Here is a 72,089-nt window from a genome sequence, read left to right as displayed (position 1 = left end):
GAAAATGAACAAGATAAATCGTAAGGTATGTTATACAGTTGAAATAGCTTGAATTTATCACTGCCTTTAGGTACCCAAGTGCACCTTTATCTTATAAAGCTATTGTGCGATATTTTCAGTGTACACGCGCGCGCCTTCCCCCGAATTCCTTCTTAGCCCAAGTATCTTAATCAATTAGATATATAAATCGTACAGATATACAACAAAATATAATAAAAAATAATAAACCATATAAAATAATAGACAACAAACAACCTTTGACGTAGATAGAGCGATGAGGAGAGTCATTGTTTTATATAAACCACGCGTGTTACAAGGAATCCAATTGTTGTGTGTACATGTACACATATTATACATATGGACTAAAGAGAATCAATACACGTTGCTAGGTCAGTGTCTATACCAAAAGAACTGGTTTCATACCAAGGTCACGTACTGGTACTGTATATAAGGCTCGCCCATTTCTTGGACCAACTAGCCGCCATATTAAATATCAAAATGGGTGAGGATTAATCGTTCTTGAGAAAAACATGTATCATCTATGAAATTAAGCTTTTTGGATCGTTCTCTTTATTATACCATAAGCTTTGACATGAAAACTTTTGTATGTAACAAAATCTTTAAAATGAATGACTTCGTTATTTACATTTGGACATTTTAATTATAACTGAGCGTTCTTACAGATTTCTTTAAAATGAAATATAGCGTTTTATATATTTGATAAATCAGTTTTGAAAGACGACAGCAACGTACTTTTCTTATAAATCTAGTTTTTCACACCCACAAATATTATTCTCTGCAACCATTTTTAACAAAAAAACAGCAATGTGACGCAGGCCTGTCTATTTCACTCCTTCCCTGTCTTGAAACAGTTAACTGCCTTTTTTACAACGTAAATTTTCGGCACAATTTTTTTTTTTTTTTACCTCACATTGTTTTGATATTCCCGAATAAAAAAAAGTTTAACAATATATTTTAAATAAACACGCGGGGAAAGTCCATTTCTCAATCTTAATTACATGTACGTTCAGTCTTATACCGGTATATAAACGATTTATTAATGATAAGCTTATTAAAGGTATACATGTAAATCAATATTGATAAAAAAAAGTTGAACTTAAAAAAGGATTCATTGGTCATTAGGATTAAAACCCTAAAGGCCATTGTCTTGTTGAGGAGAGGGGTTTTGAAGGAGCATGTGAAATGAATTACACATATAGTGTTTTGGTACTGTAGAGCGGAATGCCGAGTTTGTCGTTAAAAATCCTACTTTAAATAGCATCAAAATATATATATTGAGTCAAATTTGCAATTTGATGCCCGTATTCTAATACTTTTCAGTAAACACGCGCACTATTTAAAACAATATAATATAATACATCGTGTGGTTTTAAATCACAGTTCTTGTAGAATTCATTGATTCGGAAATCGAAAACAGATCGTTGCGTAAATAAAAAGAACGTTTTTTAAACACGTGCGGGTATTTTTATCTTCAGTAAAGGTACATGAAGCAATACATACATGAATAAAATGTGATGGTTTTGAAATAGAAGAAAAAAGAAATCAACAAGCTTATATAAACAATTTATAAAGAAGTATCTCTATATAATCGATCAAATGACGTACATAAAATGAAATTATTTTAGTGCTTGCTGAAAATAATAAATTGTAAAATGCGTGTTAATGATATAGTGATATCTGACGTTCCGTTATGTGACATGTGTGAAATCTGGGTGACCGAAAACTATTAAAACTATTATAAAGAAAATATATTTTCAAAACTGTAATATTTATATCCTTTTAAATGAAGTAAAATTACACCCACGTGTTTAAAAAACGTCTATAAATAGTTTGATTGACTTGGGGTCCTTTGTGTTGCATGGGGCTTAGGTTCACCAGCCCTTGACACGTAACGATAGCGAGCTACAGTAATAGGTAATGTATAGGTACACGAGGACTTACAATAACTAGTATTTCATCACAAGTAGGTCATCTACACGATAATGCATATCTCATTATTCATATGCCCTCTCTTTTATGTAAAAAGTATATATATAAATGTATACAGGAAAAAATAATCTGCTTCTGCTATTTTTCCTACCGGTATCATCGTAAAGTGTACACGGATAGAGTAGTAGAGCAGAAAAATTCGATTACATTTGAACATCTCAAAAACATTATTGCATAAGGGTGCAGGTATTGCTTATACAAGTCATCCAAAACAGAAAAAAAGGTTATACAAGCCGCATAACTCACGGGTGACCAGTTTGTTACATAAAATGTCAATGTTTACCTGTTCATCTACAGTAATTACCTTTAAAGAATTTTTACAAAGAAAAGAAAACAAGATGAACAGTGCTTCCTTCTTTTCTTCGAAATAATATTGTGCTTTAATTTTCTTGTTGTAAATAACATTGTGTAAGTAAGTCAATTTTATTTCATGTTGAATGAATCTTCTTAAGTTGGTACTCATTAATAAAAATCTGAAGATTGGTTTAAAAAATCTTTTGTTTTGATTTTAAAAACAATCTGATTTTTTGTTAAGGACAGTACAGTACACACACAATCTCTCTCTCTTTCTCTCTCTCTCTCTCTCTCTGTTCGGGGGGGGGGGGGGGGCTGGCAAAGAGATGAGTCAGTTTGACAATTAAACGTGAGCCAAAAACTTTCAAAAATGCATAACAAAGTAAATATTTGATGTCAACACCTGTACATGTCCAGGCATTTCGACATTCACTCGTTTCATTAGAATTAGACTCCACATATGCATGATTTGTAGCTAATGACGATCTTCAATTAAACATCTGATATGTCATGACCTTGAAACTACAACAAATGTAAATTGAGTTGTTCTTTTTTTAAACAGCGATAAATACGTAGATTGGTACATTCACGTACATATGAGTTTTCTAAGGTAGTGCAAAAATATCATCTGTTTTTGCAGTGTCAATTGTTTACTCAAATAATCGTTTTATACTTTTCTCTGAATCCATACGGCTACATAACTATAGTTTAAGCTGGTTTTTTAAATTCGTTGTCCAAAAGTTGCGGTAAAAATTTATTCCGAAAATAAATTTGACTTTTAAAGGAGAAAAAAATGTCAGCATTTTGTAGCCCATAGTAGCTCGCAATGCGAAAAACACGTGTCTCGACACAAGAACTGCGGAGATATTGCAACCGTTCGCATGCACCTCCCTATTAATTCAGACACCAGTATCTATATTGTTACAGTGCACTCATAGTGTTATAGTGTGACAACTTCTGGATTTCACTGCGCAGTTGCCAGGTTATGTCAGTATACGGAGTAAGGGGACTTGATCGAACTATCTACTTCCATCTAAATTTGAAGACAGATCGCATAAAAAAAATGTTTTCCAGCAAGGCAGATGTGACTTTGATTTCTATTTATAGGATATAATTTACCACTAGTATGTATTTGTATGTATTCGGCTCTTAGCAATTAAGGTCAACTACTTAACAGTGTACTTCTTTTGGTTTATACATCTTGACAGGCCAAAAAAGAAAAAGAAAACATCCAGTACGAAAACACTTTGACCAAATTTTGACCGGGGGGGGGGGGGGGGCAGTTGTCTTGTATCTTTGAAATGATCTGTAAATCAAGAATTATTTTTATAACTAAAACCTGGGGTGGGGTCAGTTCATTAAGAATATTTGAATATTTTTCAAATTTTTTTTTCGTGTACAAATAACAAAAAGGTACGGTTGACGTTTAAAAAAAGGAGGGGAGGGGCATCCCAACAACGCTACTTGTATGTACATGCTTGCCTATATTGATGTATACTTTAATCTAAAGTATATTTGACATTCAATTTTAAAATCTCTTACATTAAGAGGAATATGGACACTACAAGTGACCAGTTCACGGTTCTTCCGGAAATAAGTTCCCACTGGACTCTATAGAAGTGAGCAGCTTATTACCGCGTTTCCTTTTGAACTTCACACGTTTGCAATGAAGCCCTTGACTGGAGTGGCGAAGTCATTTTACAGCTTGTAGATATTCCAAAAATAAAGCAAAATAAACAGAATGAAACTCATCCCATTCAGGGGTAAGAGTTGCAACTTTAAAAAAAGTGCTTGAAACCCTTCTTCAAGGGTCAGTTTTCGGTCAATTAATTTATAAGTACTGTTCAGTCCGGTAGTAAGTGACAATACCTCCTTCATATTAAATTCCATCTACATTATTATAAAAAAAATGCAATTGGACGTTTAGATTTACATGCTAAAATGTTCCTTTTTGGAAAAATCATGTGTCAGAAAAGGCACGTGGGTGTTAATCAAGTACGCAACATCCTTGAATTTCCTCCCACGTTACACTGCGATACAACCGTCGCGTTTATCAATGCATCAACATATGTTCGTCAAGTTTTCATTGGCGTGCAGTTTGATTCAATATAACCAATGATAAAAACTTTGCAATATTACACTAGTGCACTGAAAGTGTTTATAATAAATGATATACACAAAACAGATTTGTACATGATACATTTAATTGTGTATGAAGCCCGAAAATGTTGTATATAATATTTCGAAATAAGGTTCCGTGATTCTTGCCACGAAACCCCCCTGATAATGTCCCTGGTGCGATACCTCTGTACTTCTGACAAAGGCCATCCAGTACAGTTAGATAGGTACATCAGGATCAGTCCGTCAATATCACTGCCAAAGCCACATGGTACGACGCATGCGCGGCAAATATGTGGTAATTTCTATAAAAAGTAATGATCTTCTTGGGTAATTAAAACATTTTTTTCGAATTAAAAAAAATCCAATGAGTACAATCAACAATAAAAATGATTTGCATGTAGATTAATTTTAAAACCCCGGACCTTATCAATCATTGGGAGTAACTCTATTGGCGGCCGGAGAGTGTAACGGACTAACACAGTCTCTATCTAAAGTACCGGAGAGAGAGGGGTGAACCATAAAATTAAAACACAATTGACAAAGCGAACAAGCCCCAAACTTAATTTAGACGACTTATTTTTTGGTGAACCACTGTGATTGACAAAATAGGAATTAAAAAATGACAACCAATCATACAGGACATTATTTATTTAGATACCTAGGGTGTAGTTGTGAGTTTGACAAGTAAAAATAATATGGAAAAACTATATACGCATATCCAGCGATCAGGGAATTTGTCATATTTACCGAATGACTTATCAATGATTTATAAATATGGCATAGTTGTACTTAGTTGATTAATGTTGAGAAATATAGGTTTTTAACATAATTTTGATGTTTTTGTTTCCAGCGTGCCTCCCTTTAATATGAATGTAACAGGCACAGGTAGCCATGCGGTTTGCTCTATCTAAGTTATTTCATTAATTTATGCATTATTAATGCTCTAAGTTGTGAAATATTTCAGATGATTTACACTGTAGTAAAACTTTTCAAGATAGACCCTTTGTTGATGAATGACTTGTGACTGGTGCACATCGGAAGATCGCGCGCGCCTGTGACGTCACGAGGTTAATGCATGCTGACATAATTTTCGAACACCACGACCCAGGTACTGGAAACCAAAAAATTAACAAATTATTCTAATATAAAATAGATTAGCAAGAAAAATAAAATCTATCAAAATGGATGGACAGATCACGACGACATTGACACACAAAACAAAATAGTCCCAACTAATATCGGTTATCAAATACTGATCTAACTTCTGTTTTGCTTTTGTTATCAATAAGCCGAGCCAAGGACAGACTAGATCCAGCATAAGTTACACTGAGATAGTCCCACTAATGTAAATATACCTGGTAATTACAGCGAGATTCCTCTCTTCACTCGCCGTGCGCCGTGTCTGCACATGTCAACGTTGACAGTTTTATCCGTCAGACTTACATTTTTTAAACCCCTTGTCAGAATAATTAGTCACAAATAAAGTTTGTCCTTGTTCAGAAGAGTTTAATTACTTCGCTTTATTTTTTACATACTTTTGTTATTTAATAGAAGGAGTTTAATTACTGGGTTGTCATTGAAATCGTTGAACGAGGGTAAAATCAATTTTTTTAAAGGACTTGACTGAATTTTTTCGCGTGGTGTGTAAAGACACTTTATCTGTGTGTCAATATTGAGATCAAGGTGAGACCCAAACTCGGAACGAAAAGTCCTCGCCACGGTCCCTGACAAGGTTAACCCTCAATAAGCTGACACATGTCCGACAAAGACTTCCATATATAGACATGGCACCAGGCCGTGAACGTTTGGATTATATAATGGTTACTATATAGCGAGCATACAGATTATCACACTGTCAAATGTATATTATCAAAATAAATGAAACCATCCTAGATAATCATGGGTTTTGGTTCTTTTAAATAAAAAAAAAATAAGTAGCTATTGATAAGTAGATTATATTGCAACAAAATCACAAATCCAGTAGACAAAATGTTTTGGGACACATTGATAAAATAAACCGCACTATCAAACTGTTGTTTATCCCTATTATTTTTTACTAAACTGGGTTAACGTGGGGAAACAAACGTAGGATAGATTAAGGCAGATTTAGAGTTTATGAAAGTACATCTCACTTCGTGATCGAGTGTCAGGCTGGGCAAAGAACAGGACATACACACACTGTACTGGATGACTGGAGGATGTGACGTCATTGACAACAATTTCTATTGACAAATTATCTATCAATGTTGGTATCGGTATCTTAAGTTTAAAACGTACCGAAAGAAAAAAGAATAAAATCGGTGGAAACACTTGTTTGGTTGTCGTTGAAATAGACTCAAGACCCCAATAACACTCGCACAGCTTTTTCTGTAGAGAGATATCATTGAGCATTTTCTCGGTGACCTTGGCGCATTTCCATTGACGTAAACGCGCGCAAACAGAGATTCACGATGCACCATTCTTAAGATAGCTCGGTTGGCAAAACAAATCGAGCCTTGCCTACAGTCAAGTATATTTAGTTCGGAATTGCGTGAGAGATCTTTAGAAGAAACACCTTAATTTTTAATTTTTTTATTGTCTTGTCTTTAATAACATTCTGTTCCTTAATTGGGATTGTGCTAAGAATAATTTGCCTCGTGTTCTACAATAATCAGAATATCGGATCTTCGGAGGAAAAGTTGGTTAATATTATGTTTATCTAGAAAACATCAAAACACGGGATGGGTTGAGATCCATAATATTAACGACCTTCGATCAATCGGAATTCTTTCAATTAATATCCTAAACCATGCATTCATTTACAGTGACACCAACATTCCTAATTATTTTTCATTATATTTGATGGTGTAATTTAGGAAGGAGGATTTCTAATAAAAGCCCATTAATCATGAAACTAAAGATAGAATTCGCATCTGGGATAAAAAAGAAACTAGTTTGAGTGATGACAGAATGGCGCTGAAATAAGTCAGCATGAAGGTTATACATCGCGTGCTTAATTTGGGCGTTTTTAAACAAAGTATTTGGCAATGTTTTAGGTTACATCAGTACAATCCTGACAAATGAGTAACATCAGACCATACTCTGTAACAAAGACCTTCCTTCTGCGCTATGCGTCTGGTCCAAACAACAACAATAACAAAAAACCCACCAAAAACACTAATTTTTCCTTTTAATCTGCGTAGTGCCTCCGCCGCGTACTATCGAAAACAAACATTTGACAAGCCTACATTCATTTATCACTGTGTCGTATATATACATAGAATTTTTGATCAAACGCAATTATAACCGACTTTTGAATAATGCATGACATGCTAATTGCGGAGCAGGAAAAAGAGACACAACTCGTTCAAGGTCACCTATATAATAACTCCGATTTTGTCTAAATCGATTCCATCCAGCTCATGAATTTTAAAATGTTTCATAAAAAAAGCAGTCTACTCTTTGTAAATTTATATACATATAGCTATGGTTTCTCTTAACAAATTCAAATTGATTTTGATTGTAAAAAATTAATCCATAATTAAACACTATTAGACTTCAAAAAACCCAATAAATATTGAAATATGTACATCCTTTGTTTCCGCATAGTTTCAGTTTGGCTATATTTACTGCTGTGTTGATAATCAATTTCCATTTCGGAGAAAGCTAAAAGTAGCTAACCCCTCTATGATCGTGGATGGTGCAGAGCTATTGCACGTTTCCCTCGACGTTTCGACTGTAAGATATGCCATATCTTTTTCTGGCTGGTTACAATTTTTTAGCGGATGGATTGGTATCGAGACAAAAGTTATGCCAATCAAAACAAGGTCAAATTTCCAGGGAAGGACACATCTGACGCACTAGTTGACCTTAATCATGAATCTCGTTTCAATTTACAGAAAAGCCGATTCTTTGGACCTGAAAAAATATGTCTAATGTCTACTTGTCATGGAATGTCGGTGCAGACTCTGGCTACAAGAACTTCCAGTACAGCAAGGTTGAAGAGAACAGGATCACTACAACAGACGCAAGCTTCAAATGAAATGTAAGAAAACGTTAAATTAGCTACAAACGGCTTCAGAAGCGGAAAAAATCACGCATACATTAACAGATTTAAATCTTTATCACCCCTCAACATCACGCTCACGCTTTGTTTTATCCTCAGCGATCGTGAAAAAAAAAATTGACGCAAATAAATATTTTTAGAATCAAAATGCGTAGGATTAAAAGATGGAAGAGCTAACAAAGTAGTTTCTTCTATATGGTACCTATTTATATCCTTAAATAAATAAACAGACAAATAAAAAAAAGCTTATTGACGTTTGACCCACGATGTTTCCTATTCTATTTTGTTCTCTTAGAAAGCAGAGAACGGCCAGTATTCCTGATCCAACAAGTGCGATAGAAAGTTGGTCTCTGCTAAACCAGCGATGTCACACCCTGCTTACAGACTTATCGGGTGTAGTTTAGATACTAGAAATATACAACCAAAATGTGCTGTTAAAAGACATTTTCGCATTAAGGCGTTTATAAGCCTTCATTTATCATACACAATATATTTAAATTATATAGCAAAATATCCACCATAATATCTACACTAACCCAGCTAAAAAAATTGTCGCATTATTTAAACGTACATGTAGCACAAAGAGAGAATCCTGATTTAGAAATCTGTAGAGTCGGTGCTGTCCTCTGAGACAAGCGTCAGAAGTTTTATTAAAAGAGAAGAGAGGCCCGGAACAAGTCAAAACGTCTTCCGAGTTCAGATCACAGTGGGCCCTTAAATCGATCACCCGCTGAGGTTCTTTCGATACATACACTTAAATAAATTAAATTATCAAAATTATTATTTCTGTTCAACTGCATCCTTCTCCGAAAGACTTTGTAAAGGATAAAAGTGTTATGTTTGTAATGTTTTGGTGGAATAAAAAGCAGACTGAAAAATCTCACGAAGCGCGCCAACTATCGACTAGAAATGGGAGGGAGAAAGAAAAAATCCAAGGCCAGAACATGAAGAGGCTGTGCTTAACTAGGTTACCGCATGCCGATCAAGAGATATTTCAAAATCACCCACCGAATTAAAGTCTGGTGTTTTTATTTGTGCGCTTTTTTAAAATAAACTAATACACAACTTTTATATATATATATATATATATATATATATATATATATATATATATATATATATATATATATATATATATATATATATATATATATATATATATATATATATATATATATATATATATATATATATATGACGAGACTAGGATAGCCTTTTTGCAGGGAAGGAATATCTATATATAGGGTTAGCTTTATTCCCTTCCCTTTCATCGAGGAAATCATCTGTAAATAAAATTGATATTCTGTCTCTATTTTATCTCTATAAACACTAAGAAATATGATTTTTCAATGCTATTTAAGTAACACCTTTGAATTGCAATTTAGCTGAAATACAGCGTTTGATATGTACATGTACATGAACAGCGCTGACTGTGCCTGAGCTATTCCTCTTCCAAGATGACATGCGAAAGTCCAAGTGTGTAATGAAAATTAATCAAAATGTCAAGTAATGTTCCTTATAAATATTAAAGTTACGAGATAAATCGCTGCTGTGAGGAGATATAAATATACAACCTCATTTCTATAAAGAGTATAGTATACATATATAAAGCCAAAATTTCTACATAAATATATCTGTAGTCATTGGATACGCATCAAGAACAATGAGAAGTATCTATTTTAGACATTTAATTAAGATCAAAATCTGGGAGTCTTAAAGGCCCTGTCGTCTGCAGCCGAACGAATAACGGGATTGACGTCATCACAGACCTCGGAAAAATACACATCGGACGGAAATAGACACAGATTTCAATAAAACAAAGTATGGCGGTGGTATTGATTAAGATTCAAATGGTTTTCGAGATGAAAAGATACCGTTAGAGAAACATACAGAGAAAACAGCCTTTTCAGTTCATTAGTGACTGTCATTTATATCAATCAAGAATTAAGACTGATTGGCGTTATTTTTAATTCACCATTGAACTTGCAGAACCAAACTGCATCTCGCCTCGTTAACCTATGTGTCAGTTCTTAAGGTTCCCCGGCAGAAATACATCTAAGCGTCACCCGGAAACAAGCTCCTAAGATGTGGGCCCAAACATCACTTCTTGAATTGTCGTGAATTTTTACCGCACGTACTTCATCGTTAATTTCTTGCAGCTCCAGGGGATCGATCGTCCTTAATATAATTTCTGTGTTCGTGTTATATAATTAGAATCTGCAGCAAACTCTGCAGACACACTCCTTGCTTATAAAATCGGCCAACGCCATCAGGAATATTTGTAACAATTGTACAGTAAATTTGTTATTGTATCGATGAATGGGTTATCGGCCATCGTCTCAAACATAGCATATTATTCAAGATATTATGATAATAGATATGTATACTTATATAACGAAAAAAGGGGACCGACTCGTAAAAAACATCGTTCACACATGACTTATTTCAACATACGATAGTACTACCTACAACAAAAAATGTTCTTTTAAAACTATTTTGATGAATATATAACATAAATATCTTCTCTGGGTAAAGAAGATGGGTGGATAAGGCGTGTAAAATGCCCACAAAAGAATGGACAAGATACTGAAAAACAAAAATTTAAACTAATCTGATTAATTTTCAAAGGTCATTCAAAACAATATATATTTAACATATCATTGATTAAATATGATCAATACTCAAGATATGTTTATTCAAACTGGCGTATATGTATCAAAACCTCCAAATTGTGCCATTTTTTAGAACTTCAATGCCTTTTCTTTTATAGAGTGGGTCTATGCTCCATATTTTTCTCATTGTCAAAATAAGGTATAATGGAAGTTAAACCAATTTCAATCAATAAAAAAGTGGAGAGATGACCCACTATACATTAAAAATATCATTTTGTATCTCGACAATTGAAAGTTTTAAAAAATAATACAAGTCCGTAAATTCGTGGCCAAAGTCGTATGTAGCATTTAAATAGCGCAATTTGTTGCGACTGAAATGGCTCCGTGGTTAATTATAAAGCACCAGACATTAGGTCTCCTTATACCACAAGGCTTTTTATGTTGTGGGTTCGATACCACCAAAACATATGGTAATATTTTTTTTTATCTTACCTTTTGTAAAATATATTCAAAAGTGAATATAGTTAGATATTGTACTTTTGCAAACTTGTATTATAATATATTTGAATGGAAAAAAATAAACTCAAAATTGTATTTCACGACTAAACCGAATGGGCATTTGCGCTATCTTATACCCCCATCTTCAAATTTATTATAATCATTAAAAATTATAGCACTGACCCCCCCCCCCCCAAAAAAAAAAACCCCAAAAAAAACATGAAATATAGATTGGATTTAAAGCTGAAAAAAACTGGGTGACATCAAGGAAAAATGAATTAATTAAAAATTGAAAATTGCGTGGTGCTAAACAGTCCAATATATATTTAAGTTATTTCATATTGGTTTAAGTACAATAAAGTCTTTTATTAAGTCTATTTCAGAAAATGCTTCACAGCGATGTATTTGATATACATGTACCTGCATACAAGATCAGTCCCTCTGTATTTATAAACGGGTGTATATAATAATAAAAAAAGAATCTGCGATTGTATCCTTCAGTACTCTGATTTTTCAAGTGAATGGCAATGGCGTACGTGCTAATTTAAGGCAAATCATCCCCTCGGTTGATTTTCCGGAAATACTGAAGATGAATTACTATAGCATAGAGTTCCCATTCTTACATTTCTGTAGTTAGCTTTAATGATATAGGTGTTCCTTCGTCTTGATTTATCATTAATTTCACACAGAATGAATGATTAATACCTGTCGTAATTGGAATGAAATTAGCGAAGGTCATCTTCTAGAACTAGGTCAGGGAGGAGAGAGAGAGAGAGAGAGAGAGAGAGAGAGAGAGAGAGAGAGAGAGAGAGAGAGAGAGAGAAATTATTGTTATACAATGATTCTGTTCTGTACTTTTAATCTTTTTAATAAATTCTATGCACATGTACATATAATTTTAACAGGCCTTGAATAGTGACAGATTTCAGAAATCCGCGTAGTTAAAAATACATCAAGATCAAGATGACATGGGCTTTAGAGACCTCTGATAATTAATCTTACAACAATAAATAACACAGAACCAAGTCGTGCCGTTCCGGACGTCTTAAACAGCTATTTAAACTGGTGTTCTCTTTGCATGCTAATTAACTGAAAGTTTTAAGAGCTGCACTTTTATCGTCAACAACAAAACGTTTGTATTTCGTCAGAATTCAGCTAAAGACCAAACTTCGTTACCTTCGGCTGCCCGATAGTGTTGATTAGATGTACTCTATGAAATCAATAAAACTCACTTTTTTGATTTTTTGAAGAACAAAGCCAAAGAGTGTACCTTTCAAGTACACCTTTTATAAACGAATTATAATATCTTGAAACCTGATGAGTTTTCTGTCGTGAATATAATTAAGATTTACCTTGGTAATAAGACACTTCCTATTATTCAACTATGCGGCCCGCCGATCAGAATTTATTCATAGATTACATATGAATGAAACATTCAGCACCATTGACGATTTCCTCCCTAAATCTTATAATCTATTTGACCTTACATACCCCCACCAACTTTACTACCCTTGGGCACCTATTTCTTATCTCATTTTTTTTTATTCATCAGAGCTTGGCCTTCGGTGGGAGCACCTGTACCACGTAGCACACAGTTTATCTTTATAATAATGGATCTTTTTCCTTTCAAGTTTCGTCAATTTAAATTTTCGGCGTGTTACAAGATAATTGCGTTTTAAATGCAGTCCAGGGACCTGCACCGTATCGAGATTTTTCAGCATAGAGGACACACTTCGGACGTAATACGTCCTTGCAACAGTAACAGACGGTATTAGCGTCATTATGCAATGATGGAAAAAATATTGATCAATAACTTGTTTGATTCAATGTTTTTTTATTAACGGACTTATGCACGCTGAGCACGTGTCTATATCATGTAACAAACACAATGACAGTGCAGGCAGAGGGTCAAAAAGTACGATGCACGATGAACAATCGCTTCCGGCCTCCCCCAACAAAGTTGGAAATACAAAGTAATTTGCAAATATGAAATCTGTATAACCATCCAGTCAGCATACATTTTCTACCGAATTAACAAGTTTATACATGTATTTTCTGGATCCGAGGATATTCATAAAGAATAAATAAACGGACAGCAGAAACATGCAGTAGTCTTAAAGCTTTCATATGCTGAAATTATATCAGTAATAGTCTTCTTCAACTAACGTTACCAGAAACAATACCAAGAAAATACTGATACAAAAATCTGAATGATTAGTTGGACCATTAGTGATTAATGTCATTCCTGTAACAGAAATAGAGTCTTTCTGTCCGCAAAATGCAAAATTGGTCTCTATTTAAAGTCATTCGACTCTTTGCAGATGATGTAGTCTAAGTCTGAGCAAACATCTGCTTCCCAGTCCTACTCATTAGTGGGCTGCCTACACCACGACACACCAAGACTTCCAGCTTGGACTTGGTGCACCAGGTTCGTCATCAATAAGGTCATACGATTCCAATTCCGATTCCGATTCGCTACTTTCAAGGTCGGACTCGACATCCGAATGCCGTGGCGATTTGGTAAGCCCCAAATAATACGACGGCTTAACCCGCCTGGCGTCGGGGCGGATATACCTAGAACATAAAAAAGATATCAACTCGATGGAATACAAGTCTGTGATAATGTGTAATCATTACATCTAAAGACAATCCGCCACCCCTAAAAAAGGAAGTGGTACCATTTATTGAATCCAAATCAAGATAAGGTACATTCACAGCTTATGAAAACGACTGATCTACACGTGCATAAAAGTAAGAGACATCAATTAACTTAAATACTGAGTACGGACGGATGTTGACCGAGTTACCATGGTAACAGAAGTTGTCGACTTGTTTGTGTGATATACGTAGAAGAGAGTCTGTGCTTTGTCATGTTTGTGTCGGAAAATAGGATTTTGTCCCCAGTGCATTGTTGAGTCACCTCAATTCTAGAAAGTCGGTGACAATTTTTTTTATTGATTCATGAAATAAAATTTTCCCACAGAAATTTTATAAAATTAAACTAAGGATTTCTTTGAATCTTTCGATAGGAATTTTGATATGTATCTACACGTTATTGTAAAAGTCTTAACAAAGTTGTATAGACTCGTCAATAGACTACTTAGAATTATTTCAACAAGACCTTGGACTTTCGGTATGACGAGCTATTTTTTTGCATCATACCAAGTTAATAATGACACTGGTTTCAAGTGAAATATACCTAGAATGCGTACTTTTAGCTCAAAAGACAGCCAAATCGTGTTGATTTCAAAGAGCCATGGCTGAGTGGCCAGTAATGAAATAGACAGGACGACGTTACAATGCAGTTTGACGCAACTACGCAACTATAAGTCCAAGCTCTTGTTAAAATGGTTCCGCAACTACTAACAACTTCTGACCAGTTACTCTGAGGTTAGGGTTAAAGGGGTTACTAATGGGACATACCAATATTTTTTCAGTGGTGGATGTATTTTTAATCATAGACGATTAAAATTATAAAAAAGAACCTTCAATTGATACAAAGAAGGTTTTTATGTAACGTAAATTTTAAATGACACAAAACGTAAGCATTTGACTCCATAGTTTTGGGTTTTGTCACTTGGTTTTGGCTGTGATTTTTGAAAATCGTCAGCTAAACTTATTTCCTTTTCTCAAACAAACGTCTTAGATTTTTACATGTAGGACAATTAACAGCAGAAATGTCAACTCTGACGCAAAAGCTTATCAATAGGTTAATACAGTAATTGCAATAAGTGTAAATAATATGTTTTTCTACATCATTCCACCTAAATTCTGGACATCGCGACTGGTCATCAGTGGAAGAGGCATCTTGTTACACTAGAAGCCAGTGGAAACAAAGGATTGATTCCACCGACAAGTGTCGAGTTGCAACAATATACGTACACGGCTGGCGAGTACAAATATTGGACAGACATTGTCTCTTATTGAGAACATCTCCAAGCCACGTGGGGAAACATGCTAACAACCTTTTCCCCAGATTTGTATTCGATATAAAGGTTATGAGCACGGGTAGATGTCATTCAGATGCCAATTCAGTTTTCTTAAGTTTGTTAAGGTCAAAAAATCTTCATTGGTACATGCATACCCTTTTAAGGTATATATCATATTTTCCACCTTATAAATTCTGTACTTACTGCAACCCGGTAAATTCAAAATTTACAAGAGCAATTAATCTTTAATACATTGACGATATTAAGAATGCATGTCTTCATAAGCCACCCCCATTCCCTGCTCTGAGAAAGCCAACTTATAGGATAGAGCTACGCGTTCTTTTAAGAACACCGTAAAATGTACCACGCACGTTTATATGAGTATTCTTTTTCTGACAAATGTTATGATATGTTTTATGACTTCTTAATGTACTTGCATTCGTAATGTATATATTTTTTATTGTGAAAAATCGGGGGAAGGAGTAACTTGAGAAGCTTTTTTTTTTATCGAATTATAATGAAAAATTTTTCCAACTAGAACCATTTTAACAAGAGCTTGGACTTTGGGTAGTTGTGTCAAACAGCAATGTAACGTAGGCCTGTCTGTTTCATTGCTGGCTACTTAGCCATTACTATTTGAAATCAACAAGATTTGCCTGGCTTTTTAGCTAAGACTTACGCAATCGGTGCATATTTCGCTTGAAACCGCGTCATTTTTAACTTGTTTTGACGCAAGAAATAGATAGCTACCTCCAACCGAAAGTCCAAGGTCTTGTTAAAATGGTTCTAAGTACAAAAAAAGGTGTTTTAATCCCCATAAATTATACAATTAATCATATAGGATTGGATTGGATCGGTGATATTTCTGTATTATTGTGGAATCATCATTGTTCGTTGGTGAGCAATGTTCGTGGCTTTCGTGGGTAACCCTTCCCCACGAATTTATATCCTCGCGAACGTTTATACATGTACAAGCATTTGTTTAATATCTATTAACGAAATAAAACTTGCTACCAACGAAATTACGTCCCCACGAACCAGGAAAATGTTGGCTAAGCAAGAAAATTGACCCCCACTAATAAAAATGATTCCAAAGTAATTCTTTAAATTCGGGGATCTTCAGAACATCTTGAATTCTACACACACAAAAAGAGTCGCTTTCTACGAAAAAGTAAATGTTCACAAATCAGATACACATGATACACAGAAATGATTTCAAATCAAGAATTGTTGATAAAGTTACATACAAATAAAAATTGTAACATCGAAAGAATCACTTGGTACTTTATGAAAATAAGTGATACCCATCAGAATCTGAAAGTAATAATGTAACAAATTAAAGCATTCGTTGTGGATTTCTTTTCCCTTGACTACAAAGAAAAAAAGAATTTTAAAGAAAGGACCGAATAAGAACGAAAAAGAACGCTTTGTCAGGATAAAAATAAAGTAATCATCATTCATCAAATTGTGATAAACTTAGACCTGTTACGCACTTATTGTTCAGAGAGTTTTAGAGAGTACAGCGCCTCTGTCGGAATTCGCCAACTTAACTGACAATTAGATACGGGTCATCCAAGTTCGGGTTGTAAAACCTTTTATCTTAGCCTGGTACAAGCCGGTAATTACCCAGAGACAATACCAAACAGGCGTGGAGCGGTATGAGGTCATCTTCTTAATTCATCAAATTTATCAGGCATCTTCTAATTTATTATAAATCAAGGACAATGACGTCATCAATTCCGATCCGGATCCAACAAACATCTCGGTTCTGGAATCAATAACACTTAATGAAACTGAACCACTTCACTTCAGTCCTTGCTTTAAAATCGGGCCTGTGTTTGAACGTGATTAGAGTAGATGAAAAGAATTATTAAACCCCATTTCAGAAGTCATTTAATCATCACCTGAGCGGTGAAGGGGAAAAGGATATCTAAATTAAGAGGAGTAATTAGATTGGCTGATTTTTTTCCCTTCATGGTACATGAAACGCGCACTTTTACTCTTGAGAAACTGGGTTAATTCAGTGGCAGAACTTCTATTGACGATTAGATCGAAAATAGAAACAGGTTTTCATGTTTTATGATTCTGACATATGTTGAGAAAGGTCGCACAAAACTCATAATGATTATTCAAATACATCAAGGACTTCAAGCTATTTAAGATTGCAAAGGCGTGGATGTTTGATAATAGGCAAAATATTGAACAAATTGATTTGTTTATAGAAAACAGACAGGCAGACAGATATATAGAAAGAGAGGGAAAGTGAGATAAAAGACAAAAGAAAACTGAGGAAAGAAAGAGGGAAAGAGAGATAAAAGAGCGAAAGATCATTCACCCCATTTATTCCCAACAGTGACGTCGACAAAAAGTCGTTCACCCTGCTCTATATTAAAAAACCTCTCCGGTCAATAAATCAAGAAAAGAGGCAAGAAGAGATGTGAAATCGATAGTACAGGGCTCAGCCTTGTGTGCAGGCACGAGGAGGGGATGGAACTGGAGTGAAAGAAACAAGGATATCCCAAGGACATACAGTAGTATCTGAACAGTCTTAGGCGATTCATCTGCTTTCTTGTCCCTCCCTGCAGCTAATCAGGTGAACGTTTGATGTTGCATTGAAAAGACAGATGATGAACTGCAGTCTCATTGCAAAGACTTAGTTGTTGATTCACCACACGCCCACGAGGAGTCATCTGAATCAATGAACTTTTTACTATTTTATACCTTTTTTGGCGAGGGAAATGAGATGGGGTTCATTTGTGGCTATTGCTCTGTTAATATAATGTTTACATTACTCCAGAAGAATCCCTTTGTTCCGTTTTTTTTAATCATTCGGGATGATGTGATTTACGGCAGGTAGTCTAACTGGTAACCTTGGACGCGTCTGATGACCTCCCTCAAAAGGCGTGTTCAGTGCCCCCTTAATTCAATTAGCCGAGATATCGCGGGCCATCGACCAGATACGGTTGGTTGGATGTCGTCTGCTCTAGAGGATGTTGCTCCGACTCGAGCTAATCCCGATCGCCATCAAAGATGTTCACTTTTGTCTCAAAAAGTCTTTGTTGTATGATTTACATGATTTACGATTACAATTAATGCCTGTTATTTTTTGCCCATAAAAACTATAAGCGTAATGTTTTTGTTGATGATCTTCACAGGACATTAACATCTTCCAAGGCCTTCCACAAGGACAGAATTTGAAAGCATTGAGGGTGGAGTAAATGCTTGTTTATGTGGGTGTTTTAATTGCTGTTGTTTTCACTATGTTGTTGTCTTTTCGTTTTTGTATAATTGACTGTTTATCGGTTGTTTATTAAATTCAAGGTCCTTTACCAGAAATTTATATGGTAAAGCAACGATCTGCACATCTTTGTACTAGTTGCATTTTATCTCCAACAAATGTGTTTGTTTTCCTTTATATATAAAAGGTAACCAAGAGAGCATTTCCCGAAATAAACTACACAGCCGGATGAACCAGTGCACGAGAGGTGTTCCTTTGGCAACGACATATTTCCCCTTTTTTCCGCGCTTTGACTTTCGGATCAATATGATGTCTGACGTATTAACCAGGAAACACTCGGGACAAGTGCACATTGGTCATTTTCAAAAAATCATCCCAGATACTTATTATTAAAGAGTGAAGTACATTACGTAAGAATGCATTGACTGGATATTGAGTACAATGACAATAGGTCTTCGTATCACCGAATGATACAGACCTTTCGACTTTGTCTTATTTGTTGAATTATTTACAGTCTTTCCATGGGTTAATAGTCATCCCACCTCGAGATGAAAGATTTTGGTGGGACCTTTGGCATTTCGTTACCAATAATTAATAGAGGAACGGCTTTTCCGGTTCCCTCAAGCTAGGTTAGGATGGCACAGTTTTGGCTTGTCCCATTGTACATGCACCTCTTAACAATCAACTCCAACATATGAAGGCCGAATCCATCTCTTGTTTATCATTCATGACGTATTTCCAAGTCATTCACATTCATAAGGTCAACTTTTGTATACAAAATATTTATGGGATGAAAATGTTTTGTTAAAAGAATTTGAAATTTGTTTCACAAACGCTTTCAGGTTGCTACGCCCAACTAAATATATACTAGTACCCTTTTTAATGTATGCTCATTTTTTTTTAATTTTCGAAGGCTCTTAAAGCATATTCTGTTTGGTAAAGTGAATGACCAATAAAGAAGGATGTCTATGTAACATTGAATTCAATCTCATTTATCAACCTGTACATACTTAACCAAACCAAACGTTTTCCTTAACCTTTTGAATTACAGTAATAAAAAGACAGAATGACGGATACATTTGACAAGTTATTGTCTTTTTTCTTTCACCAACTATTAATTTTATAAATTTAAACTTACTTTTTTGATATTCAAACGGATTTTGTAAGAGGCAACATTCTTTCAATTTTTAACAAAATTCCCATTGATAGCCACAGAAATCAACTATTCATATTATGTTTTGAAATCTATATCCTGGACCAAATCAAAACTTTTTTTCTTGTTTTTACACACTTTATATATAAGAAATAATGAAAAGTTTATAAATAAAAACATTGCTGATAAAAAATGTCTCCTTCCACTAATTAAGTTATAAAAGGGTATATGAAAACCTAAAAAATAAAGCCTACTGTTACAGTGTGGAAAACTGACAGACACATGGGCAAAGAGGAACAAATTTATTATAAACACCTGTGTTTCAATTAGATGAAAGAAATAGCACTAATTACATGTATAATGCATGAAGAGGCCTAGTGGATTATGTCAAATTTACATAGGTAAATGAAATCTACAGAAAGGTGATGAAAATTTACAACGATAATGATGCCTAAAAAACATTCATCAAGCAACCATTAAAAAATCAAGGACAGCTGTTAATATCGCATGCAGAAAGGTTAAAGGTGAACATTACTCAGTTCATCCCCTTTATTTGAAACTGATTAATGAGAAGGTGTGTTTATATCATGAAGCATTAGTTGGTCAATAATTCAGGGGACACATATTGATTAGACAGAGAAGTGCAAATCACTGCATAGTAATTCTATTCACACAACACAGGCCACTCAGGTGGAACGTGGTTTAAAATTCAGCCTCTCTTTAATGGAGATTCATAGGTAATTCAGTGACGATTGCAAAAATAAGATATTAATTTTTTTAAAAATTGCAGATAGCTATTCAAATTAATAACAGGTGAACTCGGGCATTGTCTAGCTCTTGCAGATCGGATGTAGTTGACATCTGTATTGATATGGGTATTTCGTTCTAGCCTATAAACAGCTTGGTCTCTTCTTGAACTTTTATTTTCTGATGAAAAATGCTATTTCTCTGGACTCCCTATAAATAATCTCTGCCCCTGATTAACATGCTCTGTTTCTCTAAGATATGACTTGATTTTGATATAGAAAAAGAGGCGGTAGTGCTTATTGGAAATGATGCATTAAAACTTATTTATATTATAAACTTAAAACTCTATTCCTTATTAATTTTACACATTAAATATTTTTTAATATCCATGATTTAATTCAAATATTAGGATGTTTCTTCTAAGAAAACAATTTTTATTTTTTTTATTTTCTAAGAACACTTTTTGTTTTGGCAGCTACTACAGAAATATATTATCACAAATTGATGGGTTTTAAAATTAGAATAATGTTGTTTTCTGACATATCTTCATTTTGAGGTTTTTGATAATTATAATTTTACCTATCATTTTTCATTCTACCAACCTTTTAAACAGTTGTGAGTTTCCTATCAGAGTGACACCTTTCAACCATAAATGAATGATTAATGCAGCAGTAGTTATACAAATAACAATACCATTTTACTTGGAAATAAAAAAAAAAAAATTCTAATAACTATATGTAAGGCAATTAATTCAACAGAATATGTACTTTAAAAGACTTTAAGTTTCTATAATGGGAAAGTGAACAAAAATAAACCCCTTGAAACATGAATTATAAATATATTTTTCAGCTTCCTAACAAAAAACTTGTCCATAATTCATGGCCATTGCATACAATCAATTTTTTTCTTTTATCAATTACCATTACGTTTTATTCTTCAGAAGGGGAAACTGCATATTTTTCCAATAGCTTTCCGAGAAAAATATGCTTGCTTTTAATGATGTTTTCTTCTACGTCATTAAATCGTGCAGTTTTCAGCCCAGCTAGGAACCATATTTTATGGAAATATAAAAAAAATAACCACTTCTTTTTAGTTGACGGTATTTTTGTCCCCCCCCCCCCCCTAAAGTTAACATTGTGCTGTATTTCTTCTGTATTCTGACTATAAAAATTAATTAATTAATATACAAAAAACAATTAATATAAAAATATCTTTTTTATTTACTTTATATGAACAAGAGTCTTATTTGAGTTCTGACTCACAAAAATTTATTAATCAATACACAAAAAATAATTAAATAAAAATATCGTTTTCATTTACTTAATTGAACAAGAGTCTTATCTAAATTAATTAATGATAAAATATTAAGAATACAAATTACAAAGGTGTAACAGATAAAAAATTAAAAGGTACCTCATGGTGTTGGTCGGTACCAAACTGAAAGTACAATTTCTTAAAACTTGAGTCATATATACTGAAATGTCATTTAGTACTTTGTAATTCCTCCTTATAATAAAATTAGATAATTGCGTCAAAACTCTGAATGTTGGAAAAATATCATGCTATTTCGTGTTGTCATTAGGTATACTTGCCGTAGATGCTGTTAGAATAATTTAAAGTGAACTCAAGTGGCTTACTGCATTTTTGTTGTATTTTACATAATGAAATACCATTCTGTGCCAAGTGACTTGTACTAGACTGTTTAAAAATACATCTTGATATTTCCTGTAGACAGCAATTCAATGCAGAATTCTCAAAGAAAATGGTCTTGAACTATTAAAATATTTAAAAAAAAAGGAAAATAATATGCAAGACATCTGAGAATGATGATAATTTAAATACAAATTTAGAACATTGTTTTATGCTGTGTAAAAGATGAAACAACCAAATCTACAAAAAATGAAAAGTCAGTGGGCCAAAGATAGATCTAAATACAGATACAGAAAACCCGGTACTTGATATTTGATGTATGTAGTATTCAAACATGTCAATTTCAGTTTAAGAGTTTTTATAATTAAATGTCACCTTCATTCAATTGAATTCTTATTTTCACAAGCCTTTGTGACAAGACGTATCTATAACCCTAAACTAGGGTCTAAATACCATTCAAGAATGTCTCTGAATGAAGGGGATTAAATCTTGGGGTCCGACGGCATCAATACATGACAGAGGGGATGATATATATGCTAGTTCAATAATAAAAATAATATTCAATGAATAAATTTAAACTTTTGACAAAGTACTTGTGACGTGTCTAAGCTTTCACCTCGGCAGATCAGCTCTTAATATATCGACTTTACATAAAGTGCAGAGGCTGGTGTACTTTTAAACAGAGAAAAAAAAAGTTGCCTCATTAATTACAAACAAGAAAAACATGTTATTTGCTTGCTTATTTGAAGCAAATAACATTTCTTCAACTTAAAAATTTGAAATATTTTAAAGAGTTTTCACTGAAATATTATTATACACTATAAACTGACTGAAGGAAATGTTGTAAAAAAAATGTTTACCAGAAGTACAAAATGTTACTTTTAAAAATAGAATACAGCATTCTTATTGGTCATTTATGTACCAGTACTACATGTACATTTAAATTACTGATCTCCTATGGTTCGTTCATACATTTTTCAATCACACTTTTTGATTTTATATCCTATGCTTATACAGGGGTTTTCTTTTCTTGTGGCACTGAAATGGGGAAAATGTGTAACTTATTTTATTTGTGTCAGTCTATTTTTGCGATTTAAAAATTTTCATATACCAAGCAACACCGGATATAATTTCTGCGCATTGAATATTTTGCGATATAAAAGTGATAGCAAACAAAAGGTGAAAATTAGATCATTGTGAAAATTGCCAGGCATAAATGGTATTTCAAGTGAATGGTTATCAAAATAGTTTTGGGCTCTATCTTTAAAATTATCGATCTTTGTCAATACTGTCCTTTGGGAGTTGAAGACAAGTTTTCTTAATGTAACTTTCGAGGTCAAGGTCATAAATGAATGACACAAAATTTTCAAGGTCATCATCAGTCAATTTCAAATTGAGCTTGCAGGCAGTCAGAATCCACCATATCTTCTTCTCGGGACAAAAAAGTGATATAACACTCACAGCTGTTCATTAAAAGGGTAGGAAACATATTTGTTTAAAAAAATAAAACTAAAACTGCAACTTCTCAAAGTAATATCCACTCATATATAAATTTTAAACTGCAAATCTGAATTTGTAATAAATCCATTGAGTTTCTTTTTATGAAAAGATTTTGGAAATGTTTTAAAATACAGAATAATATCTATTGTGTGTTTAACATTAACAAAGTTTTAAGTTTATATGGCTACATTCAGTGGTGAAACACTTCAGATGACATTGGACCACCTTCTTCTGGGAATAGACAGTGTTCATACTACCAATATCATCTTAATCAGTACAAATTTCCTTCTTTTACAAAAATTAAGTATGAATGAATAGAAACCAATTCATCATTTGATAATTGCTTCAAGCATCCGGTTTTAGGTCAGGTCAGGATTTTCTTTTGAAATACAATGATCATGCTGTTGTCTGATGACAGACAAAGCAAGATTAGCATTGAACAAATGTTTAGTTACATTCGAAGAGAAAAAAACCCTGGTTGAGAATGATCCAGACAACTGTGATAAATGCCACACTTCTTGAGATCTAGGAAACTGCTGTCATTCAGAACAATGGAGGTTGTGCAAGGAGTATGACACATAGACTTAAAGCCTTTACAGGCTTACTCTTGCCTCTCAATTTCATAGTGAAAGTTAATGAATGAATATTAATTGGATACAATATGGTATACAACACATGATGATACTGTACTGTTAAAAAAAGAAAAACACTGGATCACCTTCCCAAGACAAAGGACAGAGTCAGTGACTAAGACTTTGAACTAGGTGGCGCCATGTGTAACGAGCAGACATTTTGCCCCAGGGTTCCTTGCTACCTCAATCAGGTGACCCACAAGTCAAGTTTAAAACAATGAAAAGAACTTTTAATAAAGTGGGCATTAGGAAATACGAAATAAGATAAATGAGTGTCATAACTGCCTTAAGAAACAAGTTATGAATAGTTTTGTGGTTCCAAATTTATTTTTAATTTGGAGGTGGTTATCAAACTTTAAAGTTGAAAAAAAAAAATCATAAGAAAAATCCAGACTTCTTATGATAATTCTAGAGACAAAAATATATATATATATTTTTTAAGTTTAATATCTCCCTAAATGCAGGTGACAGCTGATTAGTAGTAACGTTTATTGATCAGCTAATCAATTAAAAGTTCAGGGCTAAAATAAAAACGGAAATCTATACATCTGTATTATTTTCAATTTCATTTTTATGTTGAAATTAAGAAGGAAATTCTGAGAGAAAAAAAAAATCCTAATTTACCTTGCATTTGAAGTTTGGTTCCAGACTTTCAATTGGACACCTGCAGAAATGATAACCCACGAGTCTGACAGTTTGGAAGAACATATAGACATAATTCTGTCCGTCTCCTCATCATCAAGACTGCAAAAGTATTTCTCTCCTTCAGCAGACCTGACTATTGAAAAAATAAATAATTAAAAACAGAAAGACAGGAAATATGTAATCATTCATTTGGCTCTCAGTGAATTTGATTTGTTACTCAAGTCTGATTTCTCAAATCCATTTATGGATATTATCCATGGATAACTTGCAATCCAACTAAGTAAATTTATATGATTTTTTCAAGCTAATACTTAAAAAAAAAAATCTTAATTTAAATCAATTCAAATCATTTTTTTTTCAATGACAATCATGATTTGTTTCATTTTGCTTTTCAGGGTCAAAGCTGTCTTACTGAAGGTCTACAAAAGTTAAGTCACTAAAAAAGATTTATTCACTATTCTCAGAATTTAATTTTTTTCAGTTCCATGAAAACTGCACTCTGCTGTTTTAATGTAGGGTAAATATATTTAAAATGGTGAAACTGATGCAAAAACAACTGTCAACCTTATTTAATATTAGCTACCAATTAACTAAAACTTAGTAAAACTGTTATATATTTTTGTCATACAAAAGAGAGCGAAAGGGCTACTTAAAAAATCACAAGATAATTTACGTGTTTATATTTTTATTGTCAGGTCCTACTTGAAGTACTCAGAAATAAGTGTTTTATCATTAATATATATATGGAGAAAATTCCTCTGCATTTTATTAAAATTGATAGTATGACAATAACCTTGAATGTTGACCTTGAAATTGGTACAAAAGACATCTTACAGAGTTTTGCTTTCAGGCCATCAGTAATTTAAGTAGCCTAGCAAAATATTACAATGAATGAACTAGAATCCGCATATCTCCATTGAGACACAAACAGGAAATGGCCTTGAAAAAAAAGTTGTTTTGAAGCAAAGACTGTTCTCCCATGTGTGAAGTTCAAACCATTGGAATGTAAAATTGAGTCTGGTGCTCTGTGCAACATTGTGTTCTAAAGGAGATCTTCTCACGATGGTAACAAAATTGGCTGTCAGCCTCTACAGCATGAATGGTACATGCAACCCCCGATTGTTACGATAATCGACATAAAAATGCAGATTCCATAAATATATGCCAAATACCACACAGAATCACTTAATGTCTGTCTACATTGCATAAGACCATCCCCCGTCTGCTCTCCTAGACTCGTACTTAAGCCATCGGCAGAACTGTAGTTTTTGTAAAATTTGAAGCAATGCAATGCTCATCTATGTAAAAATTCATGGTCATCATAAATCTTTGATAGATAATTGTTTGTTACCATTTATATATCCAAGTCCTTTGTCGAGGCAGAAGGCCGAGGCTAATAACAATCCCTCACAGCAGGCTAGACTGTCTGTGATTCCAAATTCTTCATTATGATTGCCAAGTTTATGGACAAGACCTGAAATACACAATCTAAACATGGATAGGAAAAAGTAAATCTTTTTTTATTCTGGTCTAATCTACATCCATTCCGCGGTGATTAACTAAATAACAATGTGTAACAAAATGAGACATATCATGTTAAAAACGCCATTAATCTCCTGATAAGCAAATTATTTTCGGAATGGAATGAGATAAAAAATGCACCCTGCATTCCTTCTAAATCTGGATTAAGCAACAGTGCGGCTATTTTTACTGTATTCTTTGTGGAAACTAGATCCGCTGTTAAGAGACTTTATGAGACATATGCCCATCCTAAAAAAAGACAAGTATCACTCACACACAAGTACAATAGAGGAAACTGTCCTTGAAATTTCTCGACAGCTTAAGTGGCATGAGACAGGGACTGAAATTAGGACACTTATATACAATGCTGTCAAGTGTTGGGCCTTTCTCTAAAATATATTGTACATTAAAATTCCCCATAACATTCTGCACACAAGTAGGTCAAATTTGGTCTTTAATGTCTATCTTCATTTACAAACTGTTTCCCCCCTAATAGGATAATGTAATGAAAGTGAAATTGTGTGAAAATTGAATTTCCTTGAATGCATGCATTTGTCACCTTATAGTGCAGTGCAGGCTGTCTCAAGATGCACTAAAAATGATTTAAAGTTAATAGCTTTTGCCCTTCCTTAATTTGTACTCATATATTCTACATAAACTTATGTCTTACATAATTAACTGATTAGGTTTGCTAATACTGGTATATAGTAATTATAGCATGAAAATACATGCAGTAATAATCTTATGTCTTAAATTTCTATTGATTTAATCACATACTAGAAGTATCAAAAAGATTGTTCACCAATTTAAGAAAAACTATTAAATTCTTTACTTTTTATGAATAGAAAGATTTTGTATGCCTCAATGCATTAAACCTCGGTGAAATTAGTAAAAGCATAATGCAAAAATTCATCCATTTTTAGGCATTTTATACATAATGTTGTTCAAAATGTTTAGAGAGAAGGGAGACATTGTGTGGGAGTAGAACTGTAAAGATGAATGCCGAAATGAAGCATGCGACCTTGTCATAACTGTTACAATGCTTGCTGCTGTTGACACTGCAGACGAAGTCAGACATTTTAGTAAGTGTATAAGTATGATGTAATAATGTTCATGCTGACCTTCTGTTTTATCGAGTGACTGACTAGTGATCAGTCGAGAGGTACGTCACATCCCTCGATCACTGCTTTCAGGAAAAAACCCTTTAGAAATCTATATCTTAAATACATATTCTATATCAACAAAGAGGAAAAAAAGTTTATATGGTATTCCCAGCTACTTTACAGAACAATATGGAACTTTATCTTAAATTGTGCTAGTTTGTCATCCACAAAACAACCCAATTCAAGGTCAAACGGTGTAACTCTTTCGATAAAATTAAACCTTAATTATAAAGGAATACTTTATTCCAAGACAAAAATAATTAATTATGAATTATACATTTTCTCTGAAATCGCAGCTGCGAATTGTGTTAAATGCCTTTTGAAATTGTAGATTCTGAGAAATGATAAAAAGCACTTACGCAAAAAGATGAGAAAAAAAGAAAAAGAAGATAATTAAAAAAGGTTCACGCTGTGAATTTTGATCATACACTGATTATGAATTCAAATTTCACTTGGATCAAAACAACTTCAAGTGCTCAGATACAATTCACCTTGCAACTGACATTAAAAAAGAAGAAAAAAAACACCACTAATAGATTTTTTCCTCACAAAAACATTTTCATATGACCTTGAAGTAATGTAAACATGTTCTAGATGTGTTCTAATATGAATCTGCCTCCATTTGTAAAGGACGCTTCCTTGTATAAATGGATCCATATTTAGATTCATTGTGAAAAATGAGATAGTGCAGACACCTGTTAGGAAAAAAAAAAGAGGGCAGACGTAATGACTCAAAAGTGAGGCATGCTGTCCCATCATCCAAATTCGTCGCGTTTATTTTAAGGACCTGGACAAAAGACTTGCAAGAGATATGTGCAGCTTGATACAAGTACACAGCAACCTCACTCAACTGATTAATTTTTGGCTTTTATATGACGGGCATAATTTTACAAGGCACCATAACAAGTTTTTTTTTCCCTATCATTTTGAATAAATCCAAATAAACAGCATGATCATATCACCTAGAGTGCTCAGATCACTACTGTTTATGATATGCTATACATATATATCCATTACACAAACATATACAATGTTAACAAGAGAATAATAGTTGCATGATATATCAGAAAAAGTGTTCTATAGCTTGCTCTACAAACAACTAGGATTTGTTTGTTTTCTGATTGTACATTACTGGTATTAGGTGCACCAGGGGATATAATGTCTCCATGAACCTTCCCAGTACCTATGTATGTTTTACATGTGTTATTTCTGCATGTTCATGTTTATGTTAACTTTTACATGTAGTTGGATTCTACTTTTCTTAGAAGATATGGAAATTTTCAGACTTACTGGTATTCAGTTGATTGATTGTTCTTTGAATTCGTTGTAAATATTAAAATACCTGTGGCTTCCTTGTTTTTTTTTTTCTGACTGATTTGGTCCAGGTGGGTTCTTGAAATGGGAAATTTCAATTCATTTCATGTTTGAGGAGGAAAGACCATTAACATATTTTTTAATTAATATACTAGATTTCCTTACTCCAAACATTTCTGGGAAATATTATAAAGAAAAATTTTGGTCAATACAGCCCAAGCGAGCTCAATTTAATATAAAGGATGGATTTGATTTGATTTGAATAATTAAATCACAAATAAAAAAAACATAAATGTGTAAAAATGGACATTTCATAGGGGAAAGTTAAGCTACATTACTAGCAGTGCAAGAGAGAGAACTCTAACTTGATAAAAAAGAAGAACTTTATCTAGCTGTCTCTGAAAATTTTATCAGCTAACTTGAAAATCGCTTTACAAATTGCTGTCTGATTAGTCATTAATTCTTTAAAGCAATATAAGCTGTATTTTTTAGAATTTTATTTTGCTTCAAAAACCTGCTAGTCTGATAATTCTGCCTGTAACTTAAGCTTTTATGATAGATAAGATTTGTGAAAATCATTCATTTTTGTCAGGAGAAAGATTTCACTTATAAGGAAAATATAGCTGATCAATTTTTGTACAGGTCCACAATTTTGCTTCAATTAAGTCTTCTTAACGACTTTTTCCACAAAAACAGAGCTAACAGAAATTTAAAAACCATGACATTTTTTGTCATTTTAGTAGAAAATAACATATTTTCTTTTTAAAAATTTTCAACATGAAAATTGCAGCTCATATTGCTTTAACTTGTTGCATGTTCATATAATTGATCTGAAACACAACATTAAATACTGACAGAATACAGGGTAGTCAGGTTCATTATTATTCTGGTCACCATTTATGGTAAAACACAAAATCATTCGAAAGTAAAGCCTGCACTGCACAACAGAATATAATGGCAAATTTATTAACTTAAGCTTGTGAAATTTGCATGATACTTCAATTTCTTCCACACTGCTGAAACAAGCTAAATCTTGCATGTGTCTAAATATGCATTGATTACTCTATCACAATACACGTACCTGACTTCCAGTTCAGAGCTTTAACATTGGGCCCATCATCGCCATAGTAAACAAGTCCATTGCTGCTGGTCATTCCCCGTATCCCCCGACAACAGAGGGCCGATCCGTCTGTTGACCTGGTGCCCTCAGACTCAAAGACACACTGTAACTGCTGACCGTTGACCTCATACACCTTGATGATCCCATCCAACGAAGATACAAACACATGGGTTTCATGGATCTGTTAATGAATGACATAAATTCTTATGCAGACTGATAAAATGATTTGCTTTTCTTCTGATTGTGCATGCTCTATAAGTTCAATTGAAGGTTTTTAACGATCTTTTTGCTACCTTTGGTTGAAACTAGCCAAGTGGATCTTTAAAAAAGTCAAAATTGTAAACAGTTAACTATAGAACCTACCCTTGGCAAAACAAGATGCCAGACAAATTTTGACGATTATGTTGTTTGTAATATTCATAAATGACAAACATTTCCCTGAATTTAAAGGCTAGCTACATGTATGCTAATATTTACAAAAGTCCTTGTGGAAAACAACATGTTTTGTACATGTGCAATAAACACACAAAACTAGCTGTCATGCAATTAAAAGTTGCATGCACTCATATCTGTAAGTCAGAACAAGCTGTGTTCTTTAATATCTTGACTGGTAAACAGATCAAAGAATGTTGACAGAGTTGTCAATACTCTAAAATAACCAAGCAGATGTTCTCTCTGTTAAAACCCATATGCTCTTTACTTTTACGTCTTCAACCAATCCTATTTTTGAAAATTTTTAAAGCACATTTATTCTTTACAGTAATTACCCCTGGTTCTAAATTTATTCACTTGAAAAGTCAGTTCATGCTAATTTGCTCAAAATCACATGACTTGTTTTAACCAATTAAAATATGTTTCCTTCATTATCTATACAATATTTTATTATGAAAGAGACATAAAGGATTGGACAGCAATCACTTCTTACCAATACACTCTCCATTTGATAAGCCTTACAAGATCTCAGCCAAACAGCAATCAGGATTGAAGCTTACCTATTGCTAATTAACACAAAAGGATTAAAGCTACTCACCTGAATTCCAGACACACTGTCTGCAAAGGCACGCAAACTCTGCAAACTTTTGCTGGATTGCACATCCCATGTCTCAAGTTTTCCTCCATCTAAATAAATCAATCAATATGTCCAATGTACAAAATAGCTTCACCAAGAGTACCAACAATATGAAGAACATAAGCTAGGATTGTCCAATCCAAAAAATATCAGGCACCTTGCTTATTAAATCTGTTTTTCTTCATAATATGTGTAGCTTGAATGTCAAGTAAGGATACAGATTTTGTTATATTCAGTAGTATATTCTCACTATATAACTCTATATAGACGATAGTGAATAAATGTAATATTAGCTCGTCCGAAAAATATTGACCAGTCAATATTTTTTTGATATGGACCGGCTAGGTATAATATCTAGAGAACATTCCCTCTATTTCAATTAATCGCCTCTGATTTGAGGATTCGTAAACTATGACGTAAATAACTCTTCGCGACTCCAAAAACAAAGTGACGTCATAATAGACAGTCAGTCAAGGCAAGTAAACAACAGACGCGCAATGCGACGGTTTGCTATCATAACGGATGTAAGGATTTGCGAATTACTGTGAAGTAAAATCAGGTAGAACATCTGTATGTTAATTCTTAGGTCGGCGGAATATCACCAGTGACCGTTTGATGCTGAGGATATTTTGGAAATGAACTTTGCACAAAATTATATTCGTGAATTCTTTGTTGACGACCTGTTTTCAATTACTTTATTAAATTTTGGTTTGTTTCTTCATATAACAAAACATATGTTGACTGTGTTTTCGGGCAACACTGATAATATTAGCCCCCTTGGGCCGAAAATATTGCCCTCCGCTTTGCGTCGGACAATATTTTGTCCCTCGGAGGCTAATATAATCAATGTTGCCCTCAACCCCAGTTAATATTTGTATAATATATAAACTAAGCATCACAAGCACCTGACGTTATATATTTTTCACAATATAAAACTAAATACCCTATATTATTCAGTACAAGGTATCTATTCTTATTATGAAAAAAATATATATTAACATCGGGTGCTTAGCATTGAACAACAAAATGTATTTTTTTAGTAAAATAAAGGGAAAGGATTTTTAAATGAATAACATGGTACACTAAATAACAGGAAAGGTCTGGAGGAAAACAAATTTCATTAATTTTCATTTCAGGAACTAAAATACTTCATTATCATTTTTCTTAAACAAATAGACCTACCCTAAGGTTGCGTCATCATCTGAGGGTGTGAATTGGATTTAAAACTGCACACTAATGGATACATTTACAAAGAGCAGATTTGATTGAAAATGAAAAAAGGAGACACATGATGATTTGTGCTCAAAGTCAACAGACTGTGAGACCAAAAACAAAAAGTTGAGGTTAATTTACCTGAGCCTGTTATGATGATGGATGCACTGTTGTGGTAGCCCACACACGTCACAGGACTAAAGGTGTAGGTTGATCGCCGAACCTCTCCTGTAATAGTACATGTATAGGGGCATCATTGATGTTGGCAGGTCACAATATAGAAAAAGAAAGCTAACTTTCAATAGAATAACAAATTTAACAACATATTGAAAAAGATATTTATTTTTTCTTATGTTTTTTTTCATTAATTTGAAGATAAAATAAAGAGCTCCAGTGGTAAGGATTGGTAAGGAAATTTTTAAGTGGTCATGACATGATTTAAATAGATACAAAGGTTGAGAACTTTTAAAAATAATCAAGACAATATTCCAAAAAATAGGAAATATGCATATATCCTGTCTCATCTTGTATAAATACTATAATATCGCACTTTTATTCTATCTTTCTAAGTTTTCAATTTCAATTATGTTAGAAAAATAAGGTTTTGTGTAATGTTGGTTACATACAAATTTTGTTTGGTTAGTAGCAGTATGAACAACTATTGACTCTGTTAACATGCTGTCAATAGACCCTTTCATGTTAACTGGGGTACTGCTCTTTTGCAGGGCAAAATGACATTGTTTGGTGAAATATAAGATAACCTCAATTGTTGCAATTAAGTCATTTAATTATCTACCTACTAAAACTTTCGCAAAACATATTAATTTGCCCTGCAAGAGAGCAGTATCGCAGTTATCATGAAAGGATCTTTGTCAGGTTTTCTTTGGTGTAAACAGTACTCAAAATTCATTTGTCGACCCTGAATTGTCTTCTCTATAAACATGCACTACCTATGGCTGATCCTGATCCAAAGTAATTGTGGTAACAATTTTTTTCAGTATTTTTTCTTAATTATCTGTAAACTCCTAATCAAACGCAAGGAATAAATATCTGCGTAAAATCGCGAGAAGCACTAATCGCGAATTTTAGAATATTGCTTTTATTTTTCGGACATGTGTTCACAACATAAAACAAAGAGACAAATTTGGCACTTGCGATTTTATGTTCTCACAATTTGATGGAAAATGGTTGAATCGCGGAATTAAGTACTCGCGTAAAATAAGGAATCTATAGTATCAAAAACTAAAAGTATAATGCCTATCTCTATGGGGCATATCTGTCAACTAAACTGCAAATCAAACGCAGCTTCTCGGGCCTTTCCGGCAGGCTCGGAAACACACATTGAATGTATTAACATCACCGGATGGTAGAATTTTATACAAAATGGAGTCGCTTCCCATTAAAATAAGTATCAGCTAGACAGTCTTGTAAGTTGCTTCTGTGTTATATTTTAGGGTATATCGTTTACTTTAATGAAGTATAGCTCACATCTCAACAGATCATGAAATGTGTTGTATTTATATCAAGTTCTATAAAAAGGGGGCTTGTCCTGGACGCCTAGGTAATACATTTGAGGTGTTTTTCCGAGCTTGCCGGAAAGGCCCGAGAAGTTGCGATTGAACTGCAAATATCTTCTTATCTTAAAAACTGCAGGAAGGGTCATTTAGACAAATGATGCTCCATGTGCTCAATGGCTGGCATTTTTCTCATAAATTCACAAAAATTTTTTTTTGTAATTTACACATATTGCATATACATGGATCAAAATATGATGACCGCTGACCGCGTTAGACAGGTGACCGCTCCTTAGAGGGCAATTATATAGGGTTTTTCATCGGGAGGAAATAAAATGACCGCATACGAAAGGTGACTGCTTAATAGGGGTGACTGCTACGGCAGTTTTGACTGTATGTCGATTGATCTTATCTTTAAAACTGTATGAGAAGTTATCCGGCCAACTGGGTTAATACTCTATATGCAAAATTTATTAAGAAATGACTTAAGTTTTTTTTCTCATATTTTATCAAAAATTAAAATCAAAGTAATATGCACATTTCTTAAAAGTATACATGTACAACTAATCTGAAAAATAAAAGAGCTCCTATCTTAAAACTGTAGGAGGAGTTATCTGAAAAAATGAGGTACCCTATATGTAATATTATGCCAAAAAACTGCTAAGTTCAATAGCTGGTATTTTCCACATACCAGTAAGTTATCAAAAATCAAAATCCAAATAATATGCGCATTTCTGATATATATGTACATGTACAAATAATTTGCAAAACAGAAAACTTCCTATCTTGAAAACTGTAGGAGCTAGCTAGCAGTTGGCCGGTCAAAAGAGGTAGCCCCCTGCCTGCCTGTCTGCCATTATCACCATTTCAATATTAACTTGATTTGTCTTACCAAAAACCAGGTTGAAAAAAAAATTGATGTAAATTAGGACTTTCAAGGACCTGAAACAAAGTTATTTATCACAAGGACCTTACCTGTGGCACTGCACCACAACTTGAAGCTACAATCTGAAGAACCACTGAGAATCAGCTGTCCTTTTGTGGATGGAAATCCGGCTTTCTTACCTACAAAATTTGTAACCAGAAAATCATATACTGGTAATCAATGATCACATGGTGTCCTTGTGAAGCTTTCGGCTTTTTTACACCCAGCTGCCAAAAGTATGTCAATTTTTTTCTTTTCACTATATATTTTATCGAAAACCAACATTTTTCAAAGAATTGTTAAAAAGAAACCCTTTGACCACATTGAAAATACTTGGATTGATAGATTAAGAATTTCTTTTTTTTATTTGCATCATATATACCGGGTAGATATTTTTCCGACCTTCTGTTCCTGAGATTTAATATTAATAATCCAAAGTAAGATTTTTTTGGCTGGCATATTGCAAAGAATATATAGTTGGGCTTTTAAAAAATATTTTAGCTACAGTATTATGTTTAAAATATCAAATTATACAAATGAGTTTTCAAAGTATGTCAAAAAGTGGAAATTGAATCTACCAGGTACTGTAATCGTTATGAACTTCAAAACCTGACAAAAAATAAGACCAGAAAACCTTTTGAAAACAAGTCTTATTTTCAATGAAATATATATGGAAAAATAAAAAACTGACATACTTTTGGCATGAGTGTAAATAATAATCCTCCTGGCACAAAACAATGCATACCAAACAAGAGGCCCAGGGGCCACATCGCTCACCTGAGCCTTAACTCTGATCAAATTAGCAGTATGGTATCAAAATATCTTGACAACTAAGTACAGCAGATCTTGCTAAAAAAAAATTCAAAATCTGCCAATTTTTATCCACATCTTTTTTTTTTTTTGTAAATACCAAGCCCCTTTTGTTGTTGTACCTATAAGAAGATTTTTCTCTATTCCTATATACACCCCCCCCCCCCATTTCGTGGCCCCACTTTTCTCTAAGGAATCATGGTTTCATCAAACTTAAATCTGCATAACCTGTGCTTTCAAATTAAGTACTGAGTTTTGGACCGAAAACTTTCCCAGAATATTTTTAAAGATTTTCTCTATATATTCCTATGTAAAAATCTATCCCCCCATTGTGGCCTCACCATACCCCTAGGGACCATGATTTGAATAAACTTGAATCTACACTACCTGAGGATGCTTCCATTTTAGTTTGAGCTTTTCTGCCCTGATAGTGTTTGAGAAGAAGATTTTTAAAGATTTTCTCTATATATAAATTTATCCCACATTGTGGCCCCGCCCTACCCCCATGTACCATGATTTGAACAAACTTGAATCTACATTATCTGAGGATGGTTACATGCCAATTTGAGCTTTCTTTGCCTAATAGTTTTTAAAAGAAATTTTTTTACAGATTTTCTCGATATATACCTGTATAAAAATTTATCCCCCAATTGTGGCCCCACCCTACCCCCGGGGACCATGATTTGAACAAACTTGAATCTACACTATCTGAGGATGCTTCCACTCAAATTTGAGCTTTCCTGGCATTTATGAGAATATTTTCTCTATATATTCCTATGTAAAAATCTATCCCCCCATTGTGGCCTCACCATACCCCTAGGGACCATGATTTGAATAAACTTGAATCTACACTACCTGAAGATGCTTCCATTTTAATTTGAGCATTTCTGGCCTGATAGTGTTTGAGAAGAAGATTTTTAAAGATTTCCTCTCTATATTCCTATGTAAAACTTGATCCCCCTATTGTGGCCCCACCCTACCCACAGGGACCATGATTTGAACAAATTTGAATCTACACTACCTGAGAATGCTTCCATTTTAATTTGAGCATTTCTGGCCGAATAGTTTTTGAGAAGAAGATTTTTAAAGATTTCCTCTCTATATTCCTATGTAAAACTTCATCCCCCTATTGTGGCCCCATCCTACCCACGGGGACCATGATTTGAATAAACTTGAATCTACACTACCTGAAGATGCTTCCATTTTAATTTGAGCATTTCTGGCCTGATAGTTTTTGAGAAGAAGATTTTTAAAGATTTCCTCTCTATATTCCTATGTAAAACTTCATCCCCCTCTTGTGGCCCCACCCTACCCCCGGGGACCATGATTTGAACAAACTTGAATCTACACTACTTGAGGATGCTTCCATTTTAATTTGAGCTTTCTGGCCTGATAGTTTTTGAGAAGAAGATTTTTAAAGATTTCCTCTATATATTCCTATGTAAAACTTGAACCCCCTATTGTGGCCCCACTCTACCCCTGGGGACCATGATTTGAACAAACTTGAATCTACACTACCTGAGGATGCCTCCACACAAGTTTAAGCATTTCTGGCCGAATAGTTTTTGAGAAGAAGATTTTTGAAAAATAATAACAAATTTTCAATAATTCTCAATTATCTCCCCTTTAAAGAGGGCGTGGCCCTTCATTTGAACAAACTTGAATCCCCTTCACCTAATGATGCTTTGTGCCAAATTTGGTTGAAATCTGCCCAGTGGTTCTGGAGAAGAAGAAGAAAATGTGAAAAGTTTACAAGGACAACGCCGCCGATGCCACCGCCAACGACAACGTCGACGACAGAAAACGGACTAATTTTGATCAGAAAAGCTCACTTGAGCTTTCAGCTCAGGTGAGCTAAAAAATGATATTAACTACCGGTATTTGTATTTATCATCATGGGTGTTTTCATATTTTCATCAATATATTTCCTTATTAAATCTTAATATTATATTATCAGCATAGACACTATCTTTCTTATAACTCAAAAAAGTATAGAGACTCACAGACCATAGTTATGAGTGGAACAGCTTTCAATATGATCTGAATAAATTTCACTATAACAAATATAGAAGATGATAATTTGTAAATGTACTTTTCTAACCCTTGCTAGGGTTAAATGAACATGCAGTTCCGAAAAGCAAGAATGTTCTTTCCATCCTTTAAAGGGACTTAGACACGATTTGAGATCAAAAATTTTATTTTTATTTTTTATGTATTAAATTGTTTACTGGTGCATTATAAATGATTGACCAAAATATTGAATGTAAAAGTCAAGTTACAAGCAAGATACAGAGGTAAGAATTGGTTGTTATGTAAACAAAGCTCGAGTCTTATAGTTGTTTACAAAATATGTAATGTAGAGATTTACCATTTTTTTAGACAAAATGACATGTAAAAAACAATTTAAACTTGACTCACAGATGTTATTGGAGGAGCTGGTTGGAATGAGGACCACTGCATTGACACCCCCTGTGTGTCCCCCTAAACTTCTGACCTCCCTCATCTCCTTCATGTCCCATACCTTCACCGTGGTATCTCGACTGTCAAAGAAAATCACAGCTTGTATTCATTCAAGATTGTGGAGAGAGAGAACACAAATGAGGACCTTCTGAATTGTTCTATTTGTACAACTTATCAACACAATTGTCTCTGTAAAGACGGTATCTTATGTAAATCTACATGTATTTGTTAAAGCTGCTTGGTCCGATTTTTTGGTTATTACAGTATCAAATAATTTTCCATACAAATCAATTATCTGAGAAAGTTATTTACACCAGCAGAATCGGTCTTTTTTTAAAGTTAGAAATATTCAAAGTAAAAAAAGATAATTTCTTTTTGGGCAAACCAAAAAAACAAATCAAAATGCATCATGGGCATGTTTAGAGAAGGCAACCACTTGGTTTTGTCCCCTGAATGATTGGGTTTATTCAACCCGCATGTTATGCATCGATTGTAAACAAAGCAAACTTCAGATATATTAGCAAACAAAATGCACAAAGGTTTATTTTTAATTTGCCTAAACACTATGATATTCATTTATAGTGATATCAAATTCATAATACATTGTACAATCATACCGGTCTCGGCATCAGGGGTGAATTTGCACATGAGGCGAAATAACGCATTACCCTTTTATGTCGTTTGTTTTGTTAACAAATTTTGTACATAATTTTTTTTTCATTGAAATTTTGTTAATTGACCAGGAAAGTAACTGCAGTGTTTATTATTATAAACATACTTAGCATAACCATCGTTTAAAAGCGTACACAAAATTTGACATTAAATCAGACCAAGCAGCTTTAAAAGCAAATTTTAAAAAGCTAGTTGAATGAGACCATTTGTGGGGAATTCAATCATCGTTTAATTTGTGGAATTTTTTAATCACACAAACAGTTGAAAGTCCATGCTAATTTAAGACAATAGCATGAAAGACAACTAAACAACTCATACTTCTGAGTACTACAATCAACATGTACCTGGCAGTGACTAGCATGGTTCCTTGTATGTCTGATGATGTAATTAGGTCATTGTGACCTTCTAATTCTGTCACATAAAATGCACTGTTTCTCCAGTTGCTCAAATCAAAAACTGATGCTGTGTTTTCTGAGATAAAGATAAAAAAATATTAGAAAACATAGCATTAATTCCAGCCTTGTGAAGGTCAACCAAAGTTGTTAACCATCAGATCTTCCTTAAACTTTGAAGTATGATATTTTTGGCAATAAATTAACATTCATTAAAGAAAAAATTCTAATTGCAAGCAGCTTGCAAGCGCAAAGTGACAGCAAGCAGTGCGAGCTCTAACAATAATGCCTGGGCGAAGAGAAAATTAAAACTACTGGACAGGTACCTTTGACATACTGAAAATTCTGTCGTCAGATTCATACCCACAATTAATTCCATGTAAATTGCAAATGGCTACCAATGTAATGTTCTTGTGAGAACAGCTAAATACTATGTATTTTTAGAAATTCATGCATTTAAAAGATGAAGAAAACATTCTGCTACGGTAATTCTAAATACTGGTTTGCAATTCAATTTATGCTACTGCGCTCACCCTAACAGTCACACAGTAAAACATATTACCAGTATTTAAGCAAAGAAAAAATCCTATTTTGGTACTGGTATTTCAGCTTTAAAATTTGATCATTTTCATCTATCTTTACACGAAGTTCTTCTTAAAGACATTAAAAAAGTCTAAAAATGGCCATGACCATCCGGGCCCTTTTGAAAAACACATCTACAATCATTTTACCATTGTGTCAAACAAGAATCAACTTAGTACCATATTTTTTCTTTATACATGTATATTCCATCTCTGTAAAATGTTCTACTTCAAAATTTTGTTCAGAATTCTGATCCCCTCCCACAATCAGTGAACTGCAAAACATATAAAACTTACTGATATATGATTTATTTCCAAGTGACTATGTCATATGCGGTAGACATTATTGTTTCTGAATGTAAGTTGGATTTACGTGTTTGAATGTTGGATTTACATGATTGATGTTGAATTTACAAGTTCCTGACAAAATATTAAATTTGAGTTCATGTGTTGATTTAGAAGGGGGTCTTGGGATCTGGACCTCCTAGGTGAATTCAAACCTATGAAGAGGGCTTGATGGCTGTGGCCATTTTGAGACTCTATTGATCACCTTTAGAAGGAAAGCTTTATATAAAAATACAGGAAAATACCCCTATTTAAAGGGTTAAATTTATGGATTTTTTTCTTTACTAACTAATGCTTTATAGCTAAATAAACCATACCTTAATTAAAATCTCAGGTAGATCTGGTTAGTTTGTTCACTATCCAGCCTCCCTAATTCATACAGTAAAGTTGATGAAAATAAGCATCAGACCCCCCCCCCCCCCCCCCCCCCCCCCGGGCAAACAAAATTATCCAAATAGAGCCCTCCCCCCCACCCACCTACCCACCCCAAAGAAAATGTCTAGATCTATGCATGAAGTTAATGTTAAATTTTAGCTGACTCACTCACTAGACTATTGGCCAGATTTACCAAATTTAAAATTAGATTGACTTGAGTAAATGTTGGACTTACCCAACGGAATTTAATTCACCTAAATATGACTTACCAGTATCTAACTGACTGTGTGACTTTTTGGACTGCTTTGATTTTGTCTTTTCCTTTTGTTGATTTTGACTATCAGACACATTGTCTCCTCTAAGGGGTGTCCTTTGAGATACATGGTATGGACTGTTAAAATTGATATCAGAATTTAACTTCAATTTCATATTTCAACTACCAGTATATATACCTGTACTTTGGTATGTGCATGTCAGTATCACAGGAATGCACCAATTACTGACCTGATAATAATTATTGCATATCTTTCAAAAAGTTTAATTCTACATTTACTGAAAAAGGTTTTCCATAAGATTAATTTGCTTTATGCATGAACATTTCTAAAAGCAAAGTCCAGGGGTACTAACTTCCCAAAAAGGGAGTAAAACTTTACTATTTAAAAAGAGAAAATAGTTGGGAACTATTCTTCCCCATAAACAGGGTATTTAAAATTGTGATAATTAACCCAAATCTTATGTACTTACACTTAACTATTGAATAGAAACATTAGAGAGGCTGAGATTTTTTACGTATATGTGTACTTTTTGTTAAATAATAAAAACTTACAAGCACACATATATGTAAGATAAATTATGTGATTGAAATTTATATTAGGTGTAGTGCGTAACCTGTAAATTTTACATATTAGAAAATAGCCTCCTACTGATGAAAAAATAAGTGTATTTTGAAAGAAATGTAATTAAGATTGTGTAGTTTTCACATATGCAATTTTGGCCTTATAAATAACCAGTATAGTAACATAAACTACCGGTAAACACTGAAAGAAATACATGTCTAAGGTTTCAAATGCCAATTTCAACGCAAGTTCTCATCTCCTTATACAATGCTTTATACCTCTGGTGCTTTCATAATCACACTTACACTAATAAATGTCAGAGTATCGATGAAAAATCAACATAAATTGGTAGACGATAAATTAGAAAACGCAAACAATCTACCAAAAGTTTTATAATAACATATACAATAGTTCATACATTGTAACATATTCAAAATATATAGCAGAAACCTACGATTATTTTTTTTTATATCAGCGTTACTTTCTTCTCAATCAGTCATAAATGTTTCTAAAAATAGTTAAAACACCAGGTACAATTTCTATACTAAATTCGTAAAATAAATGCTCTTTTCATTCACAATTTTTTTTATTTACCAAAGAAAAATCTACAGGTTCATAATTGTGTGTTTACAAAAAAAATGTTTTAAGGATTCACATAAAAAAATCCAAACCTCTCTATTAATTGAATAAATGACTCTCACTTGTTTCTTTCTATCTCAGTTTCTCTTTCGGGTGTTAGTTTTGTTTGGTTTTGTACTAGACATGCATCATCTGTACTGAATTCCTTCTCAACAGGTATATTATCCTCAGTGCGATCAGGTGTCGAGATTTCTTCACTGATTTCCACCTCCAGCCCTTCCACATCCACATAGGAGTCATCCTCCACATCCTCAGGGGTCACCAACGTCACATTGGTACACATGTCAGGGTCTGGAGGCTCTGTTGTGTAAGAGATGATGATTGTTATGATGAGAGATATGGGCAAAAAATTATTGATGATGATGATGGTGATGATGATGATGATGATGATGATGATGCAAAAGCAAGATAACTTCAATCCATGATTGGTGAAGGAGGGATCTATCATGATCATTGATGAAATGATACATGCACGCACGCACACACAACATATTATCAAAGCCAAAGAATATAAAATGAGAAAGGCCTCTATATTTTCTACCGGGATATATATCTTTATGAATCAACTACATGAACTAAATATTTTTTTAAAAATCCCCATTTAAAATATATATCTTTTTGAATCAACTACATGAACTAAATATTTTTTTAAAAATCCCCATTTAAAACATATTACAATTATACCTTCTACCTGCCTGAATACATACGATAGTAGACCACCGACCTTTTGAATCATCGCTGTTATTTGTCACATTTGATTGTGTTGAGGCTTCAAAACTCTCCTCAACATCCTCTGTTGTTGCCAACAAGCGTAAAAGATTATCTCTAATTGACCTTTTCTTTGATATCTGAAGAAAACATACCACACATGCCTAGATTAATAGTACATCCATTTTATTTGAATATGATTTGCAATGCATTTATAAGAGAGTCTCCCGGTAGAAGTATTGTTTCTGTATATCTCTCTGAAATGGTGAGCTAAAGCAAAAGAAAGCAGTTAGTATATAACCACCATTTTATGATAATGGCATACTGTTGTAAATTTGCCTGGCTGCTACATGCATGTTCATGTATGTGTTATGGACTATTTGTATGTGTAATCTCTCTTTTCGGAATTTCTCTCAAATAATTGTAATCTTGAAGTTCAGACAAAACTGATCCAGATTATCAATTTATCTTCCAATGAAAACAAAAGTTTGTAAAAATTAAAAAGACATTTAAAAGTCAGTTGATTATTAATTTTATTATAATTATATATATAGAAAATTCAGTTGGTTAGTAATTAATCTTCTATATATAGACAGTACATGACTGTTAGCTAGTACAGCTGCTTTAAATTCATAACATATCTAACAGGACTTTTAAAAACCATGATGATGCACAATAACATTTCTAGACAATGTAATTTTCTTTTCTTCATATTATTCCCATTGAAAGACTCTATAGAAAGAGGGAGGGGGGGGGGTTACAAATACATGTGCCAGGTATAGGGAATTATATTTAGGAACTCTCATTAAACAATACAAATATGATTAAACACCTCATATTTAAATTTTGATGAATGTGCAGGTGATTATTTTTTGCTGCTTTAACATAGTCATTGCACGTGTCGGTGTGAAATTGTTTCAACATTATGTCTGTGTATAATAAATACTTTTAACAATTCTTCATCGAGTAGGTCCCCGTCTTTTCGTTCCAAATTTTCAATTTGTCTTAATTTTTTTCTTAGTTTTCGTATTTCTAAGGCAGCTGAAGTTCTTGATGCCATCCCAAATCTTGAAACGTATTGTACATATTGCAAAGCATAAATATAGAAAGACTCCGAATGAAAAATCATAAGCTACTTTCACTTTTAAACCGGAAGTGTTTCTTCTGTTTGGCAACAAAGCCACCCATTTGATCTGCTGTTGGTGTTACGTAAAGACGACTCTATATACCAAACAGGAACGCAGATATGAAAAATTCCAATGAGTCTGTTTAAAAGAAAAGGTATTTTTGAACTTATATTGAAGAGAAACAGAAAATCTGTGGTCTAGGGAATATAAGTCAAGGACAGGGGGTGTTCGTCAGCTGATTTAAGCAGTAAAGTGAAATGAATCACTGAGAATCTCCCCCTGTAGCCACAAACTTAATTAAATTGATTATATAGTATGAAAGATACATACAACATTCTGATTATTAAGTTCCATGGTTTAAAAAGTGTTCATTCATTTGTAAATATATCAAAGCATTTAACATGTTTACGATAATATCATGTGGTTATACATGTATATATGCTCCATAGAATACTGTGTAAATAATTCTGATAGGACATATAAATTCTATAGACTAATCAGTGCTACTTTTCGAATATATCTTTGTCAGGATCACTTCAATTAGTTGATATGAATGTGTTGTCAGGGTAACCATTTGCCTGTGATGATATAAGATATTTTAACCTCCTTTTCTTGATTGACAAACTTTATTTTAAAATCAAATGTCATAAGGAATCAAATGAAGTTGTACCCAAACTGACTCATACATGTACCTAAACAGACTCACACCGAAACAGACTCATAATTCATTGGTCGGGTGGTAAAGAATGATATTTTGATTGTAAAGCTGAAGTTAGTTTTTGATATAATTACAACTAATTTAGAATTATGAGATAGTTATATATGTAGACTTTGGGGGAAATTTTAACATTTTATTTTTATTAATTAAAACTTATTTTATCATTTTTGTAGGTGACATTATATTTCCTTAGGTAATATATGGTGTCAATGATATGGTTTTTAGATCATATAACCAATGACTTGTTTTTTCCTTGATTCATTCTTTATTCAGGTCCAACTCCGGTAGAAGTTGCTCAAGAAAATGATATCAAACAAAATATCACAAAGGAACTCTCTACAGCTGTCAAGAAGCTCCAACAGGAGCAACAACTGAACTCAGATGAACCAATCCTCAGGTATCCCATACACACAGTCAATATTCAATCACTGAATGTTGAACATAACCTAATTGTAAATTATACAAGGGCCAATAAAAAATAAAATAAAACATAGACTTTTGCCATAGCTATACATGTATTTTACTTAAAGTCATAATATTATTTTAAAAATTCTAAGTAATTTAGCAATAGTTTTAATCAATTTGAAATAAAAAATTAAATATGTTCCATTATTTCTAAGAAAAGTTGAAAATTTAATCCTGTAAAAAAAGAGGTCACGCATGCAGTCAAATTTTGTTTTGTCAACAATAAATCACATAAAGTAAAGAGTAAAATTTCTACACATGTATATTGGGCTTAAAACCAAATGATTTTGAAACCTCAAATTAAGTATTGTCATGATATTCTATGTACCAAATAATGACAGAATATACTGTTTCACTGAACAGAAATCAGTTACTAAAGACAGATAGTACTCATTAAAATAGACTAAAAATGGATGTGTTGATACATTGATCCATACATAATATGATACATTATTTTCATCATTGCGCATTTTCACAGTTTGTATTGGCACCTCCCAGAGTTAACTCCATACTGTTTGCACTTCTCGTTGCTCTGTGACGTCCAAATATATGGTTAAAGAATATAAGAAACATATTTTGACTTTAAGGGTTTTCCTTACTTTGAAAGAAAAGATGCATGGTAAAAAATGACACTTAGTAGAACTAACCTATGATTTTCAAACAAATGTGAGCTAATAAAATGCAAGTTGATGTTCCTTTTTAAATTGTTTCAATTGGTGAAAGACACAAGAAACAAAATGTGATGTATAGATGTGGTATGGTTTGATAACCTGCCTGTGTGTCACCTTGGTGTCATATGTTTTGGTTGTTACCTGATGCTCCATGGTGACAAAACTATTGGTTTTTAAAATCGGATAATAATACCTTTTTAAGCTCAGCTGAGCTGAAACCTCAAATAGCTTTTCTGATCACTTTGTTTGGTGTCTGTCTGTCCTTCTGTCCAGAAACTATTTCATTTTCAACTTCTACTCCAGAACCATTGGGCCAATTTCAACCAAACCTAGCACAAAGCATTAATGTATTAGGATGAAGGGGTTCAGGTTTGTTGAAATGAAAGGCCATGCCCTGTTTCAATGGGAGCTATTTAAGAATTATTAAAAGGACTACATGTATATGCAGTATTATACATTTCTCGCCCCCCAAATTAAAGTTCTATGAAGAGATAGTTGAAATCATATTGAAAATATGTGTGTTAAAGGTTATCACCACATAGACATCATAATCTAAAAATGACATCATGAATATTTTCTTTTTTTGATGAATTATCTTTTGGAGCAAAATATGGGTATTTTCTAATGGATTTTTGATTGGGAAACATCGAGTGCATGCTTGCTCAAGTACCAAATTAAAGTATTATGTGTATAACTACAGGTATATGGACCTCAGGGCTCTATACTTCCAAATGCAAAATATAAAAAAAAAAATGACAATATTTTCATTTGTTTAGCAAAATTTCCGAAATTAGCTTATTAAGGTGACATCATAGATAAACAGCTTATAAGCAACGATCACTTATATAAAGATTAAAGTGATAGGCATCCTCTGTATAATGATTTATGAAGATTTGATCTATAAAGATAATATTTAAAAATTGGTTAGAATTGGGGGAAAATATATCAAATATAGTCCTTTGTTGGTATTTTTAGTAAATCCTCTTCTCAAAAACTGTTAGGCAAGAAAAACTTAATCTTGTGTGTAAGCATCCTCAGGTAGTGTTGATATATAAAATTTGATTTAGGTTTATAATGATATCTTCTTGAGAACTGCAATACTTAGTATGTGATATGACTATGAATTCATCCTGTTACATAAGGGGCTTGATGTTTCACCTGAGAATATCTGTAGAAAAGTTTGAAAATCTTATTATACAGGATCTATTCTACTTCATTGTGCAGATATTTTGTATATGACTCCTTAAATCTGATTTTTAGCTATTGTTCCTCAGGTGAGCGATGTTGCCCATGGGCTCTTGTTTATTAAATGGAATGAAACTTCATGGATCAATAAAATAAGTGTTAGTGCATTAATAAATCTGACTTTCATGAAAAATTGACCCCCGGAAAATACCCACAAGCAATTTTCTTACTTTTCAAGTGTATCAAGACAATATAATGCAAAATGTATATAGTCTTACTCCAATTTGCAAATGTAATTAGACATAATTAACAAATTTAATATTTTTGTATTTCTTGTTTTAACAGCACTGATTCAGCAAATGCAATTTGTAACATTCTTGAAAGCATCTTCCTTCATGGCTGTAAGCCGCCAGTTTCCAAAAAGGTAATTTAGCTTGGTTGGTCAACTTCATGGAAAATCAAAACAAATTATATATTTAACACATTGAATCCTTTGATAATCCTGGTATTATTTGATTTAAACATTCTAAATTATAGATAGCAAATTACATTGGTATAAATCAGGGATATGAAAATGGAGCCCAACAAATTGTGAGTACATTAAATCAATGCTATGTAACAAATACAACTGTTAATGTACCTGTTGAAAGGTAAAAGTCATTCTTCAAGTAACTTTAATTGATCAACTTGAATATACATGTACATGTGCCGAATAGTGCTCTTACCCATGTGCATTGTACACGAATTTGACCAGTCTTTCTTGTTGAAGCTGAAAGGTCACTTTTGCAAAATCTCATGTAAATTTAGAGACTATGAATTAAGATTATGATTTTTATCTATTTGTTTGTTTGTTAGTTGTGTGATTTGTACACACAGCTTTCCACATAACAATATGGTTTTGTATATTTTTTCTTAAAGAATTTCTGGATGTTTTGTGAGCGGTTTACCCACAGTGATGTTATAGCTCAGTTGAAACGGTTAGCTCAGGTCAACTCAGAGATTGGTCTGTGCAGGGTAAGCTTTTCTTACTTGGTTTAATTAAACCAGCATCGCTTTACCATAAAGCAATTATTATTTTCAGTGAATTGAAATGTAGACATGATTTCAATAAAGACACATTGAATAGTCTATGTTGTCTTTATAGTTGTAGAAATTTTATACGAAATGCATGTACCGTTAACTTCGATATCTCGAACACCGATATCTCGAATACAGTGGATATGTTGAAGTGATTTGTAAGTCCCAACCATTTATTTTTTAAGTATTTTACCCTTGATATCTCGAATACTCAGATATCTCGAACTATTTAAACAGTCCCATCTAGTTCAAGATTACGAAGTTTGACTGTATGCAATTTTTTACCCCAAGAAATCAATGCGCAATTTTTTTTAAACAAACAGGTTCTTTTCCACATCAATATAAGATGATAAGCCTTAATATTTTTTGGAAGTTTTAATGTATTTAAAGAAATTTAAGATCAGTTTGATAATAGAAATTACATCAGTATTCTCTCCACAATTAAAAAATATAAAATGTGAGCTAGCTAGGTCACTATAAATAAATGTGAGGTATTTCAGTGATGCATTGTTCATTACCTTGCTTCTTTTTTCCAGGCCTGGATTCGTGTTGCGCTCAACGATGGGTTAATGGAGAGCTATGTCAATGCCATGATGGCAGACAAGAAATCCCTGGAGTAAGTCAAGGATGGCAATGTATATACACTGAGAACTTACACCCTGTATTACTTTTGTTTTTCCACATTTAATTTGATGAAATTCATGACAATGTTATTTAAAAGTTAATTTTATACATGATATGTTTTGCCTGCAATGCACCTTTGTTAGAATCCATTGTCACCACATGCATTGATAATCAAATGGAACATTATCTGAATTTTATTTATATTATAGGTACTTTTATAGCAGTACATCTTATTTTAGAGACCATGAACAGCCTGAAATATTTCTTTCCTACTTAAAAGGTATATACATGCAGGGAAACAAATCTTATCTTTAAATAATTTATTAAAAAATCCCCCTATAGAAGCCCCTTTCTTTGATAAGGAAGTCATGCTAATTTTAATATAAATTTACTCATGTATATATTAAAAAAGATGATTATATTTATGGGAAAGTGCCATCAGGAAATTAACAGTGCTGTAAGTGATAATATAGTCTTTTTAAGTTTTTTATTAATATTACTTTCATCTTAACATGTTTATCTATTATCTTCCGGGTCTGCAACCTCCTCGGGCCTTATGTGCCAGCGGGCATGAAGAGGTTAGGTGAGGTATGCATCCTCCCAATGTACTTTTCATCATTAGAGATTTAGTTTAATCATTCTCCTCGTTTTCTCCTATCTTCCAAGGTTTAATGTTGTACGAGTTCCGGCTTTCCTACAACTCCAGTGTGCTAAACAACTGGCCAAACTCCTCCCTCGTGATGGCGGGGCTAATTGACGCAGAGAACACGCCCCTTCCTGTTATTCATCCTCAAAGAGGTACATGCACTTAAGGCACTGCCTTCTGAACAAATTATTCACTCCTTTAATGATAGAACCATTTTAACAAGACCTTGGACTTTTGGTAGGATGTAACTATCTTTTTCTTGCATCAAAACAAGTTAAAAATGACTCTTGTTTCAAGTGAAATATAGATTGTGTAGTTTTAGCTCGAAAACCAGACAAATCTTGTTGATTTCAAAGAGCATTGGCTGAGTGGCCAGCAGTGAAATAAACAGGAATACATCCCTCTGCTGTTTGACAGAACTACCCAAAGTCCAGCTCTTGTTAAAATGGTTAACATAATACATGTATCTATGTTATTACAATGTACATGCAATTTCTTAATGTGGGTATATAGTTTTACATAAGCCCATATATTCTAACTACATATTGTACTATGACATTTATATGTATATATTGATAGGAAATTTGTTTATACTTTATGGTATTTAGCAAGCCTAAAGAAAAATGAGACAGAACGGAGAGATGTCGGGGTCGAGTCCATACATCACATCAACCGACAGAAGAGCAAGTCCAAAAAGAGGACTAGTCTAGAGGAGGGAGGGGAGTCATCTCTCCCCCAGGGAAAGTCTGTCTCAGAATACAGCTCTGAACTGACCCAGGAGGATGTGGACAAAATTCGAGGAATGAAACCAAGAAACAAAAGTAGGTCCGAGTGTTCCAGTTCCAGTCGAGTATCCTGCCCTGACCCAGTGAAATACAATAAGAACCCTGCCTTGTATGTAGCAGACAGGGGAAAAGACGACGAGCCCATGTTTGATTTAGGTGATGATGCAGATGTCTCAGGTCAGGATATTGGTAACAACGATTTACAAAGCAAAGAACATATTGATGAAGAGATTGATCCAATGTTCTCTAGTGATAATCCCCACCTGGGTTCAGATCTTAGTTCTCCAGACAAACCCTCCTTAAATGACCCTAGCTCTTATGGAGAGTTTAGTTACTCCAGTGTTTCAGGAGAGCTTTTGGACAGTAAGGACTTAGAAGAAGACACTTTCCTTGATTCTGAGGGATCGGGACTTCCTGTAAGTCCGATGGGAGTAAATGGATATGAGGACATGCGTGAATGTATCGAAGAAACAAATAAAGCTGACAGTCCATTTGAGGAGACCCAGCCAGTCATGATCTCAGAGAACAAACCCAGTGATTTCCCAGTCAGTCCGCAGCAGCAAGACTTTGTGAATGAGCGAATCTTACAGGACATTCTCAACACAGAACTGGGTAGTCCAAGTGACAAGAGAGATAAGAAAATTACGAGTGATTCTTCATGTGATAACAGTTACACTGGGTCTCCACAGGATGAGAATAAAGTGAGGAGAAAGTCGAGGAGTAGGAGAGAGAACCTGAAGCCAGAGTTCGGTGCAGGGACCAGGAATATTGTTCAGCCTCAGCTCTCCCCAGCGGTCGCCGATGCTATTGAGACAACCATGATGGATCAGACCACACAAAAAAGGTTCTCTATCAGTGACACAGAGGTCAGTGAGCAGGCTTCCTCATCACCAAGACGACCAAGATCTGGTGCCCTGTCAGTTTGCTTGGAACCAGAAAATGATGGTAAGAAAGAGGAAATGGTTTCTGTGATTCTCCTCTTTTGAGTCTTCCACTTCCAATATTATGACTTGAAATTCTTATCACAAGTATTGATAACTTATATTTATAGAGATTTATTATTCAAGCCAGTCATTCAAAATGGTATTTTTTGGTTTTTCAAGCAATCCAAACATGGAAGTAATAATTATTAATGTTCAACAAATGGATTGAGTACTGTGGAGTCATTTTTATTCGTGGGGGTCAATGTTGGTGGGTAGTCAAAATTTTTTGGATTCGTGGGGACGTAATTTGGTTGGTAGCAAGTTCTATTTTGTAACTGAATATTAAACATATGTTTGCATATACATTCGTGGGGATGTAAATTCATGGGCAAGGGTTACCCACGAAAGCCTCGAACACGAACAATGATGAATCCACAGTAATCTATCTTGCAGAGGGCATTGGAATTGCTTCACCGCCCAGTATAGGAAACAGCTTGGGTGCTAAAAGTGGATGGTCCTCAGACTTTGATCAACCAACCCAGTCCCATGCAGTGTCTGGCACAATGCCTCTCAGAAATAAATGTAAGATGATTTGGTCAGCTCATGCATAATGAACTGATAGTGAGCTATGATAACATGAGTATATATTAAAGGAAGTGAACATGAAAAAATTATCAAGGGCTCAAATTTGTCTGTTTGATGTGTATAATGATATCTGAAAACCGTTTAGACAGAGCTTTCCTCAGTAAAAAGATATACCACTTACAATAACTAATTCTTGCAATCCATGAGCGCTGCCATATTGTTAAAATCATTACCTCCCTGCTGGGTTATCTCTAAGCATCTAAGAGAGGGCAGCACTGATGCTGCCGTCAGTGAGACACATTGCATTTTTACACACGTGTAGTAACAGGGATAAAATGCCATCATCAAAATGTGAATGGAAACTTGAAAGGAATGCAAAGAGTTGTCATTTTAAACAGTGTTTATGGAGGAAGATTTTGGATCTCAGAATGATGCATTCCCACCAGCAGTTAATGTGACATGTAACTAGAATGGAATGTCCGTGGATCAGTGTTATTGTGACCTATTTTTTCTTGCACTCGGGAATTTCTTGTTTATGAGTTTGAACATTATGTGTGCTACATAAATGAGCACACAAGGTGCGCATTGCACAGCATCCTGACTTTTAAAAAGTGTCTTAGTCCTGTTATTCTTCTGACAGCATAAACAGAACCTGCGTACATATCATCAAGATCTTATGTATAAAAAAAAAACAAATCAGAAAAATCTCAGGGCATTTAAATAAAAAGTAACGGTAAGAAACCCCACATGGAAAATGGAATTACAATTTTATATCAATTTAAATTGAAATCTAAAAACAGCATTTTATTTATGTAAACACTGACTGCCACATGCATCTCCGTACAAACATCTGGAATTTGATGGTCTTATATTTCACAAATTAATTTATCTATATTCATTTTTTGTACAAATAATAAATAGTTATCTGAGGTTCATTTATAGAAATGTACTAAATCCTTGTCTTCTCATGACAGTACACAAAATTTTTCTTCACACCAAGGCATAATTTTTCTCCTCAACTTTTATCAACTCTGTACATAAACACTGGCCTAGTTCCAACATTGACCCAGTCACCAGCAGCAATGTGGCTTATCTACGTCAGAGAAGAGATGCATGCTGGGGAATAATGGATTACCTCCATAAACCTTTCACTGAGAGTGTTAAATTGATAAAATCTCTTGATAGAAATAAACAAATAGGTAACGGACCTCATTTTTAAGTTTCAAAAGGCTTTTATAATTTATTAAGCAACAATTATTTTTTTCATGTTCACTTCCTTTAAGGACTCCAAAATGCAGTCTAAAGTTCGAATTGTCATGCCAAAGTCCGATGGTCTGAGCCAAATCTGGTTGGTGTGACATACCAAAGTCTGATGCTTCTAATTTTTATCATAAAAGCACAAATATTGTTTTTGTTGTGCATATGTCTATGTGTGTCAGGATAAAATAGAAGGCCAATGAAATAGCATACAAAACTGAATTAAAATGAGAATAAAGAGGAAAAAACTCAGCTTTGGGTGGTAACTAATTTATTAAACAACCCCTACATCAAGTTTTCTTCATGCATCTTGGATTTGATTGTCATCTACTAGTTTAAAGCACAATTTAAGAGGGCAATTACTATTTAGATACCATACTCTCTGTTTTTGTTTCCCCAGCCTTCCACCAATTACACCTTCATGTTACAATTATGATGAGTGTTCCACCTTTAATTTATATAATTTTGACACCTCGTTTAAAACAGACAAATACAGCTATGGACTGGAACTATTAGTCTCCCTCTTTGTCCTCACTTTGTCAAAAATCTCATTCGTCTGGACAGCCTGTCATTTCTTTGATATTGAACTGGTAGTACAATGTTACCTATGACATCACAAATGTAGCTCATCCACCACCATTGGACTTTGGTGTCCATATTGGCAACATACCACCACACTGTGCAGACCATCAGACTTTGGCATGACCATCAGACTTTGGGGTCTGACTTAATATGTACAGAATTTGAGTGATCTATGCATAGCTATTGAAAGTGTCTTTTTAGCCTGTTGAAAAAAATGTTTTATTTATACTTGTGTGCAACTTAACTTAGAATATACATGTACATTAAGCCAAGAAGAATTACCGGGTAACCTTAAAAAACATTTAATTTTACTAAATGTTGGCATTCATAACTCAAAGACATCTAAAAGAAATAAATGTAGATATGATAAATACATGTGTATCAAATCTTTGTATCTTAATATTAATGAATGATTAAAATTACTAGATACTTTAAGAAAAAAATTCAAAGAATAGTCTGATGTTGTATCCCAATAGAAGAGAATGTATCATTGTATTAAAAGAGTGACTCATTGTGTAAGTCCCTGTTTCCAGCTGAGAGTTTTAACTCCCTGCTGAAGAGTTACACCCCCTCCAGCCAAGTTGCTTCCCCTACCATGGCCGACGTACTTCAGGAGCTCCCAGAGCAGACTGACTACTCCCCTTCATCCCCAGAGGTGGATCGAAGAATTTCTGACCCTCAGGTGAATACAACTATCAAACAGCTACGGTAGTTTGATATAAGTTACTGTTCAAAAGAAAAAATAAGCAGCCATGTAGCATCCTGGTTTTAAATGTCATCAAATGTAATGAAAGATTGTGGAAAATCTTAGTGGTTTATGATGTCATAAAGACACCATACATGTAGATATTACAGTAGGTTTTTTTCCCTACATTTAATTTTCGACAAGCACTTTGTTGCAATTAAACATGGTAGAACAGCTTTTGTTATACTTTCATGTTAAATACTGAAATCTGATTGGTTAAGACGCAGTTAATAATATTTACTATTACCCTCAGCGTTAGCAACGCACTTGGCAACGGGTAACATTAAAAAATGTTACATGCGCGAAAATTATGCGCGTACGGTTCGCTGTAGAATTCACGTTATTCCTTTATAAAAGCAGTAAAATTTTCTTAAAATTTTTAAAAAAGACATTCAGTATAACAAAATAAATAGTGCCTGTTTGGGAGGATAACAGTTGAAATTGACACCCCTCGAAAACCATTGTCAACCTCCGCTTTGCGTCGGTTGACAATGGTTTTCTCGGGGTGTCAATTTCAACTGTTACCCTCCTAAACAGGCACTATTTATATAATCTTGCCCTTACTGTGTATACTCCCTCTGCCATTTGGAATATTTTTTCATTCTGTCCGAAAATCTATAAAATCTATTCAGAAAAGCATGTTCACATGTATATAATTATCTAAGGATTTATTTTTTAATATTGTTGTAATAAATGACTGGCATATTAACACTTATAATGAGCAGACAAGTAATAAATAAATGGCATTTGTCTGCCCACATAACAGTTTTAAAATTTATAGTATACTGTGGAATCAATTATAATTCAGTCAATACATGTAGGTGTAAGCTCTTTGTTAGGGATATAAGAATAATTATTTAAATTTAAATGTTGCAATATTTTGGTTGTTCAATGGTTTTAGAGTATATACTTTTACTTTAGTTTCCAAATTTTAGGTGTATAGACCAGACTCCAGATAGTTTGTGTGTTACGATATATTCATGTTGTTCTGGAAAACATAAATTTTAACAATATATTGATATTTCTGTCTATATATTTAGGCTTATTTAGCTTATACATTTGTATTTCGTAGAAGTCAAGAAAAATGTAATCCAATTTTTGCCTAAAATAAGCTTATTTTATGCCGTAAGAAAATATCTCAAAATTTTGAGATGTGATTCCTGCTTTTTTTTTTACTTTTACGTGAGACATTAGATATATGTACATTTGTATACAAAGTTTTGGAAAGATGGCATTACTGACATTTTTGTTATTTGCGTTATAATTTGATTACTCCAGAAATATTTAACAATGTTAACATCTGCTGTTGTGTTCATTATGTACTAGCTGGCAATTGAAGTCAAAAGTAAAGCAAGGTTTTTTAAACTTAATGATACTTTACTTTACTTTAATTTATTGCTATGTTATATGTTCAACTTCATGCTATATTGAAATCATAATTAAATAATTGTTCAAAAGATTTCTTCAAAAAATTAATTTTCATGCCAAATCCAAACAATAATTTCAGGAAAATTATCATTTCTGTTTGGGGCCCCATATTTCAAAAAAATGGCATGTGACATGGGTTACAAATTAAATAAATTTAAATGAACATTTTAGGTCCCCATCGTTATATCCAAGTGGTTTTCAGTTGATTGACATTATTAGTATTTCAGGTTCCAAATTCCTTAAGATTATTTTAAAAGCAATATGACCATTGGATTTAATTAAAATTTTGTGTTTAATTTTATGTCTTTAATTTGAATATTCATTTTTTGGCAATTCCATATTTGATTATTCTGTGCAGAGAGAGAGGGTCTATAGATGTGATCTAATGTGATACAGTTCTATGAATAAATAACTTATAAACATATTTAGGAAGAAGACTTTGAAATAATCGGTGACCTTGACTCGGAGGGCTCAGAGAGAGTGAGTGATGTGGGGTTGGCTGCATGCATGACCAGCTTGCATGTGATGCTTACTATTTATATCTCTAACTTATTTTTGTAGTGATTTGACTAACTTCTCTTTGTAGTGATCGATTTGACTAAATCCTCTTTCAATGTAGTGATTTGACAAACACTTCCTTGTAGTGACTTAGTCTATATGTTCATAACCAGATAATCTTGTTATGAACATATACCAAAGTACAAACTGAGAAATATTCTTAAATTATTTCTCAGTTAATATCCTGTGTTTACTAATAACTGAGGCCTTGTTCAGAAGAGCAGGTGCTTCCTGAAACTCCATATCCTTATAAGGCCACATAAGATTGATATTTAGATTCTCATCCTGATTTGTAAGAGATATGGGGCGGGTGGGAAAATTTTGTTATTTAATTTTTTTTAAATACATAAATGTATCTGTTTCACCTATCATGATTTTGAAATAATTACTGCTGTATTTTTTAGCTCACCTGAGCTGAAAGCTCAAGTGAGCTTTTTTTTATCAAAATTTGTCCGTTGTCCGTTGTTGTTGTCATTGGCATTGACATTGTCGTTGTTGTTGTCATTGTTGTAAAATATTTACTTTTTCATCTTCTTCTCCAGAACCACTGAGCGGATTTCAATCAAACTTGGCACAAAGCATCACTTGGTGAAGGGGATTCAAGTTTCTTCAAATGAAGGACTACACCCTCTTAAAAGGGGAGATGATTTAAAATTATTAAAAATTTGTCGGTATTTTTCAAATCTTTTTTCTCAAAATATATTAGGCCAGAAAAGCTTAAACTTGTGTGGAGGCATCCTTAGGTTGTGTAGATTCAAGTTTGTTCGAATCATGGACCCCAGGGGTAGGGTGGGGCCACAATGGGGGGATCAAGTTTTACATTGGGACTTATAAAGAATTAAAACTTTAAAAATCTATTTTTTTAAAAACCATTTGGCCAGAAAAGCTTACACTTCTGTGGAAACATCGTCAAGTAGTGCAGAGTAAAATTTATTTAAATCATGGTCTCCGGGGGTAGGGTAGGGCCACAATGGGAGGATGAATTTTTACATAGAAATACATGTATATAGAAAAAATCTTCTAAAAAACTATTAGGCCAGAAAAGCTCAAATTTAAGTGGAAGCATCCTCAGATAGTGTAGATTCAAGTTTCTTTAATTCATGGTCCCCGGGGGTAGGGTGGGGCTACAATGGGGGATGAATTTTTACATAGGAATATATGGAAAAAATCTTTTAAAAATCTTCTTGTCAAAAACCATTTGGCCAGAAAAGCTAAAATTTGAGTGGAAGCATCCTCAGATAGTGTAGATTCAAGTTTCTTTAAATCATGGTCCCTTGGGTAGGGTGGGGCCACAATAGGGGATCAATTTTTACATTGGAATATATAGAGAAAATCTTTAAAATCTTCTCAAAAACTATTTGTCCAGAAAAAGCTAAAATTTGAGTGGAAGCATCCTCAGATAGTGTTGATTCAAGTTTCTTTAAATCATGGTCCCTTGGGTAGGGTGGGGCCATGTTGGGGGGGGGGGAGTCAAAATTTTAACATAGGAATAGAGAGAAAAATCTTTAAAAATCTTCTGAAAAGTATTCAGTTCAAAAAGCAGAAACTTGTGTGAAAGTACAGGTTGTGCAGATTAAAGTTTGATCAAACCATGATTCCCTAGAGAAAAAGGGGGTGGGGATTATAAAGGAATAGAGAAAAATCTTCTTACAAATACAACAAAAGGCGCTTGGTTTTTCCCATAAAAATATGTGGATAAAAATTGGCAGATTTTTAATTTCTTTGAGCAAAATCCACCGTACTTAGTTGTCAAGATATTTTGATTTTTATACTGTAATGCTGATTTGATCTGAGTTAAGGTTATTGTTGCTCAGGTGAGCGATGTGGCCCCTGGGCCTCTTGTTTTTTGGTTTTTTTAAGTTGTTAATGCTAATATGAGTACACAAATTTTTTGGAATCTTTTTAAAAATTAATTTTATGTGGCCTAATACAAGTGTCTGAAAATTCTCAACTGCCAAATCTGCTAAACAGGTCCCATGACTTTTTACTCTGGTTTGGACTTCTCACACTTCTGTATCTCTTTTTCTTACTGTAAACCAACTTTTATTCAATGCAAGAAATTTTCACAAGTTTTGTCGAGCCATGTCGTCATGAGTATTATTCGCCGCACACACCAGTCCTCAAATGTCTCTGGTATATTAGTTTCCAGGTATTAAAGATTCCTTATTTTACATGAGTACTTAATTCCAAGATTCAATCGTTTTTCATCAAATCGTGAGAACATAAAATCACAAATGCTGAAATTTTAACATAATTTCATATAGTTTACATAATGTCCAATAAAAAAAAGCAAGATTTTTAAAATTCATGAGACGGCTTCTCGCAATTTTAAGCGGATATTAAATTCCTCACATTTTACTAGGAATTTACAGCAATCTACATCTTGATCGCAAAAACTATAGTGGCTGCAAACCAGTTTAAATCTGGTAAATTGCGAGATAATGTCATCACAAATAAAATTTGATTTACAGTATCTATTTCACGTTTCTTTTTCAGTGTTGTTATTTTTTTGATTAACTGTGTAGTTTGTAGTAGAGATATACTCGTATGTTCTTACCTTTTTCTCAATATCAGCTCAAATATTTCTTGAAAGTTGATTGAATGCATTATATAATGTAACTGGTACATTTGGTGCTAATTATCCTTTCTTTGTGATATTTATTCAGTTTAATTGTTATGTTAACTTTATTACAATTAATATGCATGTAAGTGTTCTTATTAATAGCTTTGCTTTGGTAAAACTGAATTCATACAAAATTCTTACTAAAACTGTATTTATTTACAGTATGCATGTAAAGGATCTTTTATCTATGAAATATTTAATGAATTGATCTATAAATGAAAATGTACTAAATATCTTTGATAAACATCTGAATTTAATTCTATTAGCTGGGAAGTACCAATCAATGCTGACACTTTCTTTGAAAATTACCTAGTAAGAAAAAATACAAACCTGAGATTATTATACGCTCTTAGTGCTGCACATAGTATGTAAAAATGAAAACATACTGCCATATTACAACGTACATTCAAGATATTAATTAGAAACCCCGTAGGATGGAAGAGGAATTTAAAGGATTATTGATGATGCACATAAGTAAATAGAAAGAACTATATATGATATTAGTAAAATTTGGCCCCCATAATTTGCTATTTTTAAAATGATCGATTCAGGTACATAAATTTGTTGTGTTACTGGCTGGCAGTATATGACGCCAGAAGTGATGCTGTTTTTATAAATCAATCAAAATCAGTCAAAATTTGACATTTTTCTTATCTTTTTTCGAATGGGAAATATAGATTGACTCTTTGAACAAGAACAAACTTTTTGTCACTTACAAGTATTGGAGAGATACATCTTTGGTGAAAATATTTTGCTTGTTCAAGCAGTTGCTCAATGTTTCCTTAAAGGAAAACTGCTTCAAAACAAGCCGTTTTATGCTAAAAATGAGAAAATGGCGGGAAAAGGTTAGCTTTATGATGTCATATTTTAAAATTGTGGGCACTAAAATCAAAATGAAAATTATGAAAAAACTTCAAATGTATATGTTTGTATAATTAAAACAAAGAATTGTAGTAAGATGACAATTTTCAATTAAGGGGGCCATTTTAGGCTCAAACCATATATAGTCCTTTAATTCCTGCGTAAATTTTAAAATTGACAATTACCCTGGTATATTCTTTTGTAGACATTAACACACATAAAGATTTTGATCGATGGTTTATATTTTTTTTTATGAACAGATGTGACGTTCCTCAGTTTTAGATAATTTTACCGTACTTGATAGATTATTTCTTCTTTATTTGCATTAAAACCTGTTAATGTCCAAAAAATCAGGTTGCATTACCAGTCTAATTTCGGAGTTAGAATATTTTGAATTATTCTTTTCTTTTTAAAAAGTCAAACTGTATATTTTCATTGCAATTGAAACTATTTTTCCAAATAGAAAAAAGATCATGTAACATGAAAAATAATTTTGAAATTAGTGAAAATCTTCACATTGCGGAGATGGGCGGCAATATACCGGTAGGTCGCTTCTGACCTTAAACAAACTAAATTTACTTTAATTAATATCTTCTACTGATATGAGTTATTTACTGTTGGATTTTACAACAATTTTGTGAGCAAAATTTGAGTTGGTCATGCAACTATTATTTGGTCTCACCGTTACCAAAATTTCAAGTCCCTCAACTCAGTCCTCAACTCAGATTCTCAAAAAAATATACTTATATTCGAGTTTAAACTCAGACTTAAGGCTGGGCATTGACTTAAAAAAACTTGGAGACGGCGATGCCTCTCTGCATGTGTTGAGCATTCTCTTACCATTCTTTTGCTTGAACATTTATGATAGGATCCCAATAACCAGACTTTGTTACTTGGAGTGATAACCACAGAGAAAGGCCTGGATGCTCAAAATTATCAATGTGGCAGCTGTAAAAGACCCATTGGATTCAGTAAGTGTTTTTATAAAATTCCCATTGGATTAAAGCACTAAGTGTCCTTGTAAAATAACCATTGGATTTAGTGTCTTTGTAAACGACCCATTGGATTCAGTAAATATGTCTTTGTAAAATAACCATTGGATTTAGTGTCTTTATGAATGACCCATTGGATTCAGTAAATGACTCTGTAAAAAAAACCATTGGATTCAGTATTTAATACCTTGTAAAATCAGTAAGTAAGGCCCACTGGATTCAAAAAATGTCTTTAAATTAGTATGCTACTTTGTAAACGATTAAGAAAGACCCCCCAAAATGGATTTTGTATTTTTGTAAAGGATATGATGGATTTAGTAGAGAAAGCCAATGGATTTAGTAAGAACCAAAGGAATATATAAGACCCAATGGATTCAGTGTTTCAGATTCAGTAAGAACCATTGATTGTAGTAAGAGCCTGACTGTAAAGAGACCCAATCCATTCAGTAATACCCATTAGATTTAGTAAAGATGTCTCTGTAGAGAGACCAAATGGATTCAGTGTCGATGTAAAAGACTAATTATCGGATTCAGAGGGTACATTGTATTCTAAAATAAATGGATATGATAGTAAATGACTAATAAGATTCAGTAAGTGTTTTTGTAAAATACTCATTGATTTCAGTAAGTGTCACTATTAAAGACCCTTTGAATTCAGTGTCATTTTGAAAGTAAGCATTGCACGGTTCAGCAGGTGTCTCTAATAAGGTACTTCACTACACCTAGACTTGTACTTTTTAAGACACTACGTCACAAGATGGTGATTTAAATGTTTTGTTAAACTGTTTATATTGTTCGATTGGGTTGTATATTGTAGTAGCTCAGTGGTTAAAGTATTGGGCTTCTGAACCACAGATCATTAGTTCGAATCCGCCTGTAGCTTTTGTTCATGTTTACTGATTGCAGAATTAAATTTTCTAAAATGTAATTTTTCATCCAAAGTTGCAATTTTTTTACTAATTTGTCATAAATACTTCTTATCGATTATGATATCCATCATAATCAAGTAATTTTCTGCTGATTTGAGAAGATATTTCAAGGTGTAGTGAGCCACCTTAAGTCAAAATATTATTTACTATAATCTTTTGCATTTATTTTTCGTAGTCTATGGAAAGCCAAGAGTATGTACATTTGATGGGAAGTACTACTGCTTTGAGTGTCATGAAAACGATGAGTACTACATTCCTGCCCTGATCATCCACAACTGGGACTTCAGGAAACACATCGGTCCGACTTTTTGTGCATTATTAGTTATTGAGTGATAAACTGCAAGGCAAATGGAATTTATCTCAAAAACTGTTCATCGTATTTGTATTGATGTAAAGATAAAAACTTCTGATAACATTTTCATTGCCCTGATTTTCAGACACACAATATTTAAAAGAATTATCAAAATGGTACTGCTAACAGATTGACAGACTCTTCTTATAGGGATGAAGACAGCTAGCACATGTAACACAGTTGTGAGATATGTCTGTACAGTGTGTTTATTTACTCTCTACCTTCTACAGTTTCCAAGAAATCCCTGACTTTTCTACAAGATGTTGAAGATCATTCTGTCATTGACATTTCTTCAGTGAATCCCAAACTGTACGAACACATCACAGAAATGGGCCAGCTACAGGTTAAACAAATATCCCTATTATTTTGTTGATGTTAATATTGATAGAATTGATACTGTCCCTAAAATGTTCTGCTTTCCCACTTGAATGGTGACTGAACGGTGAGCGCACGGTGAGTGCACTCTGAGCAAACATTGCATGAACACATGTTAAACGAAAATTGGGGAGGGCTTAATTATGAACGGTGAGCGAATGCAGAGCACAAACAGAGTGCAAATATGAGCGCAAATTAAACGGTGAATGCACAATGGATGCTATGTGAATGCAGGATGAATGATTTATTTGGAGTGCCTCTGGAGTTATTCTTAGTACATCGTTTTTTTTTCAGTAATGAAGAAAACAATAACAAATTAACTACATATATGTATTGCTATCAGCCTAAATAAATATTATCTGACTGAACTCTAAGTGAATGCTGAACGAGCAGTAAGGGCTTTGTGAACGGTGAGCACGATTGGAGCAGAGCAGAGAGCACAAGTGAATGCATGGTGAATGCACTGTGAGCGCTCTGTGTACACACTAAATAATGGGAAAGTAGAAAGTTTTAGAGACTAATACCTATCATTAATGATTGAATTACTTAATGAGATTCTTTTTGTCCAGTTCATTATGTACTTAATATAAATGATTAATAGATAAAACCTGCTGGATCCTATTATTCTTCAATTTTTACTTGTTTTCTTCCACAGCAATTGAGAAAGCAGCTCTGCCATTTAAAGACATACTTGTTCACATGTAAACAGTCCATTGCTGATGAATTTCGGAAAAGCATGTGGCCAAAAGAATATTTATACGAGGGTGTTCATAATTATACACTGGCTGTAAGTCAAACTTACATAAACAAACACATATTTTATTTTCAAATTTGATTAAGAAATATCACTTCGGGATTATGGTGGCACAGTGCTAACAATATTGCCATGATCATCTTTGCTAGCCAATTAGGTAATGATCCATGGTGTTTTTCTTTTCATGATTAGAGAACCACCTTGAATCGCTACCCCATTGGCTAGCGAAGATGTGCAATGAAATATTATACATTGAATTCATGAATGCTAGTAGTTTATACACATATTCTTCATTTGATGGCATGTGATTGTCAATGACTTAAACTGGCTTTCAAGGAATTGGGTGTAATAATTGATCTTTCCCCCTTCCTTAAATTTAACAGTCATGTTGATACACTAATCCTTATAAAAATATATACATCAATACAGTTTTACTCTATTATGGTATTTGATCAATTGTCCATTATTCATATCATATTTTATGCAGGACTTGCTGCAAGTGCCATCAGGACAGCTAGCTCAGAGCCTGAAGAAGTCCATCAAGTTTGCAACAAAGCATGTGTTTGAGTGCCCCTTGTGTAGTGGGAAGGGCTTTATTTGTGAACTCTGTCACAACCCTAAGGTCATCTATCCATTCCAGACTGATGATACCATCAGGGTAGGAGTTATTCCCCTTTAAAACACACTCCTCCACCTTCAGTTCATTTATATCATAAAACACGGTTAAATCAAAGAGTCAAGGACAAGCATAATATTATTTGTTATAAACATAATTCATTATGAATGGACTTTTAGATTTAGGAAACTTTCCTTTAGGCTAGGTTGAATACTTTATAAAAGTGTTGGTTGTTACTGTATTTTACTGTACAAAGACATTGCTATTGAAATATATGTATGTCTTTCTTTCAGTGTTCCAAGTGTAAATCTGTATTCCATAAGTCTTGTAAACTGGATTCCAAATCCTGCCCTAAATGTGAACGACGAAACAAACGGAAATCAAAATCGGGGGATACCCTTGAGACCCCCGACATTCATGACTACGCCTTCTCGCCCCAATTTGTCTCTTGAAGAGACTCTTTTTTACCTTATATAATTATACTTTAAGCTTATAGATATCAGCTGTTTTTATTTTTGATTTATTTTAGTTTAATTTTTAACCGGGATTTTGGCGGCAATGTTTATTTTATTTTCTTGCTTTACAGAAAAGTATTTTATAATCTTAGACCTAGAATGCACCAAGGTTTTGTTTACACAAATCAACTTTTAAAAAATGTGAATCACGCTTTGCTGAATTTGAAGATCAATGTACCATAAGTGCATGTGCTGCAATATTTCTTTTAATTAGTACGTATTCATTTGGTGAATTAGTTTTATATTTCTGTTGTGTATTGTTTCAGTGTTTAATGTTTATAAGTTAATTTCACATGATAAAATATCACATTTGTGATATTTCTACATACCAGTGTTTCCAATATGTATATACATGTATATGAATAATAAACTATTTTGTTATTGTTTAACGTTATTTTAAAAATCTGCATGTACTTGTAGATTGCATGTAAATTGTATACACTTTATGTGATAATAAAATTGTAATTTTTAAAATTAAAGTGAGGTTATAATTAATAGGAATTTCATTAGGACAGAGAAATTAAAGATACAGTGGAAATTACTCATCAAAATCATTGTTTTGAGATACCGAATTACTACTTTCCGTGACACATACATGGGGAAAATTTTGTGAGTTTATGAAAGAGAGAGTTAGTGTGATTGACAGATAAATTAAAATGTGGTGGACAAAATAAAAATGTTGATTACTGCACAGAGAGGGACATACAGATACTCCCTCCCCCTTCCTCCTGAGATCTCAATTTAAATGTTCAACCCTGATTTTGCAAAACCTGTGTGCTGCTTTGGTGAGAGGGCATGTCTTCCCACATAATTTTTCCTTTCTGAAGAAATAATGTGTCATTATATAACAACCAAAAGAAGAAAGTTCAAATGTTCCATTCCAAATGAAAAATTGGTAAACATTTTTTATGTAAATACTGTTAATCTTCACAAAGGACTAAGTGCGGTTTTATGCAATTTTTGCCCCCCAAAATCAAAGTTTTAGAAAGAGCTTTAAAATAAGGTGAAAGATAGTTAAAATCATATTGGAAATAAAGGTGTAAAAGGTTATCACCACAGTGACGTCATAATGTAGAAATGACGTCATGAATATTGCATTATTTTGATAAATTGATGTTTTGTAGCAAAATATGGGTGTTTTCCTATGGTTATTCGACTGGAAAACATCGAGCGCAGGCTTGCTCAAGTACCATTTTTTAGTATAATATGTATAACTATCTGAAGAAAAACATATGTTAAAATCGCACTTGAGCAGATCTGCGCTCTATACTTCCGAATGCAAAATATAGAGCAAAAATGATAATATCTTCATTTGTTTGCAAATTTGCGGGAATTAGGTCATTTAGGTGACGTCATAGATACACAGGGAGTGAGCAATGATGACTAAAATCATTATTAAAGTTATAGGCATCCTCTTTACAATGATTTGTGAAGATTTCATTTTTATACGATGCTATTTAAAAAAATTGGTTGAAATCGGGGGCAGATATTTGACCATACAGCATATAGTCCTTTGGTTTTGTGGTAACATGAACTTTGATCTAAGATTTAAACAATATCATTCCAACAATATGGCAATTGCATGTATCATTCTTATTTTTAAAAACTGATATTGAGGTCACGAATTGTGCATTAAAAAAACGTTTTTCTAATATTTTATTATAACTTTTTTTGTTGTCTTTATATATTTATATCTTTAATTAATGGAATAACACACATTTTAAATCACTTACATCTCACTGCATAATCTTATGTCAGGTTAATCCAAGATTTTTTTCCGACTAAAAGATTAAATTTAAAGGCCGGTTCTGGGGTATAAATAGCAGCCAATCGGGGAAATGGAGGAAATTTCAATTTTCTTGCCACTCTTCACTTCAGGGGATATTTTTTCAAATTTATACAAATATCACCAATTACCACTTTAAGATAGTTCTTGTGTATAGTGTTCTGCATTTGAAAATACATATAATTTACTTCAAATGTATGTAATAAGGGAGAATTAATCAATGGAATGGATGGGATACCTCCATGTTGTGACAAACCATTTAACTAAATTAACAATTAATACCAGTGTAATTTTATAAATAGTTTCTTTCCTGAACTTGTCACCTAACAGCATAGCACAGTGGGACAGATATCTATTAGTATGTAAGTCATGAGTTCAAATCCCGCTGGGAATTTTAAGAATTTTACCTTTCCAAAATTGCAGTTTTTTACCTTCCAAAAATTTTTAAAATGTATTTTTTTGGTTAAATATTATGAAATTTAAAAATTCTAAACTGGTGAAAGTATTTTAATTATAATGAACTTTCATGATCCATGCACATTAATATCGACAGATGTCCCATACCAACTAACGAGGAATCCAAATGAAATAGAGTGGGAAGATCAAATGTGACAAAAGTTCATAACCTCTGAACTTTCTGTTTTCCATCTTGACCAATCATTTGTCAGGAGTCTATCAATTGTTTTGTGAATGGCAAACAAGATGTGGAAAATTTCTTAAATATTTTTTTAAGGTATACACAGCTAATTGTGCCACATACGTTTCACATATGTTTGAACTTAACACACGTACAACATATGTTAAACATACGTTACACACATGTGAAGTCAAACCGTACGTTACACATATGTTGAGAAACGTATGGTTAACATACGTGTGATAACATACGTTCAACATCACATATGTTTAACATACGTTAGATTTTACATATGTTAAACGTATGTGGCACATTTTGCTGTGTACCTCACTTCATCAGAACATGTACTTTTTTATAAGACACCAAGTCACAAGATGGCAGTTCAATGTTTTGTTAAATTGTTTGTTTCAGTGGTTTGGTTATATTATCACAGCTCAGTGGTTAAAGCATCAGACTTGTGAACTGCAGATTATGAGTTCATATCTATCCGAGGCTTTTTATATTTACTGAATGAAATTTTATAAAATCATATTTGTTATGTCTTAGATTGCATATTTTTGGCCTATATGACTTGATCAATACTTCCTATGCATCATGCTATCTAACAAATTTAAGTAACTTTCTGCTGATTTGAGAAACTATTTCAAGGTGTAGTAAGCTACATTAAATTAATCATACTGCAATTTTTGATACAGATCTTTTTTCAAGTTCTTTCATATTGGCATATAGAAATGTCATTACTGCTACAAAATCCCTTAGATATGAGGTCATAATTGAGCACAGATTGAGTAATAATTCTAAGGGGGCACTGGATTCCTACTTATGGTCCAATATTTATTCTTGGATACTTTACTATACCATGAGATTACATCCCTTCAAATAAGCAAAACACCCACTATCCATGAAAATTGGCCCCACAATTTTCAATGATTCCAAAGAATGCTATACTTGTATATTGGTCAATATTTAAATGATCTATGAGATACATGTATTATTGTCTCGTGCAACCACATGCAGCCAAATGAAGAGGATCGTTTATATTGGTTTTTGAATGTGACGATGCACAAACTCCCTCTTGTGAAATAAATTTGCTATCCCTCAAATTAACAATGAAAAATCTATCAAAATAAAAATTGAATATCATTATAATAATAAAAAGCTTTAATTTGATAAGTTTTACATACATGGTAACAACATCATAAAACTACAAAAACAGGGCCATACATAAAAGTGAAGTACCTTCTGATTTAAAACTTGGCCCAGTGCCACTTGCTAACATTCTTCTGACAAGATTTCTTTCTTACATGAAATAAAATGGCTGGCATTTTTACAATCATATTATGATAACATATGGAAGTAAAATAAGTCTTTTCAAAAAAAGTTCATTCACTGTAATTTCAATCCACCAAAGAAACAGAATCCTTAGTGTTCACATATTCCAAGCTTTTACATTAAAGGTAATTTTCATCATGATTGTTTGACTTCATAAAATGGATTCTATCTGCCACTGCATGAGACTGATGTAAGAGCGAAAGTGATAATGTCCAGATGCCAAGCTTCAACTGTTTGAGATTAACTTCCAATTTTCTCCACTTCTTCCATATCTTCAGCGTCTAGCTTCTCTACTTTACGACCTGTAACAAAAGACTCATGTTAAAAGACCAGTTTTGACCTTGTAATGACTGATAAGGAAGTAGTTAGGACTTGCGCAAGCTTAGAAAATTAGTGTTATCAAAATTAAGTGAAGGAGGCTGGAAAGGTCAACAAATCAGACCCGCCTTGAACTTTTAAATATGATGTTTTGGGCCATGAACTATTATCTAGTAAAGAACAAATCCAAATATTTAAGCTTTAAGATTTGAACATTTTTCTACATCTTTATGCAGAGCTCTTCATCTTAAATATTACGTTTACTCAGGGGTGAAAAAAATTCCACTAATAGGAACGAAATACTACACAGTTTTATCAATGAATTTTTCCTTTTACATATTTACATATTTATAATTCTCTTTCACTGTTTTATCCTAAATAGTAAAAACAAAATTCAAATACCAAAATATTTCTCGATGGCTTTCAATGTAGCAAAAGACTGGCGACTATCCACCATGTTAATTGCTAAGCCCTTCTTGCCAAAACGCCCGGTTCTTCCTATTCTATGAAGGTACGTCTCAAAGTCTGGTTTGTGGTCTTGGGTCAGGGGAAGGTCAAAGTTCACAACAACTGTGACCTGTTCCACATCAATACCTGTAAGGGAATGAAATACCATTACTGTATCTTGTAACATGCAAGTAAATAAGAGAGTCGTTGTCTAAAGAATGATTAGTCTAAAGAGACATAACTCAATGGAGAAAAATGGAACCAAATATTAAACTCTACACAATATGCCATAAATACAAGTTTTATAAAATTCTGTTGATGGGTTTCAGAGGAGTTGTGCTTACAGGAACAGGATTTACATAGTCCACAAGGGGCAGAACTTGGACAAATAATGCCTTTTTCAATGATAGTTATATGCAAATCACGATCTCATTTGAACCGATATCAAATTACTACACAGTATTCACCGATCAAAATGATTCATAAACAAGTCAGTGTGTAAGCATTATAACATGTATGTAAGCCCCCACCTCTGGCTGTCACATTGGTGGTGATGAGAACTTTCTCCTTGGCATCTTTAAATCTGTTAATGATGGCAGCCCTCTGTTCTATGGACAGATCTCCACTCAGGAGCCCAACTGCGTGACCTTCCTTTGTCATCTTCTCTGCCAGCCAAGCAGCTGTTCGTCTAGTCTATCAATCACATGCAGAGTAACTCACATTAGACTTGTTTGGTCAGTTAATAGCGTAGGGATAAACAATTCATAAATTCTTATATGCAAAATTGAAGGTAGATCTATGAAATTTATAAAAAACACTACAAATCATCACTTTTTGCAATTTATCGTAAAAGTACATACATACATTTATGTCTAAATTCATCTGAAAAGACAACATGCATACTAGCATTGAACAGAGAATAAACTATTGATGAATGCACAAAAAGAGAACTTACTGCACAAAATATCATGGACTGTCCTATTGATATGGATCCATAGATGTTGGAGAGGGCCTGGAACTTTCCCTCTGCATCCGCACACTCGATGAAGTACTGTTTGATGTTGTCCAGGGATTGTTCCTCTCGCCGTAGACGTATGACGATCGGGTTGTTGGGTATCACAGCTTGTGCAAATCTCATGACTTCCTCCTCGTACGTGGCAGAAAACAACAACATCTGACAGTCCTTTCGTAGACCCCTGCAGGATTAAAGTTATTTTATACTAGACTTGAAGGCAAATCATTCTCATTCAGAAACTCTCAAATAATGAAATCCTACTTTCTTAAATAAATACCCCAGTACTTTTTTCCATGAATAATACAATGTATGTACCTGTATACAGAGAAACTAAGGTTCTTGGCACATTTGTTGAATTAATAAAAAAACCATTCATCATCAAATCTTTCATCATCCTTCATGTATAGAGACAAGTATCTAATGTCAACCATAGAGAATACTTTATAGATAAATTCTCTATAATCAAATAAAATGGTTCTATTTAAACCTCTGAATCCTGATGGACTGATCCTGATGGCCCTGTGTAGCAATCATCACATCAGCTTCATCCAACACAAATACATTGATCTTTTTGAGGTCAAAGAACCGTAACTTTAGGGCCCAGTCACAAACTGTCCCAGGGGTTCCTATGATTAAATGGCCATTTAGTTTTGTTCCTCTGTCCACTGCAATACAAAAATATTGTGTTCATGTACAGAAGAGCACACCACTGGTTTGATGAACTGTTAGATTTGACTGGTTGAAACTTACGTCGCTCTCCTCTGACTGCATAGATGATCTGCAGGTCTTTCATGAACTTTCCCATATCTTCTACATTTTTTCCTATTTGCAAAGCTAGCTCGTATGTAGGAGCAATACAGAGGCACTGAAAGAGTAACAAACAATAAAACAGTAATTGAAACTATATGGCAGTAACTGCTTTAGCCAACTTCTTAACTCTGAATTCTTCTTGAATTTTAACAACCTGCATTTTTTTTTTCCAACCAACCCATTTGAAAAGCTCAGAATTAATTTGTGCATTATACAAGTGTTTAGAATAATATAGTATACTGTAAATGTAATGCAAATGAAAGTGCATGTACCGGTATAAGAATCTTATTCAGCAAATTATGTATAACTTTTTAAAGACCTGCTTTTAATTGTGTTTACCTGCGGGTAGGGCTGGTTGGTGTCGACTCGACTCAACATGGTCAACACAAAGGCTGCTGTCTTCCCTGTCCCACTCTGGCTCTGAGCAATCATGTTTACAGGGCTGTAAAATCAACCAAGGAAAACATCAAGGGCTGTAAAACTGTGTGGCAAAACGTTATAATCTCTACAGGACTGATGAAATGAAATTATACTTGAACAATGAATGCTTATATGGATATCTTCGGTCCTATAACACATCAGGCCATGCAGACAAATTGAACACCGCGCGTTCGCCAAAATAAGCATACAGTGCTTATATTTATATTCATATTTATGTTTATTTGTATAAATATTTGTGTATCGTTGCTTTAAAGCCATTATATATGCTCTTGGTCAAGGATACAAAACATATATGGAAAAACCATATTAATACGTTATTTCGTTATCTTCAACAACTTAAAATAAAGTGCAAAAAACTTTGTAAGGAATATATAATTAAACAATTATTTTTCATAAATAACTATATTCAAAATGCTTGATGACGTTTATATTTGTATTCATGCACCGTGACAAGGCCAAGTGTGTTTACAGAAAATGGAATGTTGCATATTTCCATGCAGTGCTAATAAAGGGGAAATATACACATAAATTTTTTTATGTATTAAATTAATAACAAAGAGAAGAGTCTTTAGATGAGAGAGGGGCACCATATCAACAGACTGATTATGATAAGAGAACTAGAACTAGAAGTTTGCAAAAATCTGTTTTTCATTGTTTAGAATGTTGTTATTGCAGACTTACGGGTCAGCCAGCAGGACTGGTAGGGCAGTCTCCTGGATCTTTGATGGTGTGTTGTATCCCATGCTGTAGATTCCATCCAATAACTCCTTCTTTCTGTCAAATGAAAATAAAAGGACAACTCCCTAGAAACCCTGATTTTTTAGGTATCCAATATTTATTTTACTTTGGACTATCAAACTGCTATGACTGCTTTAAATTTCAGCTATGCTAATAAAGTTATCAACTTAATTCAGTAGTCATTCTTTATGCCTTTAGATAATCATATAAAAAGTGACAATAAAAAGATTATAAAACTTACAGATTTAGTGCTTCAAATGATTTAACAGAGTAGAGTGGAGAATTGGGATCTTTCTGCAGAACTTCTAAATCTGCCTTTGTTGACACAAGCTTTGAGTGGATCAGCTTCCTGAGGAGGGCTGAATCTTCTTTGGTGGCAGCTATAAATATTTCAAGTCACAACACAAATATATATACAATATGGCCTGACTAATTCAGCAAA

General features: G+C 33.5%; 3 protein-coding genes across 6 annotated transcripts in view; 1 reads left to right on the top strand and 2 right to left on the bottom strand.

Annotated features, from left to right (window-relative positions):
• Window positions 1-13,394: 13,394 nt before the first annotated feature.
• On the bottom strand, window positions 13,395-43,844 carry LOC128187156 (uncharacterized WD repeat-containing protein alr2800-like). Of its 2 annotated transcripts, XM_052857401.1 has the most exons (13): window positions 43,677-43,844; window positions 42,747-42,870; window positions 42,085-42,322; window positions 40,817-40,938; window positions 39,199-39,325; window positions 38,141-38,262; window positions 34,963-35,052; window positions 32,615-32,701; window positions 31,223-31,311; window positions 30,154-30,373; window positions 26,426-26,548; window positions 25,054-25,207; window positions 13,395-14,154 (listed from the first exon to the last, which is right to left on the bottom strand). In XM_052857401.1, the coding sequence occupies exons 1-13, from the start codon at window positions 43,788-43,790 to the stop codon at window positions 13,962-13,964; spliced, it is 1,803 nt and encodes a 600-aa protein (XP_052713361.1). In that variant the 5' UTR covers window positions 43,791-43,844; the 3' UTR covers window positions 13,395-13,961. The 2 variants fall into 2 exon arrangements, with proteins under 2 accessions (XP_052713361.1, XP_052713362.1); XM_052857402.1 differs by lacking the exon at window positions 42,747-42,870 and having other exon boundaries at window positions 43,677-43,811.
• Window positions 43,845-43,853: 9 nt separating this feature from the next.
• On the top strand, window positions 43,854-64,506 carry LOC128187154 (pleckstrin homology domain-containing family M member 1-like). 2 transcript variants are annotated; one of them, XM_052857399.1, is made up of 18 exons: window positions 43,854-44,011; window positions 44,849-44,972; window positions 47,242-47,320; window positions 47,434-47,487; window positions 47,815-47,910; window positions 48,510-48,589; window positions 48,807-48,877; window positions 49,264-49,395; window positions 49,852-50,973; window positions 51,405-51,533; window positions 53,909-54,057; window positions 55,978-56,028; window positions 60,459-60,561; window positions 61,687-61,809; window positions 62,094-62,206; window positions 62,894-63,025; window positions 63,480-63,650; window positions 63,902-64,506. In XM_052857399.1, exons 1-18 carry the CDS (start codon window positions 43,990-43,992, stop codon window positions 64,058-64,060), a joined length of 2,910 nt encoding a protein of 969 aa, XP_052713359.1. In that variant the 5' UTR covers window positions 43,854-43,989; the 3' UTR covers window positions 64,061-64,506. The 2 variants fall into 2 exon arrangements, with proteins under 2 accessions (XP_052713359.1, XP_052713360.1); XM_052857400.1 differs by lacking the exon at window positions 55,978-56,028.
• A 3,183-nt stretch (window positions 64,507-67,689) lies between these two features.
• The window catches only part of LOC128189503 (ATP-dependent RNA helicase DDX19A-like), a 9,624-nt gene continuing 5,224 nt past the window's right edge, over window positions 67,690-72,089 (bottom strand). For both annotated transcript variants that reach the window (XM_052861137.1, XM_052861138.1), the window contains 9 exons: window positions 71,889-72,027; window positions 71,591-71,683; window positions 70,808-70,910; window positions 70,409-70,523; window positions 70,146-70,323; window positions 69,599-69,839; window positions 69,174-69,336; window positions 68,599-68,790; window positions 67,690-68,180 (listed from right to left, as the gene is read on the bottom strand). In XM_052861137.1, the coding sequence (XP_052717097.1) occupies window positions 68,119-68,180; window positions 68,599-68,790; window positions 69,174-69,336; window positions 69,599-69,839; window positions 70,146-70,323; window positions 70,409-70,523; window positions 70,808-70,910; window positions 71,591-71,683; window positions 71,889-72,027 (1,286 nt within the window). In that variant the 3' untranslated portion in view covers window positions 67,690-68,118. The remainder of the gene's footprint in view (window positions 68,181-68,598; window positions 68,791-69,173; window positions 69,337-69,598; window positions 69,840-70,145; window positions 70,324-70,408; window positions 70,524-70,807; window positions 70,911-71,590; window positions 71,684-71,888; window positions 72,028-72,089) is intronic.

This window comes from Crassostrea angulata, chromosome 6 (genome assembly GCF_025612915.1).
Source record: "Crassostrea angulata isolate pt1a10 chromosome 6, ASM2561291v2, whole genome shotgun sequence".
NCBI classification, from domain to species: domain Eukaryota; kingdom Metazoa; phylum Mollusca; class Bivalvia; order Ostreida; family Ostreidae; genus Magallana; species Magallana angulata.
This window is presented reverse-complemented; position numbering and strand designations above follow the sequence as displayed.

Excerpts from the sequence above, each read along its gene's own strand:
- LOC128187156 (XM_052857401.1), bottom strand. The coding sequence starts at position 43,790 with ATGGCATCAAGAACTTCAGCTGCCTTAGAAATACGAAAACTAAGAAAA. Across the intron at positions 39,326-40,816 it reads ACACAGTCAGTTAGATACTG|AAAACACAGCATCAGTTTTT; the intron begins GTAAGTCATATT and ends TCTTTATCTCAG. Across the intron at positions 35,053-38,140 it reads CAGCTCCTCCAATAACATCT|GTAAGAAAGCCGGATTTCCA; the intron begins GTGAGTCAAGTT and ends CAAATTTTGTAG.
- LOC128187154 (XM_052857399.1), top strand. The coding sequence starts at position 43,990 with ATGAGTCTGTTTAAAAGAAAAG. Across the intron at positions 47,321-47,433 it reads AGCCGCCAGTTTCCAAAAAG|ATAGCAAATTACATTGGTAT; the intron begins GTAATTTAGCTT and ends TCTAAATTATAG. Across the intron at positions 47,911-48,509 it reads CAGAGATTGGTCTGTGCAGG|GCCTGGATTCGTGTTGCGCT; the intron begins GTAAGCTTTTCT and ends TCTTTTTTCCAG.